The sequence below is a fragment of the Pectinophora gossypiella genome, chromosome Z (genome assembly GCF_024362695.1).
Source record: "Pectinophora gossypiella chromosome Z, ilPecGoss1.1, whole genome shotgun sequence".
Lineage (NCBI taxonomy): Eukaryota > Metazoa > Arthropoda > Insecta > Lepidoptera > Gelechiidae > Pectinophora > Pectinophora gossypiella.
Window position 1 is genome coordinate 13,590,128 of NC_065433.1, and position 61,926 is coordinate 13,652,053.

Sequence of the window (61,926 nt, forward strand, 5' to 3'; positions counted from 1 at the left end):
TCACAAAACTAGTAAGGTTGAAATGGTCCAACGTTTCAAAGATAGTGATTGTGCGATTGCTATCTGGGTCGTGGTTGCGTCGCTCTGTCTGAAGGGTGGAAACTCTTGACTGAAGCAGCAGGTAAAGCTTTCGGATACCCGAAAGCTAAAGCCAGGATTGGTTTGCTATGAACACTGAGCAGTTACGACCTCTGCTTGACTAAAAGCGCTAACAGAGTTGCAAAATGCCATAGCGGCTCTTCAGCACTCCATTCGCTACTTTACTAATGCGTACTGGTCTGAGCTCTGTAACTTTAGCGGTATATATTCAGGCATAAAACAAGCTATCGACCCAGTACCTAAAAAGACAGCTCCTCTCAAGGAAGTGGATGGCACCGTCACAACGGATAGCCGACGCCAACTCGAGGGCAGGGAAGAGCACTACACTAATCTCTATACACATCCAGTGGATATTCAACCAGAAGCTGAGTGATTTATGATAAAAAAGTTTCTGACAGAATTATTTCTAAGTTTCAGAACTTTCAGAATTCCGCTAAATAGGGTCACAAAGATGTTATAGTATAAACATGCGACGTTCCTGGGATGAAGAGCCCTGTCTCACTAGGACATCATGGTTGCGCCTACAGTTGTATACGGGGTACCTCACCTGGGCGCAACCAGGTGAGGTACCTATTTCCACTAAGTACTGTGACGCAAGCATAATGTCCTAGTGAGATAAGGCCCTAAGTATCGGAAGCCACGAACAAAGAAGTAAGTACTTGGTACCGCCTCCCTTACTATTCATGCTTTCAGCTCGCGACACCAAACACTTCAGGACCCCGATACCGACCCCTCCGGCGTGGTGGACGACTTCACTCAATCAGCGCTTATCGCTATCGACCCTCTAGGGTCGATTAATTCTTTCAAATATTTTTCCTCTCAGACGACGCCCTGAACCGAGGTTCGAGCCCAACTGGGCACCCTCAGGCCTGTTGTCTTAAACGTTGTACCGGGTGAGAGCCTTCAGCGTTTCCCATTTGTCCGGCCAAGTAGTTAATGCCATCTGTGGCAAATCTAGAATAAGTCGCTTCAAAAAAAAACTATTCATTCTCTTTGCTTCAACTAATATATCACCACTTGAATAATCTCGAAGACCCTTTAAAGATGTTCGAAGATAATAAAAGAGCATCTATGCCATAATTTGCAATAGCATTCTCTCTTTAAGTTTGTTGCAGGTTTCTGAAGAGTTTTCTTTTGCGCCAGTTTTTAATATTCCTTTGAGAATTTATTTTATAGAATACCTAGCTTGTCCCGTATTTTCTGCTAGCAATACGGGTATGTTACCAGTAAGTAGATACTCGTACTATTTCAAAACAATATTTACTCTCTTGCAAGAATTGGTGCACGTATAGAAAAATATTCCATCCTGATTATTTTTATAACAATACAATATTGTGATGTGGAAATATACCTTCAAATAGCTGAAGATGTTTGGGTAACTTTGAATATTAACTATGTTGGCAAAATATGCATGAGATTCGGCGTATCGGAGTCTAACGTAGATGAATTTCATAAGTACTAGTTGTAGGTGTACTTAGTCGTAGCATGGATCTGACAAATTGCGCGAGATGCGATATTGCCTACGTGATAAATTAGCCAGTGCTATTGGTTCAATTATAGAATTGCACGCAATGTGAGGATGTGTTACAGCTACTGGATTGGAGTCGAATACTACGCCAATAAGTGGACATGCCGCTTCTTCAAACGGCTGCAGCAAATCCAAGTCATAGAAATCAGAAATCAGAATCATTTATTCAACGTAATTATCGTGGATAAACTTGTTGAAGGTCAATATAACATTTTTGAATTTACGTCATTTCGCAAGGTGTTATGGCTGAGGAGAAGAAATGACAAGAAACTGCAACAGCAACACATCTTTTAAAAACCAATGAGGGTATACGTTACAAGTTATTTAATAAGTAGAGGAATACATTCAATACCAGACATTTTTATCATTTAGGTAGTCATTAATCTATAACAATACGGTCCCGCGCAAAATAGTTAAACAACGGTGAATAACATGGAAAATTCTACGATGTTATACCTATTCACGTTACCGAGGACTGAGATGCGCGCTACGGTGAGATCTGAAATTTGCTGTAGTATCATCAACTGTGTCGAAAATTCGAAGCTAAATAACAACAAAAGTTAATTATTTAGCCGGAATCTTCTACAATGTGGCATAGTTGATGATAAATACGTCTGTTGAGGTAGAACTTGCGACGACGACTTCTCTTTATTTATTATAGATACTTGCTATTGTTTTTCACGACAACTCACCGCTGATCATGTTTACTGATTATGAGACAAGCCTGTTGTGAATCTTATAAAACATGTTCACTATAATTAAGCACTCACGTAATTAGAACATTAACTAACCATGACGTCAAAAATGTAATTTCTTCATTTATGCACCTGCTGTTTCTTTTCATGAGGTCGTTTAAAAATATCGACATTACAATAAATGTACTTGAAGTCGCTCATGAAATGTAAATTAATATACTTATTTATGAAATTACTGTTCGCGTGATGTGGTAACAAGTGTGCATAATACTAGATCGCCGATACAATTCTAGGTCACAGTTGCATGTAGGGCTTAATCTGTTTCATTATGGGTGCGACGTTTTTACGCACGCTACATTCACCGGACGCGACCCATTAAGTGTAAAATATAGGGTACAATAATTGATAGCTGTAATAAATAAGACTTACATTTTTTCTTTGGATTTTAGTATTAAAATCCATAACTTTACATTATTTATAAATAGATAAAAGCATACGGAAACTAACAGGTAAAAAAATCTTTGCTTGTGTTAATTTTACTATAAGAAAACCAGACCAGGTCAATCTAAGTAATGTTACCTCACGATTGGACGCTTTTATTTAAGTACCCTTTTCACAATATTGTTTATTATTGCATCTACCTAGAATACGGAAAATGATTAATTTATATATTTTCTTGTTTATAGCTACAGTTATAATTACCAACCTGCGCAGAAAACTCGATAATGTATTTAGTGTACAAGGTTCTACGCTCCACCAGAAATTTACCCAGTTAATCACTATCTTTGTCCCCTGGCGCCATTTTCCAGCAGAATGGCTGGGAACTACTACGGTAGTATTAATATGCAGTTTCGTCTATCCAAAATTCAATCAGGATAAAAACTACCTATATCTCCAATCAGGTGTCGCTGTTGATAGTGTTATATTTATTTCCTAATTATTCGAAAGAAGAAAACTTACAAAAACTTATTTTCAACCAAAACTGGCTGCTTTTCTTTTTCGTAACTCATCCATCAGACGGGATACACTCCACGTTGCTCCACATTTTATAGCAATTTATCATGAATTAACTTATTTTCAACCAAAACTGGCTGCTTTTCTTTTTCGTAACTCATCCATCAGACGGGATACACTCCACGTTGCTCCACATTTTATAGCAATTTATCATGAATTTTAGCTGGTCAGTAAGAAGCGGAACGTCTTTCAGATCAAGACTTTGGGTGAGTTCAACTTCAAGCTTTCAACCGAGATGTTTGCGCGTGCGTATTGGTCAGATTTCGAGCAAGTACTAAGTGCACGCGCGCCCACCCGATAATCGTATCTTGGTGAGCTAGCTGATGTGGAGGAGCTCGGCGAGGATACTTATGTCTAGCACTGTGGACTGACCCTAGCCGCCGGTTCAAGGGCAGGCGTCACTGTTGGCGGTTCCGACCTTGCCGGCGGACCCACTGGTATTATTATCAATAATACAATATTAATATATAAATATATATTATACTAATATTATAGGTATATGAATTTCACGATAAACGTTACCAAACTTGTCATATAAGTTCTGGTAAAATTAACTAAGAGTGGTACAACCTGATTAACTCAACTATTTTTATAATCTATAACGTCAACATTAAGAAGAGTCATTGCAAGCTGTCTTTTACTATTGTATAGGTATGTATGTACATTCAACATATTGCATAGCATTTAATTAAGATAACAATCTATTGTAACACCAAATATAAATAAAAGACAATAGTTGTTCCCGAAATGTAAAAGTCGCAATGCGGTGCACAACGGCCAATTCCGCTCCGTGCCAGAACTCTGGGGGCAGTAAATTTTGCTTCACAAACGTTATGTTGATTCAGATATTCACTAAATCTCTCTAACGGTTTACTTTACCTCATACTGAAAATACATTTTCCTTCATTAAACTGATCAAATAACGAACACGTTGAAATTAATACGAGCTACGGTAAACGTCAGATTCAAGCTACATCACCAAGTCAAACAAGCCTGATATCCTGTTTAAAGCGCATTACAATTGCCAGCTTTCCATCAAAGCGCACCTCCGTGACTGGTTAAATTGTTATAAAATAATCCGCTATTTATTCACAGATCATTACGTGTGCTATAACGTACCAATATAATCAGAATTAGCACTGTTAATCGTTACATCTAAATCTATGCAAATGTCTTATTATATTTATTTTATTACTAGCTTTTGCCCGCGACTTCGTCCGCGTGGCGTGTTATATAAGAGAGAGATCTTTGTGTGTGTGGGAGTGCATACTTATGCAGTTTAGATTTTTTCATAATTTTTTTTTCCCAATAACTCCCATTTTTCAAAATACAGCCAAAAATAAACTTTATATTTACTAAGGTATGCATGCATGCTAGATTGAATCAATTGATTGAATTGATTTTTTTTTTAATTGATTGATCATTGAGTTTTAATTTTAATACACACTTCCTCTCTTCCCTTCAACGTTGCTGTGCCCTACAGGGTCCATGTTTTAGTTCCTATGCCTATGTAACACCCCATTGTACTACATGGAATGCAATAAATAATTTAATTGAATTGAATTGAAAACATCTATCTTACGCGGTTTCGATTTTTTCATACAAATGTTTTTTTCCCGCTTACTCCCGTTTCCGTGGGAATTTTGCAATATCCTGTTGCAACTAAGCTTTAAGTTAACTAAGGTACCTGCATGCCAAATTTCAAGCGTCTAACTTAAGCGGTTTAGATTTTTCATACAAAAGGATTTTCCCGCAAATTTCCGTTCCCGTGGGAATTCCGGGAATTCCTTTCTTAGTGCACCTCTACGGTACCTAAGCTATGTCCCTTCCAAATTTCAAATGCCTACGTTTAGCCGTTCAGGCTATGCGTTGATATGTCAGTCACTGAGTCAGTCAGTTTCTCCTTTTATTTAGATTTGATTTTTTCATACAAATGTTTTTCCCGCTAACTACCGTTCCCGTGGGAATTTTGTAATATCCTGTTGCAACTAAGCTTTAAGTTTACTAAAGTACCTGCATGCCAAATTTCAAACGTCTAACTTGAGTGGTTTAGATTTTTCATACAAAAGGATTTTCCCGCTAATTCCCGTTCCCGTGGGAATTTCGGGAATTCCTTTCTTAGTGCACCTCTACGGTACCTATGGTACCTGCATGCCAAATTTCAAACGTCTAACTTGAGTGGTTTAGATTTTTCATACAAAAGGATTTTCCCGCTAATTCCCGTTTCCGTGGGAATTTCGGGAATTCCTTTCTTAGTACACCTCTACGGCATCTAAGGTACCTGCATGACAAATTTCAAACGTCTAACTTGAGTGGTTTAGATTTTTCATACAAAAGGATTTTCCCGCTAATTCCCGTTCTCGTGGGAATTTCGGGAATTCCTTTCTTAGTGCACCTCTACGGTACCTATGGTACCTGCATGCCAAATTTCAAACGTCTAACTTGAGTGGTTTAGATTTTTCATACAAAAGGATTTTCCCGCTAATTCCCGTTCCCGTGGGAATTTCGGGAATTCCTTTCTTAGTGTACCTCTACGGTATTTAAGGTACCTGCATGACAAATTTCAAACGTCTAACTTGAATGGTTTAGATTTTTCATACAAAAGGATTTTCCCGCTAATTCCCGTTCCCGTGGGAATTTCGGGAATTCCTTTCTTAGTGCACCTCTACGGTATCTAAGGTACCTGCGAGCCAAATTTCAAACTTCTAACTTGAATGGTTTAGATTTTTCATACAAAAGGATTTTCCCGTTAATTCCCGTTCCCGTGAGAATTTTGGGAATTCCTTTCTTAATGCACCTCTACGGTACCTATGGTACCTGCGTGCCAAATTTCAAACGTCTAACTTGAGTGGTTTAGATTTTTCATACAAAAGGATTTTCCCGCTAATTGCCGTTCACGTGGGAATTTCGGGAATTCCTTTCTTAGTACACCTCTACGGTATCTAAGGTACCTGCATGACAAATTTCAAACGTCTAACTTGAGTGGTTTAGATTTTTCATACAAAAGGATTTTCCCGCTAATTCCCGTTCTCGTGGGAATTTCGGGAATTCCTTTCTTAGTGCACCTCTACGGTATCTAAGGTATCTGCATGCCAAATTTCAAACGTCTAACTTGAATGGTTTAGATTTTTCATACAAAAGGATTTTCCCGCTAATTCCCGTTCCCGTGGGAATTTCGGGAATTCCTTTCTTAGTGTACCTCTACGGTATCTAAGGTACCTGCATGCCAAATTTCAAACGTCTAACTTGAGTGGTTTAGATTTTTCATACAAAAGGATTTTCCCGCTAATTCCCGTTCCCGTAGGAATTTCGGGAATTCCTTTCTTAGTGCACCTCTACGGTATCTAAGGTACCTGCATGCCAAATTTCAAACGTCTAACTTGAGCGGTTTAGATTTTTCATACAAAAGGATTTCCCTTCACTACTCTGCTCCTATTGATTGTAGCGTGATGAAAAGTATACTATAACCTGTCCAGGAGTGTGAAGAATAATTGTACCAAGTTTCATTAAAATCCGTCCAGTAGTTTTTGTTTCTATAAGGAACATACAGACAGACAGACAGACAGACAAAAATTTTACTGATTGCATTTTTGGCATCAGTATCGACCACTTATCACCCCCTGATAGTTATTTTGAAAAAATATTTAATGTACAGAATTGACCTCTCTACAGATTTATTATAAGTATAGATAATTTATGCCACCATTGCAGTTTGAAAAGTCGATATTTATTTCTATTCATATACTACATAAAGAAAAGTACCTATGGTAACCATGACCTAGTGACAACGAACGTGGAAAGACGGGTATCACGAACAGCTACCACTGAATAATATAGAAATCTGTAGATCACACCTATGCATGTTTAACGCCTACCTGCGGGCTTTCAGAATAGAAAATCCGAACAACATTCAACGGATGTACGGAAATATAAACTTTCTAACCAACTTTCTACATGTATTGTGAGTATGTCGAATAACTTTATCCGTTTAACTTCGCACATATATTTTTCCTAGATAAATGCATTCTTTTCTAAGCAGATTTAGAATGCTTGATAATGTAAAGCTTATACTTTATAAATGTATAGATCTACTGCATTTCTGAAGAAATTTGATATTTTATTTTATTATAATTCATGGATAGTAGAAATAAGTACGTTGGCGGCTACAAAAAAAAACTTGCAAACTTGTAGACAGTCTGTAGGTACCAAGTCGATGAAGTTATTAAAAATAATGAAATATTAATTTATTATTACCTCACCACCGACTTTCGCAAGTCAAAATTGTCGAGTCATCTTTGTAGAAAACGGTGAGACTCAATTAGTAAATTAAATTTCATATTCCACTAGATTTTCATTAGAGAAATGGCTTTGATACGAATCTCTTACGCTGAGCTAGCATGCATCCATGCATGTAATAAGGCAGAGTACCTACGTGATCGTATACCCGAGCTTCATACGATGATCAATATACATACACAAGTATTAATTACATTCTAATTTTGTTTAAAAAGGTCGTAATTATGTACCCATTTTGTTTATTTTCATGCCTTATTTAGTAAAAAAACTTAACCAAATAAGACATTACGATCAAAACTCCCTAGGTAAGCACACCTATAATTTATGCTTGGAATTATAGGTGTTGAGTTCAAGGTTATGTGATACTCAATACTTAATACAAATTTAATATGGATAGAATATTATAGTATGTATAGATTATGGTCGTGGAGATACAAGGACAAAAACATCAAAGACTTAGCAATATAAAAGAAGAAAAATGAAAAGAAAGCTGCGAACCGCAGTATGAGTACAAGGAAATCCTTTTGTGAACAGTTGGCTATCTAGCTTTTATATTGTGAGCACCTGAATGCGCAGAGTTGGTTTGAAATAGCTCTTAACTTAATATCACAGACTGTTATGCTGTTCACAGACCGTGTTTAGAATTCCAGTTCTGACCTCGCTTCGACATCGATGTACGATTAAATGGGTGGTCTGGATTTCTGATCAAAAATAACGTGCGATTATTTTGACGCTGTCGTTTGTCGCCGATTTGTAGAACTTAAACGATACTATAAAATCATCCATTATCACTGTAGTTGCAACGATAGACAAACAGTTTGATTGATAAAATGCAATACTTAGCATATCTTCTTATCGTGTCGATGGCAAACTAAATAGTATCGGCCCAAAACTTAGCAACAAGTATGGCGCTATCTGCAGCATATCTATATTAGCATATTATATCTACTTATATGCGCAAGGTGTGCATTTCATTCGCAAACACTCATTTTTTACGCAGTTGGGTGTGGCAAATAAAAAGTACAAAATTTTGTAGAATAAAAAAAAATACTTATTGGTAAATCAATATACTTTTAAAATATGCATGTTTAGGTGCCAAATATGATTTATCTGTATTGCAGAGTTTATTTATGTACCTAATCGTATACTTCGTTTCATAATCATTTATAATATTAATAATTAAAAGACCGAAAACACATTACCTAGTTACATGCAAAGCAAATGTACGTTCACAACTTTTGAGAATATTTTTTGCAGCAAAAGAATTATTTTCTCGCAGAGGTCACTATGAGGAAGTAGGCATCTAGACTCGCTACTGCTATTTAAAACAACTTGAAGTTGGGTCATTCAGAAACTTTCAAACGTAATGACTTTTGAATTGTTGCTTTATGAATGAAGTTGCTCCCAGTGGCATTCTCAATTCCAACTTTTTCCTGTCACTTCATTTTCATTTTTTATTCCTCCACTTAAATCTATTTCAACCCATTCCTTTATTGATTCCGGAATAAACAATGCAAGGTTTTGCAGCGTTGGTTTACTGGCACTAGATTTATTACTTGTTGATACAATAGGCAAGCAATATTGTTCTAACGGCTAGAGGGTGGCGATTGTGGGTGGGAGTTTATTTAATCAAATAGGTACACTTTTTTACAAACCGCATAAGAAAATATTCTTTAACTGATTGTATAAATATGATGTAACTCTGATTTCTCATAATGTTGTTATTATAAGTATAGGTACTTACTTATTAATCGTAATTATTTATCTTCTTTCAATAATGGATATAACTATGTAGGTACCTACCTGTTTTTTATCTTAAATTATTATTGCGGTAGATAAATCGTTTGAAATAGTGAACTAGGTAGACATGTGGGCGCCGAAGCAACTTAGTCGGTAGATACGAAGCGCACGCTCGGTGTGACCGGGACCGGCTGAGTGAGGGAGAACAGAGATGAAACTACCGAAAACATACAACGTACTATTTTATTAATATTTTCGATCGAAATGTGAAGGTACCCTATAGGCAAAATACTAATGGTAAGCTGTAAAAAATTGGAAAATATATTGGTATTACCTATATAATACATATTTGGTCAATTTGCGTGTAAAGCGACCAGATATTAAAAGTGTTAGTCAAAAATAAGTATACTTATGTAGACCTTTAATGTCTGGTTGCTTTTGGTCAATTTACGTGCGTAGCAAGTGGCATTTGCGGCGAGACTGTATCCACCTGCAATTGTTGGGTAGTGGGTGGGCTAGTCGGGGAGGCTTTATTGCCTCTCCATATCAGGAAGTGTTGACATCTACACAGCTTGACTGACCTTTCTTACTCAACGGACAATCAAATATACCTTAGTATATCTTCATATAGTTTTTACTAATACCCGAATTCGATTTATAAATCTTTTAAGAAGCTACCTAGTTTCACTTGTATTAGAAAGTACCTGTATACTAATTATAATTTACAACAAATAAAGGTAAGCTAGGTACGTGCAAACTAAAACCCCAAATACGGGTAAGTATACAGATTTATTTCAAAGCAAAGGTTTCAGTAACATCAAAGATAGGACCGGCCTGGGATCGCAAAGTCAATTTTTAATTTATCTGACCTTCGCCTGCAAACGGTCCCCTCTTCTAGAATTTTAGATATTTGTAGGTACCTCCATTGGTTTGTAATTATACCTATCGTACGGCTATATTTTTAGAGTCACCTTCTTTGGCAAGTAAGTAGGTACTTAATTAAGTACACATAAAATGTTCTTGATTACGTATTGCGAGGATAAGGATAAGATGTTTTTAAATATGTACAATAAAGATGAAAATAAAATTATTTTGCTAAAATTATTTTACGATGTTGAAGGTAAAATAGCTTGCGCCATAAAATGACCAGCTAAAGGTAAACACCGCGCCGTGATAAGTGAGAGGGAAAGCAAAAGGAATTTCCATTGAGGCTGCCGAGCTTATAAGTGAACATCGCAGAGAGTTTATTTTAGGAATTACCTTCACTATAAAGTGAACCGACTCTGTTAATCAAGCCATAGATTATTTATGTTGGTAAGTAGGTACCTACTACTAGTTTCTACAAAACAGACAATGCTCGGGCCGTACTATCTAGTAAATCTCATCTATTTTAATCAATTTACAACTTATACTACAGCTACAAGGTATCTAATGTAATGCTATAATTGTTTATTATTTATTTCCAACCAGTTTCATTTAAAAGTAGGTACCCACCTACCTATATAAATGTCTACAACATTTCGATCCCTTTGTACAACACTAAAATATAATTTGGTATTTAATCATTTGTCTTCCAGTGTAACGCGTCAGCCATAAAATCCAAAAAACTGTAGACCGGCAAGTGAGATTTATTTGTCCGCGGAGTCGCGCACACTTTTGAAGTTTTAATGCGAAGGAGTCCGGTAGTGTAGTAATTAGGAGGTGAGTACGCGTCGCATCGGCTGCGGCGGCGCGACGGTCGATAGCTCGAGCGACAGGCGGTGCCGGCCCGGGTCACGCCTGGCGATCGATAGCGGCGCGGCGGCGGCGGAGCAGTAGTCAGCAGTCGCCGAGCGGGCACAAGACGCGTCGCAGGCCAGCAGTCCGCCGCGCGACGTCGGCGGCGAGCGAGCGCGGCATCACGGGACGCGCGCGGCTCCATGCGACCACCGCTCGCGCCATGAGCGGCGCCCGCCCCCGCAGCGCACCGCTGCTGCTGGCGCTCGCGGCCGCGTTCCTCCCGCAAGCTAACCATGTCGCGTGAGTATACACCACCACGCCATCGCCCACACCGACAGCGACCATGCTCACGTAAAACTTTACTACAGTTCCCTCGATAAGCTGTGACGATCGTAAATCTGAGAGTGGCAGTAAAACTGAATGCATTAGATTTACGATGAAGGAGAGCATTAGTTTTCCCTTCCTCGAATATAATAAAATGAGTAGTCATTTAGTTTTAAAGAGTAAATAAGCATGCAATGAAGTTCATCCACTTTACAAAGTTCTGAGATTGTATACCTACAATACAATGCAAATTGGTCCAAATATATTTTACGCAAAATTTCATTATATTTTTACTTTTGTTCACCGTTGTCTCTGTGTACATAGGCAGGTAGTACTGTGTACATAGTATCTTTTGTTTGACAGGACTCTCCGATGTGTAATGTGATATATAATTAAATTAGGCTTTTAATTTGCCAATTATGTATAACTCACTAAACCTCTTTATACATCACACCAAAGTCAAACATACTTAATGTTCCGAGATGGTACGGCGACGTGGCAAATTTATTTGGAAACAGATAAGGCAAGTTTCGGCCGATGTTATCGATTGGCGAAGATGAAATATACATTCGTCTGAAGATGCTTTTATTATATTACAATTGGTAGCATTAACGGTATAGCTTTTTTCAAAAAAATAACCAAGTAGGTAAATAGACATCTGTACTGAGTAGAAGGAACACAAGGCATTCGGGAAAACAGGATGCCTACTTACTGTTTTGTATTTACAAGAAAAAGTTTAATGTGAATTGCGAAATGACCTATCAACAATTTGGATATTTTAAATTCGCTCAACTTGACACCTGATCTAATTGAATATTATTTTCAATATAAATACTCTTTTCAATGTATTTCTATAGTGAGGCAGTCGTCTGATACGAATTGTTTTTCATAAAATACTTATGTACGTACAACTTGGAATAAAGGTTTGAATTTATTAGTCATTTATCGGGATATAATTTTGAGATATAATTATAACAAGTTTTATTAACTTTTTAACACCCCCACCTCCTTCGGTTGATTTAAGGGGAGGCTTGTGCCCAGCAGTGTGACGTGTAAAAGCTTTTTTGTACCTCTATAAGTACTTAGTTTTTTTGGGGGTAGAATTTAGTAAGTATTTCTAATTGTAATGAATTGTATGAAAAGGAACCATTGTTCTGAACCCATATTACTATAAACAGCCTGTAATACGTCAACTGCCCACAGGCCTCCCCTCAATAAACTGTAGGGGATAAAAAGCATACTCCACAACGCTGCTCAATTTGTCTGCTGCGAGTTGGTCGAGGTGTATAGGTTTCCTATCTTAAATTATTATTAAACTGTATTATAACTGTTGCACGACCAACCTCCAAGAAGAATTTTTCTTATAATTGACCATTTGTTATTTATTGTACAAGTAAACAAAGAAAATTTTAGTTATATACGAAAAACATCGTCGAGGACTCCGAATAAATTAAATTAGAAGCATCAAAGCCTACTTAAAACGGAAGATAATTTTAATTAACGCTGTGGATCTACTTTAAAGAAGTTTGAAAACTTTGCTAAACTTTTCTACGAGTAACTTATTTTGCTTGAGGTTTAGTTGTCAACCAACAACTTTTATATCTTCTTTCTGTACTTAAAATGTTTTGCTTATTTTATTAGGTATATTAGATTTGGTATCTTTAACAACCCAAATAATGATAATAGTCTATAGCAGTTTATTAACAGATTAGTTATTACTTCGCCAATGCAAATCTATTTGAATCTTTTAATATAAATAAACGACAGATACTTATTTATTCTTAAAAATATTCCTAATAAAATCATTCGCATCAGGACAAAATATTCGTTATGAGTACGAAGAAGACTCATACATTATAATATCTAATCGTTACATTATTAAAAAAAAACTTAAATAGGTTTAAAAGGGTAGTAAATAGTATAAAAATACTTAGTACCTATTAATTAAAACAACATCGCCGCTCTTGTTTCGTTAGAAAGAACAATTGGCAAAAGTTACGCAAAATTTTCTGACCATCGTTTAAATTATTGGTATTATAGCATTTCGGCTGGCTTTCATTGATTACAATTCAGTTATGACAACAATGACTTCGAATTGCGCAATTAAATGATCGGCACGTGCGAAATGTTCGCTTTTATAAAATTTCATGATCCGAAGTTTGGCAGTTCAGCTTTGAGTACTTACTAAAGCCTATGGCTAAAAGTGCATGGCGCTAATTGTATTAATCTATACTTACTAAATACACAAAACTTGATATAGGTACTTACTTACATTAAAACTATTGTTTGCTTTGTGTAACTTACAGATTTTCTTTGAAGTGGTATAAAACAATTACACGAAAATAAGTACTGCAATTCTTGGCATTAAAGCCTTTGATGACATCGTTCGATCCGTTCTCAGAAATTAGCTATTACGTTTATAGACAACAGTAAAATGACCTACTTACATATGAAATTGATATTGATGTGCTGTGAGGGAAAATCTTGAGACTTTAATACGGGTTCCATCTTTAGCGTTCTACAACAAAATAGACAAGACATTTAAGTGTAAGGAACATTCGAGTGTGAACTGTGAACAGGAGTGAACACTCAGGTGAAAACTCAAGTTCAGGTACAATTAACTTAATTGCACATGAAAACTATAAAAGACAGCTCTTCAACTAAGGTTAATTTTTACAAATAAAAGCTTCAATATTGTTTGATCCAACAACTGACAGCCGAAACTTCCACTCAATACGTTTTTTGCTTTTTTCAACTAAGTCCACCGGCTTCAGTCGTGCAGAAACTTGTATTTGCATACACGTTGTAGGTAACGAAATCACGCGACTGAGCTGAGCTATCACGCAATCTTCTACTTAACTGACAGGCTGCTCTAGCCTTAGGTATTAAACCAATTTTTTGAGTGTAAAGAGTCATGATACGGAATATTAGGGTGAAGCAAATCTTTATCACCTAATGTCGTGCCGTGCTTGAATTTATTTCGACGGCTCCTTTGTCACAACATCCATCTCAAGAGTCAATTTGGAAGGGAGTGTGCATTAGCATTAACTGATTCAAATATTGTAAAATAGGCAATATAAGTAAATGATAAACGGTTTTACACTTAAAAGTTAAGAAAACACTAAACCTATTGTACCGGGTGAGAGCTTTCAGCGCTCCCCATTTTTCCGGCTAAGTAGTTAATGCCACCTACAATAAGTCACTTCAAAAAAAAATCTCAACCTATGATTAAATATGTTAAGAAATTTCACATAGTTTTTTGTTTTTAAATTATTTAATTCTTGATGAATGCAAGTAAACCCCGCATACTTGAAATGCTCAATAAAGCTAAGAAGATAGAGGCCAGGAGATTTACCCTTCTTCATCCCCTTAATCACATTTTTGACTTCTTTAGTTAAGAACCGGATTTGAGGTTTCACATAGTTTTTACTAGTGTTATAATTATTCTCAGCATTATTCATCCCAAGCGACGGTCCAAGGGGGGATTTCACCATAAAGTGCTCCTTGAACATATTAGCTACATCAACAGCCTGGCATCCACTCACACACACACGCAAGCCAGGTCTAGCATTCAATTTGTTAGTGGCTTTCCAGAACTTACTGAATTGATTAGAAGAATGCAAGGAAACTATAATGTCCATACGAATTGTCGTAATAAAAATGTAGTAATACTTCGCAACCTCTTGGAGGAATGTTTGCTCAATGGGTCTCCTCTGTCTCTCAGATGCAGTTATCTTTGGAGACGGCAATCCTTGCAACTTTCCGTATTGGGCTTGTGCCCAGCAGTGGGACGTATGTAGGCTATTAAATTTAAGTTATGTTATGTGTATGTTTATACTAACTATGTCTCAATCGCTTCTTCAATTATGCAAGTATTTTAAAAGATTTTGTTTAGAATGGAAGTTCTCAAGGTTTTTGAAAAAATAATTCTACCAAGAGTCTATTCAGAAAAGTTTATTTAAGTAATGATGATGATCTCTCCGACCGATTTCGGCCATGGCGACCACTTAAGTAGTAAGTATTCGTCATAACTGTTGATATAGGTGCCGATTCCAGTAAACATCATCTAATTTTATTTTAAGTTATATCTGTCATGTTCCTATCCGCCGAAAAGGAAAAGGACGGGTATTCGACAGGCATAAAATTTATGGAACAGAATTTTAAAAAGCCCTCCCAAAATTGTATGTTAGCCAATAACCCGACAGAATTAAGTTGACAGCACACGTGAAACGGTTTGCATATCAGCGAGATGCCTGTTTTATTCGCCCGGGTTATTCATTGATTTACTCCTTCATCTGAAAATTAACTGTTGTCAGTCCTCCGTCTCTTTCCTTTTCGGCGGATAAGAAAATGACGGGTATAACTTAAAATAAAATTAGGAGGTGTCTGCAGGAATCGGGCCCATTATTAATCTTAACTGTAACTGCAGTCTACTTATCAGAATATAGGTACTCCCTCGTACTTTGGCGCAAATAATTAATGACGGCGCAAAATTAAAATTTTACGACGTGTTTCAAAACAAGATGCGTATATTCGTGACATACGTTCATTTAGCTAATTGTGACCGACTAACAAGAATTATTTTTATCGTTTGTGTAGGTCTTGCTATGATAATGATTTAGGCAGGAATAAGAAGAAAAGGATAACAGTACTCAAAGTGTTATTTAACCAATATGGGAAGAAACTTGAAAACTAAATTATACATACATAAATATCCTTCATACGTCCCACTGTTGGGCACAAGCCTGCCCTCAATCAACCAGGAGGGAGCATACTCTACAACGTTGCTGCAGTGCGGGTTATTAGCCCGGGACCAACGGCTTATCGGTTTCTTAAATCATAAGTGAATGAAATTATAATGTTAAGTGAAATTAATAATAATTTAAATCTCAATCCTTCTTCTGAATATATAATCAATAGGTCCTAAAAGTAGCTATACCATATAAAAGAATATTTAATATTTGTGACACATGTCCATAAAATACGGAATACACTGCAGTATATAACGTCATCATCGCAGTAAAGTCAGATATAAGAGTAAATGTATTTAAGTCTAATTTTAAATAAGTAGCGATTGTTTGCAGTTAAAGGTATTCAAACCGAAAATGCCTGTTCGGCACGCGCCCGCCCAGTATTATAATCTCATCGTTACACTAAGTGCGATCAATAAGTAGATGTTACTTACAGTTTTCTTGTATTTTTTGTTCAGAAGTCACGCAACTAGTGTCAACGTTTCTTTATTTGTCGTTCGTGTCACCTTTAAAACCAAACAAATGAATTCGGATCAAAAAATTATACGTGCATCTTCTATCTAACACTACTGGTGTGGTAGGCTGAATGTTAAAAGAGCAAGAGAAATCGTTCAACGAGAGTGTACATAGGAAATAGGACCTAGTTGCCAAAAGCACAAGGCAAAAAATTTAAAGACGGCGCTCTCTCCCGTTGCCCTGCGCGGTGGGTTAGATACGCCCTGACTCCGGGACTGCGTCTATTTTTAGACAGCTGGAAAAGGCGTTAAGCTGCTTAGTATTGAGTGTCCTGCTTTACAAAATGAATCATAAAAAGGAAAATAATTTCTTGACAGAGCTGATTACGTTTCCGATAATACTTTTATAAAAATTATGTTCACACAAAGAATCAAAACTAATTATTCATCATAGACCTACGGTTTTTGATACTATAATAAATTATTGTATATATTTTTAATTAGGTACCTACTAGCTTCATTGTCTGATTACGTTATGTTATTCTCAAGCAGGTAGCTATTTAAATAATAACAGGTGTTACTATTTAATTGGGGTCGATGTAAGTGTAAGTGGTAATTTTCCAGAGCGGGCGCATTTGCATTAACCGAAGGTTAATTAACATTGCAAATTTCGAGTCGGTTTAATAAATAAACAATTTTGCTTTCACGGGTAGTAAATCTTTTCTTTTTTCTTTCTAGACCGTTAACGACGCGTTAAAAAAGTTAATTGAAAAATCGCTAAGCACTCTCGACGCGGAGTGTTTCATCGAAAACAACTGGAGCATCATCATGAACCCCTTATACTCCTCTGTAAAATTATCGCCCTGTTCCGTTTTCGTTTTGATAATTTCTTTTCAATGAACATTTAACATTCAAGTGTGTATTTAAAAATAATGAACAAACATTTTACCGTGTATGTTACTGTATAAACAAAGAAAAATTGCCTACCGTTACGTTTCACTGAATGTGTTTTAGATATTGTCTCGCTATGTTGGACATTACAGTCGAGATTGGATTTCAGTCCGAGCCGGAGGCGAGATTGTAATTGAGCCGAGAGCATAATGAATATTGCTCACGCCTGTTATAAGACATTTTTCAACACATTTGTGACGAAAACGTCAACATATTTTCCAAAACACAACTGTAAATATTTTGACATACTTGTGAAAACAGGCGGAAATGATGCTGGAATTTCTTATTCTATTATCTCGGGTGTGTGCGCATATAGAAAAACAGGCATTCGCGCGATGCGCCAAGCAGCCTAATAATTAAAAATATACGAAACAAAGTTCAATTATTAAATGTTAATTTGTTACCTAAAATTAATAATCAAGAAATGAAATGTACTTATCATATTTTAATCATCGCAGTTTACATATTTGCAGAAATATTTATCATTTTCGTAACTTCATTTCTGGATATAATAACTAATAAAACACTAGCGTAGTTTTCATTACATCATAATAGGATTATTTTTATTTATTAAATAAATAAATAATTTCAAAGCAATTCAATTCAATTTCAATTTTACAAGTGTGTTGAAAAAAATATTAAAGTTACGAAGTTTTTCGTACTATTACACTTAAGTCATGAAAATAATTAAGGTAGGTAATAGTTCTTTCCAAATATTATAATATTAAAGGAAGGATAGAAGATAGTTGTCATTTAGCGTACCTAGAGGTACAGCCTTTAAAAATTGAAACAAAGTCGGTACGGGTCAGGCCAAACTAGAATACTTAATGAGAACCAACTAAGATAATTTTCAATTCTGTATATATCGCTAATAATAATATTATAATAAAACAATGTCAAATTCAAAATCATTTCTTAAGCGTAATTATCATAGATTACATCTGTTGAATGACAATTATATTGTTTTACATCGTTTCGCAATGTTTTGTGGTTGAAGCTCTTCTAGGTCTTCCCCTTCCTCTCTTTCCTTGTCTCACGACGTCGACGACGGTGACGTCGTGTCTTATAAGGAAGTGAAAGAATTGGCCTTTGATAGACAAGAATGGAAAATGCTACACCGACAAGAGCAAGGCACTTAAATTAGTGATGATGGAAAAATATGACAAGAAACTCAACACCAACGCATATTTTAACACACATATAAATGTATACTTAAGATTACATTGCAACAAGCTACTTAAAATAAAATAAAATAGCACTTTCATTAAATTTGCTTTGATCAGCAAACATGAAATAAATTATAAGTAAGTAGGTATATCTGACTTAAATGCAGCATCTTTTTTCAATTTTCATAGAAATACATCCTGCTCTTATTCTTACGAAAGCGGTGCTGCTCAAAATGTCTAGAGCGCATGCGTGTTTGCTGCTTTGGCACCCAATTCTGTCGTCCTGTCGATTATATCTATAATTTTCGAGTACGTAGGTATTTATGTCTAGACAACTGACATTTTAAATAAATATTTAAAGTACGCGATTTGCATGAACTATAAGCTTATATAAAGCAAGTTTAATAAATAAGTTTTTAATAAATAGGTAGACCTATCGTTACTAAATAATTTATTTGTGAATTTTGATTTACACTGACTTGATTTTTGGATTTAGATTATCATTTAATCTAGATTTTGGGTACAAACTTGGGTAAATAATAGTGAGTATCATAACATTGCTGGTACATACCAGCAACATCGCATTTTAAACATCTAAAACGCGAGACACCCGAATAATTTCAAGATGTAGGTACCTACTTACCTACAGGAAAATAGCCGCTTAGCTTTATTTTGCTTACCTAAGTTCACATTTTCCATTTTCGATTTGGTCGGTTAACTCTACATAATAATGTTGTTTTTGCGTATTTTGCCGGATTTATTTATTTATTTGTTTATATTTCTGCAGTTATAATGTGTCTTTAAATAAAATAAGTAGGTACGTGACTATCTTTATCTATCAGGAAGAAAACATGTCAAAATGTGTACTTACGAAGGAAAGGTTATGTTTCGGTTTTACGTTCACATTTTTCGGTTTTGTTTTTCGAATGGTAGTGTGTCGGGTATAAAATGATAGGGCTTAATTTACACAATTCAAATATACGTATACATATTACTAGCTTTTATTTGCGGGCATCCTTGTATTTACTCGATAATTACGTTGAGTTGATATGACTGCAGAAATGTTCCGGATATGGTTTATCTCCAAATTTTTCATAAAATACGTATCGGAAGCGCTTCAAAATAATATAAATAAAAATATAAGTTTAACACTAAAACCCGACTACAGAAAAATTACGCTCTAAAAAGTATGAAAGAAAATTGGTATGTTTTTCAGAAAATTAGAAGACAGCCGTAGGATGACAGTTTGTCCTAAAAGTTTGCTTGAGGAATTATTGACAACGTATATTCCATAGTTTCCATATTTCTCACACTGTGCCCGTGAATTTTCAAGGTACGGTTGTAATTGATTTTTTCTTCACTTGAATTAGTCATCGTATAATCAAGAGAGGTGTCAATTTAAGAAATCGTTTTTTTAAGATAATATTAACTACATTGCCGAACAAATTATGGGGAGCGCTGAGGATTTGACTCCCGATCACCCGGTACAAAATTTAAAACAGCCCTGAGGAAAATCCCTGAGGATGCCAAGTTGGACGTGAACCTGGGATCATGGTGTCTTTTGAGAGGATTGTATTTGAAAGGATTAATCGATCCTAGTGGGCCAGTTAGGAAAATCGTCGACCACGCTAGCGGGGTCGGTATCGGGATCCTGAAGATTTTTTTGAAGCTAACTAGCCGCCTCTATGGCTAGAGTAGTCGAGTCGTTAGGATCGTCTTTCGGGCGCCATCCCTAAGCGTGATCTATTCCGAACTCCGGAAGCTGCATCTACCAGGGGATTTGATTAGTGCGGAGCATAATTGAACAAACCTTTAGAAGCTAATTTGAACCACTGGACAATAGTTGGGAGACCTATGTCAATAATAAATTCTATTGGAGGCAGACAACAATTAAATACTTACGTTTATTTTTTCCATAAAAGTCAGGACTGCCCCAGGCAACTTTTATTGATATAAACAATTTATCGAGCACATTACGTAGTAGGTACGTTTACCTTTGACGTCTACTTATTAATAAAGTTTTCCGAGACTTTATGCGTTAAAGTTTAAAGCATTTTTCTCTCAGCGTTTTATTCATTTTTATAGCTTTTATTGCGTTACCTTCTTTGAGTCTGCAGCAGCGAGCGGTACTCCAGTTATACTTATAGGAAAAATAAGATTATGTTTTTATTGGCTAGATTTTTATTGGACAGTATGTTATTACGACCACAATTTCATTTTAAAAGCTTCATTGCTTCCTTTGTTTCAGTTGTAGCGGGTCTACACACACGTGTATATTTTTTATTTGCGAGAGTGATCGATCGCAGATGTAGATGTATTATTCTAGTTCACGTCAAGTATCCAGGTTTAAATAAAAAGTTTGAATTTTCGACAATGTTAACATTAAATAAAATTGAGCCATATTGAAAATGTTAATCAATAAATTATTGAATGTTTGATGTTTGAAAGTATTCCATGTCGGATTGAATTGTAATTAAAAATTGAGATGTTTAACTTGTAAATAGATTAGATAGTGTGTATGTGCAATTAGAGTAGAGTATAAAAGGTATCTAATTGTCGAAGGTGCCTACTTATTGTAGATTATTTAGTCCATCTTTAATGCTGTTTGAAACTATGTATCCTTACTGATATTATTGTTTTTCAGTAAGCGCATCATAATGTATTCTTTTGAGATATAAAGCATATTAATCCATGAACCTGAAAAAAATCAGAATTTAAAATGATACAAATCTGTACATACTTAAAATAGATAAATTTGACGTAAAACATAGAATAAAAAACTTAAAACCAAAAAATACCCCGTTCGTCTAATGTCGTATCGACTTACTTGGAGCATGATAGTGTAAGAAAAGCGAGAAAGCATAATAAGATTCTAGCAAGGACAGTGCGAAAGATGGAATTCCTACAGACGTATTCTCCGAATCAGTATTGATTTGATTATGCAATATGAGCCACATTATACAGAGATTTGCACAGTCGAATAAAAAGGAATGTGAAGACTGATGTTTGCTTCAAATTACACTAAAAAGATTATCGGTTTTATTGCAGCTCATGGCTTTTTTTTTACAAATATTCACAATAATGTCTAATATTTGGCCACTTTTAACAAATTAATATAATTTACTTCTTAAACCCCTTTTAGGGTAATTATCCGAGACTATGCATTTTATTAGCTTTCATCTTCGGTCTGAGAACTGACTTACTTTATTTTAAAATGGTAAGTTGCTAGTGTGGATCGTTGCAAAAACGCTAGTCTCTGATTTGATATAAAACATATTACATTTAAGTAGTCAACAAGTTTAACAAGTTGTGTAAACATCTACCGCTTTTGACATTTAACAGGTTTTTAGATATTAAGGCCTTTAGAATTCACAGCTGTACCTATATCATTAACTTCACATTTTCATTAACCTGATAACACTAAGATCTTGTGATGTTCTTTACATTTAGTACAAGCTGAATTTCAGCTGTAAACGAATTACGTATGTCATCGTTAGTAGGTAGGTTTATTAACATTATACTTAATTAGGTATGACGGGACTATAAGAATCACAACATGAAAAGCCTTAACAGGATTATAACCAACCCGCTACTAGCCAAAGGCCACCTCATAGTCAACTGAATGCAGTATGGGAGCAGCGCAGAGCGGTTTGGCGGAGACCAACCGTCGCGTAGTTGCGAGTTAGGGAGGCACCTACTTTTTTGGCCATGTAATGAATAAAAAAAGTGACTTATTTATAACGTTGAACGATGCTAGGGAAGAAAGTTCGGGAAGCAGCAAGGGAAGACAATTATGTTGTCAACACCGCACCATCAATATTTGATACCTACCAAATCAGCTGTTCCGGTCAGATATAACTGAATTGCCGGTAGTTCATGGGAAGATAGTAATTGTTTACAATAGAACAGTGACAGCATCACATATTATACGAGTAGAAACGGTTTCATTTGTCAGCGTTTGATTGCAAACATTGCTAAACTAAATTGTAACTTTCATACACAAAATATATGGCAAATAAAATTAAATAATGGTAGGTATTCAAGTTGTGTCTAGATAGCACTAGATATAAAAATATATTTTAGAATGCTTTAATTTTATAAACAAAAGTTTTTAATTGAATATAGGTACCAACGAGTGTTACCACTCTCATTTCCAGTTGACAACTTTCACTTCATTTTTATTACCACAGGGTAAAAAAATACCGATACAGGTAGATCAGGTTCTATGTATTTTCTTTATTTTTAGACCTTTACCGTTTTTTATTAAAAAAAGAAACTCTTATACGAACACCGTGTTGTCCGTCAGTTGGAACGTGTGGAAGTATCAAGTTGAAATTAACACCTAATACTTATGTATGTGGTCCCATGACCTGTAAGAAAATCTAGCCATTCAAAAATACGGCCATTTTTAGCTTTATTTTCATACATTCCATAGGGAAACAAATATTATTAATATTTTCCCATTGACCTGGAATCATGAAATTTTCCTAGAACTTACAAAAAAAACACAACTTCTTGCGATTACAGACCTATTTGCAGTTAGTAAACAAACGCGACCTGTCGATGTATGGATGCAATAGTTCTTCAACCGCAAAATCTAAGCCTCGGAACCTTCGATGCGCGAGTCGTACTCGCATTTGACCTGTTTTTTTTTAGTAAGTTTAGCGATTTCACCGCCAATTGTGGACTGATTTTCAAAATTCACAATACTATATCCCCGAAATACTAATTACTTAAAAAGAAAGAAAATTTAACACTCTGTTATTGTGGCCAAACTTAGTAGAATCACTAAAACAAAAATGATGAAACATACACTCACTGACCGGCACTTGCTATGTTGTTATTTTGTCAGTCGCTTATTCGATTACTCTCATGCCACGCTCGATTTTGTTGAATGACACTTTCATTCTAAGTAAATTTTTCGCGGACTACCATGGGTCGTGTACCATAGATTGGGAACCTCGTCTAGCCAGACCTAATATGACTAGATGAATGTTTAGACTTAAAATTAAATCCAATTACTTACTTATGGATTTTAATATGCAAAGAAATTCGGAATGAGCAACTTAAAATCTACAAAATCATCAATTTGCAAAACTCACGATATTCCATGTAAAACTACCAAATGATCGGATTATAATTCGTAACACATCTTATAGCACATGACACCTGCATCCCGAAGGGGTAATTCGTAATAGTGATGTTTAATGAATTTAGATAAATACTTATTTCATACCTAAATATTTTTGAACTCTTCTTAAGTTAACACTATTATATCTGTTTTCAGCATTATGTTAAATTATCCTTCGTTTTTTTTACAGGGGCGCCGGAGGGGGTGGCATGTTCGGCGACGTCAATATATCCGCCATTTTGGATTCATTTAGTATAAGTTACGATAAAAGAGTAAGGCCAAACTATGGAGGTTAGTATATTTTAAACAAATGTACTTAATAAGTAAGTATATTATATGCATAACAGTTTTTAGGTTAGGTAAAATAACTTGGAGACACTATTTAAGTTCGTAGCAAAAGATCGCAAGCTTATAATCTAACATAAGTAGCTCACGAGTTTATCCCAATTGGGATAATCAGAGGGACATTCTCGCAAGATGAACCAAGTATCCACACCTCACCGAGCTTTCTGTTAGACCAATGTTATAGGTGGCTACAGAAAGCTAAGTTTAAAGCTTAATAATATTTCTAATAGTAAGTACTTAAGATTTTAAACAGTAACTACTGACCTATTGCATTCCTATTTAACAAAATAAGCGGCGTGGTTGCGCAATTTCGCAATTTTTATGTTTTTTGTTTGGCAATAAAGGCATCTAGTGGCAGAGCGGCTCACTGTTATTATAAGGCTACCTTCCTGAACTGAGGACAGTTAAGTGTTTTCACTGGGTTCCGTCTGGTATCAATGGCGATGCATCGTCTTCACATCACCTATTCTCAGAGCCATCTGTGGTAAAAAAGTACAATTAAACACTGAAACACATCACATGTTTAATAACGTGAATATTCCATATAAAACAAATATCAAAATAATAACTTCATATTGCACGATTTTTGGTTTGCTTCCATAACCGCACCGCTTTCTACGTGCTCTATCGTTGAGCAGCCACGGGCTGAACTGCTACAAGGTTGGTGAGCTATCAATTACTTTTGTTGTTATTGTTCAAGGATTACATTACATTGCATACACTACTGATTTCATGCAACTTATAATTGCAGACACGCCGTCGACCGAAATAGTTATCTTCCGCAACATAATTCCTAATTAAGATCTGGCATTACCTATTTATTTACACTTTGGTAAAATTAGACACATTATTATTATTTAAGTAAATTTATTAATACATGTTTTCTTATTATAATAAGAAAATTAAATTATAATTATTATTATTATTTTTAAGTAAATTATATTTCATCACAAACGATTATCATACCAAAATATTCAGTTATATACCTAACGAATATATTTCTTAGCTGTTAATTAAAAAATACAGATTCACAAATAATTATTATAGTTATGTTGACTTGCTATCAAGATTTCCCTCAAAATAAATATTATGCTTTGCTTTGGTGGTTGATTACATTACGGACAAGATTCCCTAAGATCTTTAAAAAAGTGTAATGTGACTTGTATTGATAAACTGGCCAGACCGCGACTCAGTTTGCTTGGACCTCCGTTAAGCTTTCTGATTCTTTTCTATTTTTTGCGCATTTTCTTATTTTACTTTCAGTAAGAATTTAACACGGAAGTGGAGTATTCCTGAGGGCATTCACCTCCTGTTGACAGCTGTCCCTATGCACGTATCTAAGTGTTCCATTTGGTTCGCTTAATTTTCCTATTTTGTTGGTCATTTTTGGTTATGATTCGATGACGATTCCTAGCGATATCAATACTATAGCGTTGAACCAGCGCACAGAGCACGTGGTGCGTTTTCAAGCGAAGTATCAAGTCCTACTGAAAAAGTAGAGTGAAGACAATACACGAGTCACCTACTTTACATTGGTGTCTTGGTGCAATACTTAATCAAATTGTATCCCGGGACCGATAATATGGATAGTTTACTAGTGAATAATGTCGGAAAAAAACGCACCACTAAGAAACTTTATCTGTTACTAATTAAACTTATCTAATGTGTCTTTCTCATGCGTGACTACAAGAATGTACCTAATGTACTTGTTTCTAAAAAAAGAAAATTAATTGTCTTGTCTAACTAACTTATTAGTAATAAACGCTATCTAGTGGGAAAGTGGCTCACAATTTTTATCGGCTGTTTTCGTGACGTCGCTGCATACGTATTGTGTGTTTATCCGGAAGTAACGGGGACGTGAATTGTCGTTTATTCCATAGTAAAATCAACCCGCAGTGGAACAGCGACCTGGTTGTCCATACCCCCTCCAGTTTATTGAGAGGAAACCAGTGTTCATCACTGTGGGACGTCTACAGAGTGTTAGTAACATCGTAACTAAATAACTGTAAAAGCTCATGATTCCGAATTAATATCAAGTGGAATTTTCCGTGGCAAAATTCATGACTATTTTTGAAGTTTTTTAAATTATTTCAATTTCTATACTTTTCTAAGTATACTTTTGAGATGAAAAAATTATCTTGATATCAACTCAGAATCATGGTCTGAATCATCCCCCTCAGTATTTGTTACAGTGTCACTAACACCCAGATGTACTCGTATGGCTACATGTACCTACTAAAGTTTGGATACCCTTGGTATTATATTATAATGTTCTGAGCATATCTGCATACGTATTTATATAAAATAATTAACTACTTTTTTAAAATATTTAAACTCCACGAATTTGGATTGGCTACCATAACTGCATCGCTTTCCAAGTGAGCCACCGCACCGTATTGAACTGTCGCTGGACCCGCCATGGTCTGCTATAAGGTTAGTGAGCCGCATCTACCTATAGGTTGTTATTGGTCGATGATAACATTATTATAAGTTGTGATAATTGCAACCACGCCGTCCAACAATATCTGTGTACTTAAGCCATATTCACCCGCACCTGGCGTCACGAGATTAGTCTCATTAAATTTATATTTTTAGTTCGTCCTATCCATGTGTGATGAGGAATTTAATCCAATTTAATTTCATTAAAATAACAATTGACTGAAATGAAATGAGTGGAGACTGTTTTTTCGTGGAAAAAATATATTCTAAGGACCTTGTTTCAAGAAATATAGTGATAACCTATGGACGCTTAGAAAATAAATGTACCTAGTCTACTCTTAACAAGTACGTTATTATCTGTAAAATAAAAATGTTTCCACTCTATAGCTCTCTAAAATATAAATAGTATACATGATGTTAGTGACATCGTAACGAACACTGATGAGTGATTCTGCCCATTATTCTGAGTGGATATCAAGTGGAATTTTCCGTCGCATAAGTATGGAACTGAAAATAATTAAAACAACACTAAAATTTTCAAAAACATTCCAAGAGGATATTCCACTTGTTATCAACTCAGAATCATGGTCTGAATTATCCCCCTCAGTATTCGTTACGATGTCCATAACCCCCTGTACTTATAATTAACATACACTATTATTTATTATTTGTTTTATTTTATTTCTATTTATTTATTCCGAATATTTTCCGAATAATGTTTCTTTTTTAAAGAATGAAAGTGGGAAATAAAAGTTCTAAAACAGTATTTAGTGAATGAAAAAAGTTATATTTCGAACTTAAATGTCCCAAAATGATTTTAAATCATATTCAATGACTATTGCTCTTTACTTCAGTGATAATTAATAAACTACGTTATTATTTTGACGCGCCCAAATAGCAGTTAAGCAGGTTTTGCTGCCAAATTTGAAGTATGTTAGAGACTGACTAACTGATAAAAATGCATTTTACTATTACTTTGGGCTTAACAGTAGATAGGTTTAATTCATTCTTAAAGCGACAGTGCACGAAAGTGATAGTAAAGATACACAAGCTGCTTGGTCGAAACAAAAAGTGGTAGACGTAACTAAATTTACTTAGAGCTAATAGTGATCTAAAAGGTATTGCGATAACCTCGGTGGATTTGCGGATTCCACTGTATTTGTTATATATAGTGCTATTTGATGCCATTGAATAGCATTATCCATTTTCGAAAAGCCACAGAATTATGCTGTCAATCCTATAGCATAGTATTAAGTAGGCAATGGTGCTGATTCCAGTATACACCATCTAATTTTATTTGAAGTTATATCTGTCATTTTCTTATCTACCGAAATGGAAAGGGACGGGTAATCGACAGTCATAAATTTTAAGAAACACACGTAAATTTTACGCAGAAATTTAAAAAAACGCTCCCAAAATTTTATAATCGCCAATAACACGAATAATCAAATAAAAGAATTAAGTTGACAGCACACGTCAAACAGGTTACATATCAGCGAGATGCCTATTTTATTCGCTCAGGTTATTCATTCATTTTAAAATTAACAATTCTCAATCATCCGTCCCTTTCCTTTTCCGCGAACAAGAAAATGACGGGTATAACTTAAACTAAAATTAGGTGTCTGCAGGAAGCGGGGCCATTGTATCTAAATAATAGATCTTTAAGAGGTATGCATCGGACTTTTTATGAAGTCACGAACTAGCCGTGAGATAACATAACATTAGTAATTTAAAACGCCGAAGTACCTTTTTCTGAATGATTCCTTTTAAATTAGCAATACTATTACAGGTTGTTTAATTTTAATTAAACCATAATTGATTACAACTACACCAGACCCACCGTACTACTAATTCCGCCAGTAAAGGGCTATAAATAATATTAAGCTGAAAGCAGACCGCCGTTCTTCCACATCACTATTACTTAGCGTGCCATGCGTAGGTATACATTTTGATCTGCTTTGAGCACTATGTGCCCTTTTAGTAGTTTATAAAAAGTTATACTTAATAATAGCCCCTTGTAACATTACTCATTAGAGTGTAACTGAGTTAAAATGTCAATGAGTGACTTTCCAGGCTGCGTTCCTGAGTTAATTATAATATATCATCTATATTATCGTGTCAAGATTTAACGTGATATTAATTACTTACCTATTAAATTATTGCATGAGCAATAAGGCCGCCTGTTGTGCATTTCTGTATATGTTGTCCTTATCTCTGTATTTTGTGTCCATTGTGCTCAATAAAGTATTTTATCTATCTATCTATTTTCTCATTACCCGGGTACATAATTATTCAAAAATACAAAACCCATTATGGGTTTGTACCATTTGTATTTTTAATTTTTACATTACAATATAAAAATAATAGTTGCGTGATATTTGGATCACATTATGTATAGAATGTGTTTGTTTTTTTTGCTACCTATACCTATAGTATACCCAAAAAAAAATAATAAGGGTATACCCTCTTTATTCTGATCAGAATAATAATGGGTGAAAGATGTAATTGTACCTGGGTGTAATAAAAAGGGTAATAATTATTAATTTATTATATATTTATTAATTATAATTTTTACCCAAAAACAAAGATACAAGATGCATATGTCTGTTGTCCATGAAATTAGAAGTTTAACGAAGGAAATCTTTATAGCGCCATCTATATTGTTTTTGGGGAACGTAACCTGGAAACGAAGAATCATTAAACATAGAAGTAATAATAGTATCAAATTTTAGGTTAATTTGATTAAAAGGGCCTCTACGTGTTGGCTTTGGCTCCAAAAGTCCGGGACTCCATAGTTCTAAGATATGGAAAAAACATTAGTAATAATAAAACATATCTTTATGTATTTATCTTAACAAATGCTAATTAAACGCCTACTGCAGCGCCGCGCTGCTCTGCGTTACTTGGACAGCTGTATACCAGTTATTTAAAAAGATAATTATAATAAGTATACTGATTTTAAGAGATTTATAATTTATAATAAATCTGGAAATCAATTAAAGGGGACAAAACTTTAAAGACGTAGGTTTTCAAACGACTTGTTTACTCTAATGTATAAAGTCAATCGAATTATTTTATGTTAGCTCCATGGAAGTAGCTTGTACTTGTACTTACTTAACGGATTACTTATTACTTTCATGAATTTCTCAGAATCCCTTTGCTGACTATAATTATTTTGCGTATTAGAATGGTACGTAGAACAGTTGTCAGAATAGTACCTACTTCAATTTTGCCCGATGTCTATTTCGCGCTAGGGTGGGTGTCTCTATCTTAGTACCGCGTTCCATGCTAAAGCGCAAATACTTCAGAATACTTATTATCAAATCAGTATTTTTTGTTATTACGGATATAGTTTACGAATTAAAGCGTTTATTTACTAAGGGTAAATGGGTTAACGTGCTATGTACGAGCATGGAGAGTATATAAATTATTAGGCACTTAAAAGTCAAATGTCCAGTCGTAGAGGAACAAGATATGTAACACTTGTCATTGTGTTGTATGTACCTATGTTATATGTCGTTTTCAGGACCACCCGTGGAAGTGGGGGTTACCATGTACGTGCTCTCCATCAGCTCTCTGTCTGAAGTCAAAATGGTATCTTTTCAAAGCAATGTTAACGACACAGCGCATACATAGCAAGATTTTTGTCCCTTAGTGTATTCACCAGCATTAATACCGATCATCGTAGCACCCGTGTCCACGGTTCGATCGCATCTTAGTGGGTAGGCGTGTAGCGATGCGACATAAATCGCGGCTTGCCGCACACGCTGTCGCATCGCGTGGTAGTCGTGTGGATCGCGCGGATGCCGCTGGGCTGGTGCCGCGCCGCCGGCGAACGGTCTGCGTTACAAGGTCCCGTAGTTTCGCGTCCGGGACTATCCGAACCGCCCGCCATCCGCACGTACCCCGCGCCTCTCGCTTCCCCCGTTCTGTTCGCCCACCGGGGCGATGGGGCACGTCACCGTCCTCTGGTTTGGTTTTCACAGCGCGAGGCGCGCGCGCGACTCACGATTGGGCTTGATTGCAGGTCCGCCAGTGGAGGTGGGCGTCACCATGTATGTGCTCTCTATCAGCTCCGTCTCCGAAGTGCTTATGGTACTCGCCCCTGTCAGATCACGCTTGTCTCGGTCGCTCCGGTCGCGCGCTTTGTCCGCTGCGACCGAGCAGCCCCAGACACGAGGCTGCGAGCATGTTCGCGTTTTGGTGGAGCAAATCGTCCTATGTCCGCCCACTTGCTTTCTTATTATGTGTCCCCTGTCTTTTTATCTAATACTTAAGTTATTGTGTTGTTAATTTTATCTAAAGACATCATAATAAGAAAAGCAATCCGTTATAACCTTGAAAATTTACCCAGTTGTGTGTCTGGCAGTACTCGTAATTCCAAAGTTGCTGCTATATGGAAATCAAGTGATGACATCTGTTTTTTTCGTAGCGATCTTTTTGAGACAACAGAATGTACATTTAATTACTACACAGATAAATAATAACTAATAAGCAGCCACAATAATGTAAAATATTCGTTATCGTTTCGTATGAGCGCCAACACAAATGCGTTACGGTGCCGCAGCCCAAAAGTTACCCCGCATGACCTGTGTCACGGTGATGCGCTACAACAATCATACAAAATATAATTATGTACTTAAATACACTTAATTGTGTATTAAATCGTTAAATAGATTGACACATTTAGTATAACTAGTGGACCTAAGGCGACTTAGTACTTCCAACCTAAGTAAATAATGACGTTTAAAATTGATATTGTAGTTGGCAGCCCTCAGACGCGCGTGTACGATAACTTACAAAGTTTTTTGTATGAAGTGTCCGGGTGTTCAAATTAGCTTTAAAATGCTCGAAAGAATTCTATGTTTATCGCTTAAACTATAGAATTATGACGTAAGGCTTAAACCGACCTTGTCTGATTTGTGTTGGGTCTATACTTCCCTATCGACATTTATCTAAGTTTACTCTTTTTATAGGTTTTTCTATTTATTAATAGAACAATCCACACTGTTTTATAAATAAGTGCATTTTTGAAAGATAGCACATCTTTTTTCTTATGCGATAAAACAAAGCTTATATCAGAGTGATAAAATAATATGGTTTTTTGTTTCAAATTAGCAAATCTCTTTTCGTGTAAACCGATTGCCATAAAACGATTTCACGCTTCAGTGAAGGGTCTACTTGATACATTAGTGAAAACTCCATCAAAATTCGTTCAGTAATAGATTTTATTCCATTGTTGAGAAACAAAAATTAAAAGCTGTATATGCTGCTTATTTGGAGCGTCAAAGGACCCTTTTTAAATATCTTCAACACACGGTAATGACCCATGTAGAGTCTTATAATAGCATAGATAGAGAGATAGGTACCTATATGTCTAACATTTAACAGTAACATTTCAAATCCATTGATTTTTGTAACTTCAACTAATAATCATTTTACGTTTTGAGGCCGCGGAGGTCGGCGTTGCTCTATGGTTCTGAGGTCATGCACGGAATGGAAATTATATTTTTTTATAAAATACTAATGTCACAGTTTTACAAAAACGGTGGTTACCAAACCGGTGATATTACATCACTGCGCCGCCGTAGTTAAGTAGCTGCGCTGCGACACCGCAACACATGGAATGTTCTGGATCTCTATAGTTAATAATAAATAATACTTACAAAGATATTATGTAACCATTCATTTTATTCATAATATAAATAATACACGATCATTGTACCGCGGTATTTTTTACTACATTTCAATTAATTGTTAATAATATCGTATTTCATAAAGTGCACCTAGACACATTACCAGATAATAATGAAAAAGCTTTATACGTTTGTTGTAATGTAATTAAGCTCTGTGGAAAGGGTGTAATTATAATGATGGTGAGATATATACTTCAGTCATTGGATTGAATAACTTTTTTGTACTTATTTGGTATTTCTCAGATGTTTTAAAATAACGGATTACTTTTTTAACTCATTGAGAACTATTGCCCACAGTTATAGAATAAAAGTTATTCGTCGTGACATTAAAAACCTTACTTTTTCGGAATTTTATACCCTTTCCATTGTATACAATATTGAGATGTTTACTAACAGACCATCATCACTTATTTATTCTATGTGTTTAAGTGAATGCTCGAGCTATGGACGTCACATAGCCTAAAACTTGATGTCACAATGTTGTTTAAAGTAATTTATCTTATGCTCTATGGATTTGCGACGACTGTACTATTCTTATCGTGACTCATTTTGTAGTTTGTTGTGTTTGTACGTATATGTGTATCTAATCAAATATTGCCAATAATCGTTAACTTTCTCCGCTCTCCGGTCTCTTGGAACACCGATGACATTGGATTCTTCTTGAGTAATTATTAATTATAATGATTTTGTTGTATGCCCTCTGCTGCTGTCGCATGGCTCGAGTCGAACATCGGTATTCCAACGCGTGATGCTGGGTGAGCTTGCTAGGCGTATGTTTGGGTGAAGGACCCCGAAGTGGAAACCAAATCAAGGTTGGGAAGGTCACAATGAGACGTGACCCATAGCCCAGGGGGCGAAGGTTGTCTAATTTACAAGACGCAAACCCGCGATTCGAGCTCATTAATGAACGTTAATTTGTTCCACAAACATGGTCCTAACTTTATTCGTGGCAACTTGCACACGTGTTAGCTTCAATTAAGAGAGGATTGCCTTTATCGAGCCGTGGGTGCCCACCTGCGCCGCCACCCACTCACCTCGCCCTTTCCTACCACTTAGAGCACCTACCTCCTATCATTCTTAGACCTCACCTGTGTTCTGTAGGCTTCATGTCACCATACACTCTGTGCACATTTGTTTATTTGTTTCAAGCTTACCGCTCAATTTGTCTATTGAATGTAGTACCCTACAGTGTATACGTATCAATCTGAAGTTACAAGAACCAACCTTCGGATTTATTATTGTATTAAAAACTGACGTACTTCTTCGCCTTTTCACAACTGTCGCAATACCTACTGACAATTGTGTAAAATGAATTTGTTTAAAACAAAGCATGCAGATGTTAGATGTTTGTGTTATAGTATCAGTATTTAATCAACTCCATAGTTTTCATAAGTGTTAAATAGGTACATTTTTGCATCAACTTCGAAAAAAAATAAGATGGTTGACACCAGTAAACATATGTCCTGTTTACAAATAATAGTCGTATTTTTTTATTAAGTCGTAACTGATTTATAAACAGCCTCTACATCAGGATCTATGTTTATAGTAGTTTTGATTGTCTGACAAAAAACTAAATGCAAAATGATAGGTTTCATTATTTCACCTTTTCTAATTATTGTAGAGTCACTCTGACTGTCAAAAATTTCAATTGGATTTTTATTTTCTTCAGGACTTCACGTTGGATTTTTACTTCAGACAGTTTTGGACGGATCCTCGGTTAGCGTATAAAAAGAGACCCGGAGTTGAAACCTTATCAGTTGGTTCTGAATTTATAAAGAACATATGGGTGCCTGATACATTCTTTGTAAATGAAAAACAATCGTATTTCCACATAGCAACCACTAGCAACGAATTCATACGTATTCACTATTCAGGCTCAATTACTAGGAGTATCAGGTACAGTGCAAACCTATTTTTATTTATAAATTATTTTATTACTTTCCAGAAGCTATCAAAACGGCCGGTTATTTATATTAATTCATGAACTATGCATGTGACATATTTCAGATTAACAATCACCGCGTCGTGTCCTATGAATCTTCAGTATTTCCCGATGGATCGCCAATTATGTCATATAGAGATAGAGAGTTGTAAGTATCTTGACTGTGACTTTTGTAACACCTTTAATGGAAAAATGGTTTGTGGTGTGATTAAGTACCTAACTGACACTATAATATAAAATATGTATTATGTTCAAAAGCAGTATTTTACCTATGCTATATCAAATATGTGTCGTCTGCAGTATATATTTTGTACAAAGTACTTAACATAGCACGCTTTTTATCGTGCATTGTTTAATAATCGTAAAGCTATATATTATATGGTTTTAGTCAATTAAATATCTTGACAAACATGCGAGGCAAACAAATTGATTCCCTTCCGATGATAGAAAAATAAACCAACTGTTCTGTATTTTGAAACTATTCGTGTGTATCGTCTCACCTAAAGCAATCATTAATTTGATTCTTAACCACAATGCAAATTTATCACTAGGCTTACCGATATTGTGTTGTGACCACTTTCTTGTATCACAGATGCTACTCAGGGATACCCTGTGAGCACAAGCGTACAATTTAATCGTCGACACGTGCTGTGATTTCCCTCGTGTTCTCATAAATTGGAACGTCTCCTTCTCGCATACAGCACCCGCAGAAGGCAGACTCGTATAATAGTAAGCCTTGTCCTCACGAGCATAAAAGCGAACGAAATGATACTGAGACATCGACGCTGCGATAGCTGAGCGGTCCGAAGGAGGCGGGGGACGGTGGCGCCTGACGCCCGGGTCCGCGCGGGGCCTGCACAACCACCAGGAGCCGTGCCGCAGACGGAGCGGCACACACCGCACGCGCTTCCCGGGCATGCCTCCTGCCAGTCCTGTCGCACTTGCATGACACCTCCAGCTTTCTCCAAACCCTTATTATTACCACACTATTTGGAGCTTTTACTTATTTTGGACAAATACCTGTTTTTTGTTCTAGCACATAATTATTTATCATAAATAATTAGTTTTCTTTTTTTCGCCTTTATCACCAGTAGGTAGAATTAGATAATTTATATTTTTCTATCATCCATTTCGAGCTGATCCGAGCTTCTGCGGTCAAATTTCGGCCTACAGCTCGGAGCGGCTCGCTCGTGTCTCGCGTGTCCCATCCTCGCCACGCCGCGCGCCGCGGCCGCGTGCCTGAGGGGTACGCGATGCTTCGCAGCGTAAGTGATAGCGTTTTGTGTGTTTGGCATGTCTCCGGAGTCGGGTACACAATGAGAGACATTCGATACCATTGGAAAGACGGATTATCGAGCGTCGGTATGAGCAACGAGGTGCAACTGCCGCAGTTCCGAGTGCTCGGCCACCGGCAGCGCGCCACTGTTGTAACGCTCACGACAGGTAACGAATCGGAATGCCCGCTGTCCCAGCACTGTCCGCTCATCACTCCGCCACCGACCCCGTCTCCCTCAGCCCGTGTGCAGACGATCGATACCGCGACACTAGCACACACGCTAACACGACACAACAATCGCACGACGAGACGCGCGAAATCGAGCTCGCGCCTCCCCCGCTCTTACCCCGACCGAATGACGACTCGAGTCGCAAAACCCATTGCGATGGGCCTGGGGCAATTTCATTTATGTGTCGCTGCGCACAGTCGGCTACACCATGCGGGACATCCGATACAAGTGGAACGAGGGCCCCAACTCTGTGGGCGTGTCGAGCGAGGTGTCGCTGCCGCAGTTCAAGGTGCTCGGCCATCGCCAGCGAGCCATGGAGATCTCCCTTACCACAGGTACATGGGGTGCGGGGGATGTACCTACAAAAAGAAAAGACACCACTTCGGTAAACACTGGACAGAAACAGCCACGAATCTTATCACGTCCTGCTTTTGTATTATTGCACAAAACACTGAGTGGTGTGATTATAGCAATGTCAATAAATACTTTTGTTTCTTTGTGACGTGGATCATTACGGATAATTTTTGTATAACTAACTGTTATGAGTGTCGTTGACAATTAATACATTAGATATATAAATAGTTTATTTGATAATACAGTATTTTAATTTGTTAGATTCAAATCGTAATGTAAATATAGTGGCGCTTTATTTTCAAAGAGTTATTAATGTATACATGTTTTTTTTTGCAAATACTGCTTACAGGAAACTACTCAAGATTGGCATGTGAGATACAGTTTGTCCGCTCCATGGGATACTATCTCATTCAGATTTACATTCCGTCTGGTTTGATTGTAATCATATCATGGGTATCGTTCTGGTTGAATCGTAACGCTACCCCGGCTCGTGTAGCGCTGGGTGTCACCACTGTGTTGACGATGACTACTCTCATGTCATCTACTAATGCTGCCCTGCCTAAGATCTCCTATGTAAAGTCGATCGACGTCTACTTGGGCACCTGCTTCGTGATGGTTTTCGCCAGCTTATTAGGTAACACCTTTTAATTCATATGTATAGTGTAATGCATAGCGATTTTTTTATTAATTATTTAAGTACGCATCAGCGATTTGTACTAAAACATCATGCGAAGCGAATACGTATATATATTGTAAATAATAGTACGATAATTAATACTAAAAAATATACTATGTGGTAAGTTCACGATCAAATCACAAGGACTTTCGATATGAATCGCATTCTCCTATCTTTTCAGAGTATGCAACAGTGGGATATATGGCTAAGAGGATACAAATGAGGAAACAAAGATTTGTAGCCATTCAAAAAATCGCGTCCGAAAAGAAACTGCCTCCAGTGGATTGCCCGCCAGTCGGAGATCCCCATACGCTTTCCAAGATGGGTACATTGGGTAGATGTCCACCCGGGAGGCCTTCGGTAAGCTGCTCGGTAATATTATTTGCTACTACTTTATTGCATTATTAAATGTTAATCCTTTCTTGGCTGCCGTTGCAAATTTTTCAATGTACATTTCAGGAAGTCCGCTTTAAAGTCCACGACCCTAAAGCACATTCGAAAGGTGGCACGTTAGAGAACACAATAAATGGCGGCAGGAGCGGCACAGAAGAAGAAAATCCTGGCCCTCCCCCGCACATTCTGCACCCTGGAAAGGTAAATACAGCATTTCCATTTTATTTTCTAATTTGGATTAAGTTCTAGATATGCTTTGCGATTTAGAGCCGGTAGCGTTAAGATTACTGCTGTGCGATTAGTTTCTATTTCGAATTAAGATACCTTTATAAAATAACTTGTGTACCCACCTGTTATTTACAAAACACCTATGACACAAAATGATGAAACACCATTTTTTTTACAGCAAATTGAATTGTTATTGCGTATAAAACAGATTACCAAAACTTAAATTTTCGATGTAATACTAAAAGTTATCTGATAATAGGTAGATTACGAATATGAACAATACCGGTATGTGATTTCCGGTAATCAATAAATCCCAATTGCAACGAATTTTACTAAGAATTAAAATAGTAACTTATTGTTTTCAATTTCCAGGATATCAGCAAACTGCTGGGCATGACACCGTCGGATATCGACAAGTACTCGCGCATCGTGTTCCCTGTGTGTTTCGTGTGCTTTAACCTCATGTACTGGATCATTTACCTACACGTGTCCGACGTCGTGGCTGACGATCTGGTTCTTCTGGAAGAGGATAAATAGAGGGCATTGTACACAACCCACTCATTTTCCCACTGGTACCGAAATAATAATTTGAAACGCAATACATGCGAAATCTAGACACTAAAACAAAAACTTTGCCATTAAAAGTAACCGTCAAATAAATTAGCGAATTACTAGCACACGATACATTTTAGATTTTATTAATAGCTGTATAATTTCTGAAATGAATTTGTAGATATAATTAAATTGCCTAGATGTTAACTTATACATGTACCTACTAAACGTAACGTAAAGTAAATGTAAATATATTAACTTGAATGATACGAGTAATTACGGAAGTTTTTATCTAAGATAGTCTCTTTTCTTGGAGTCTGAAGTAGAAACAAAACGACTGAAATTTTTTGACATTTTAGATGTTGGGCGATTGAAAATAATTTTGGTTTACAGATTGTGTATAGATTCGTTTAGTAGCATGATTGATTGAGTTGGTAGATCAGGCTCTATGTAGATCTTGCGGTGTAAATCATTTGGATTGGAATAATTCCGCGAGCACTCAACGAGTTTAAGCAATAATTAGACTACGAGATATGTGTTACAAACTAACGAATATTTCGATATTTATTTACTTACAATAATGGACTTCGAAGCGATTGAAAAAGTTCCTAAATTATTGTTGTGTGGCAAAAGGTATGTTTTTATACGTGACAACAGTTTCAAATTATTATTATTGTGTGGTAAAATGAGTGGTAGAGTAATTATAGTTGTAATATAATCTGATGCTCAACTTTCACTGCTTGATTTATTAATTAGTTTTAGTAGAATTTTGTATTAGTTAAACAGTTAGTGATTTGTTTATTCTTTGCTAATTTTGTATCGTTAGAACATACTAAACAGGTACCTATTTTGTTTTGATTGCGGTTGCAAACCATCTCAATTACCCTGGACGACTTTTATTTAAATATTGTAGCTTTATGTTATTCTAATTTGGAAATGATTCGTGAATGTTAAGAAATTGACTCTGCTTTCCATCTACAAATGCATGCCGAATTTTTGACATTGGATTTCAATTTTAATTATTATGATTATATGATATATATGATTATTATTCTTTATATATGATTTGACTATAATGCATTAATTAGCAATAGAAGCCATGTCAGAAATCACATGCATTTAGTATGCTAGTGATTAGATATTTAGTACCTACCTACCTTATTTACACGAAACGGATTCAGATAAATATTCATCATTCTATACTGTTTTAAATCCTGGTCTTAACCATTACATTTATTAAACACTTTTGAACTGCTCAATCCACTAGTGGCATGCATGCGCGAACTAATTATTTAACAATTCTTAAACCCCGCATGTATGTTTCTATTTTATCTGGTATGATCTCAAAGTTTAATTTTGCAGCAAAATAAACTATAAAAACATTAGGAATGTGACTACGAATACACCGACACTGATAAAATAAATAAAGATAAAACCTTTTAAAATAATATAATAACCTACTTCTGAAGCTACTCGCTTCCAATTATGTCACTTCGAGTTTCTATCAGATTCTTGTTATGATTAGGGAAATTCTGTTCTTATGTGGAAAGTGTTAGATAATTACCGACACAATGATGTTGTTACCTCAATGATAATATTAGTCTACTTAGACCGATACCTACCTCTATTGTCTCGGTGCTTATCCGGTTCAATAAATGGATGTGTATGATAACCAGTAGTCTTACGTCCATACATATCTATTGCACGATACTTTACGGTAAAAAAATGATATTCTTCAAACAAAGTTAATACACTCGGAATCATTACTGAGCGGAATCAACTACTTACATCTTTTAATACAATTATAACTTTGCCTATTGGTTCTGAATGTTATTTTGTAAATAAAGATAAAGAAATGAAATACGTGCGACTAATTTGAATATATCTGATAAACTACAAATTATTACCTAGTCTTGGATTAATCATTCATTTCTTCATCTTTTTCTACTTAAATATTTACTGCACTGCCACCCTTATGCCTTTACGTCAAGTAGTTTAATTCGTTCAGTAAAAGAAGTTGAATCCATTCGCAGGCAAAAAGTGAAATAAAAATAAGATTAGTATAGCAAGTACCGGAAAAACTAATGTCTTTAGTTTATAAATTTTATAATATATCTAATCGTCTCCAAAGTTTAAACAATGAGGGGGATTATTATATTATATGATACTAATGAGGTGATGACGTGTCGTTTTGATACATTAAATAACCAAGAAGTAAATATATTTATTTATATGAATACAAACTCTTGATCCTGTTAAAAAATATGTAATTACCTACTTGGTTGTTAGAAACGCATGCGATTACCTGGTATGGTTCATGTCGTACGATCACCGAATCAGTAAAGCTAGTCATTCATTGCTGCCATGCAAATAACGTAGGTTTAGTACAAATAATAATGCTAGCTCTGTTTGAATACGTTACGATTCTGCCTCTAGGCGCATTGGATTTGCAAAGCTAAAGAATCCTAAATATCAAACTCTGCTTTGACAGTTTAAATAGACAATGTTGAGCTCCAAGGATCCTAGCTTGCTTGTGCTCAATAAATCGTTAATTTATTATGTAGCAATGTATCTGTTTAATATTAAGGTTCCCGTATAATCAATCGATCTGTATAGCGAATATTTGTGTGATACTTAATATTTAATTTATTTACTAACTTTTGGAATAATAAAAGACAATATGATATCTAATTTATATTTTAAAATGTTTTCTATTTCTTTAAATAACTAGACTAGCCGCACAGTAGTCCATGCAATGCTTTCCTCAATTAGTTCAGTTTAGATGAATTAGCTTGTTTTGCTCGCTAGTACTAATAAAAGAAGTTCCAGGGCCCTAAGACAGGTGTCGGTTCGTGCTCGCTTCACATGCTTATTTAAACGATAACGAAACGTGTGGATTACTATTAGTTTAACACATGCAGCCAAAATATTTGGTCAAATTTTCAACCAAATAACCGGTAAAGGCGACCGAGACCTCTCGACCAGGCCTCAGTAGTTTAAAGCCATATTATTGAGCATTGGACTGGCTGTCGGAGTGGGTAGTACAGTTCAAGTTCTTAATATTTTTGATTATATATCAAAAGTACAACACTTTTGAATGTATATCTATCAGAAATATAATGGCGTATGAATGTCCTTCCCATTTCTACAGTCACTAATAAACCCTCAAATATCTGACAAGCAGGGCTCCTGTCATCAGCTACGACACTTTTTAGAAAAGGGTCCCTTGAGGGAAACAATTAGAAAATATAATGCACTGTTGCACACATTTCCAGAAGTTACAAATTAAAATTACGTTATAGTCAATGTAGTCGTACTTATAAGTTGTCATCTCTTCAAACACTGAGTTATGTAAGCATATACATATTTTAAATTACCTATAGCATTGTTAGGAAAATATAAACTTATATATAACTTATAGTAAGTCCAAATGCTAAAATACGTTACCTTTTGGAACCCGCAACTTGTGTTACCCCGCATTGCATTTATTTCTAAGGATCTGAATTTTCTCACATAAAAACTACCAAATTTGTTGCAGAATAAAATAATGTACTTAGCTACCAAACATGTACTAGATGTTTATTGTGGGAAAATCAGATCTGATTTGATGAATGATTTCATTACTTGTTACAATATCGTGCAAACATATTGCTTATGAGTTTTGAATATACTGGCAAAAATATGACTAAAAATAATAAAAATCAGGCAACAATTGACGATGTTACTGTTGCATGAGCCAATTTAGTATACCTACTTAATTAAAAAATTCAACTTTTGTTTCCCAACCCAGCAGCACTACTTATACATATTTCATAATGAAATCAGTTTATGCCACTTTTAGTAAACAACAGTCGCCATGAAATTAATATGGTTTAGAAGATCAAATTGACCTAAAACATTATGAAAATGTAGAATTGTATAAATATTATAAACTGACAAAAATAAAATGTTATTGTGCGCTATAAATACATTTTAGATTGTATTTAAGTACGTACCTTCGATTATATTATATTGCACTCAGATAATAACGGCACTTTATACAATCTGTGTATTCACTTTTTATTTAAATGCAATTTATTATTGTATTCTAAAGATATATTATGGATAAGTAACTGATAGACGTAAGATTTAGGTTTGCTGGTAGAAGTTTAAAAGTAGGTACTATGACGTAGCCTCAGCTTCGTCTTTCCGAAACGAAATTCTAAAATATTTGTCTAGTGATTAGAAACTAAGTACGAGACAAATAGCTCTAATAGGATGTATCTTAGACTTAAAGGCATTAAATGTATGCGCGAGCTGAAACGTCGCGAGTGAGGGTATCGTCTTAAACCAACAGGTAATTATTTAATATGTGTTTATTGATAGGGACATATATCGTAGGAAACGATAAAATAAATTTGATCAGTCCTCAGTTTCTTATCATTTAGGTACCTTTTGTTAGAGATATGTCATGTTCGTAACACATTTTGTAACTGCAAATTAGATTCCCTCAACTATAATAATAATATAAGTAAAGTTCAATATTACTTACCTAGAGACAAGATCAACCTAGATATGTAAATGAATTAGAGCTGTGCTAGATTATGTTAAAAATATTCAATTTTAAGCACTACGCTGCAATGTAAACTTAAAATACTATTCATTAATAATAGTACCTTTATTAATTTATTGAAATAATTAACGTTTATATTATATGCAACATTTTATGCACATTACGGAATATTGAATCGATGCACAAAAGTATAAAGCTACAAGCTGCGCAAAGCGATGTTATCATTTAAAAAATGATTTTATTAACTCATAATTAAATAAAGAAACGCTAGAATCTTCACTATCGTTAATGTTACATAAATAGAAAAATATTTTAAAGAAAGCACTCCTCATAGGTATAATATTTTATAAATACAAGTAAGCAGTAGGCAATTATAAGTGTGTGTAAGTATGATAGTCTATTTCGTTCGAATGTTGGTTGACTTACTTTGTTCTTTTGTGATCCTAAGGTATGTATAATATCATGTTATTATTTCCTTGCTCAATAAAATTAAGAAAACCATAAAATAACGTGCTATTCCTTAATTTAAATATGGAACACCATCGTTTATTACGCTTTTTTTTCAAAATTGTATTTAAAATTTAAATGTTGGTGTCCAATGGAGGCGTAAGAAGGGGTCAATCGTACCGACAATTTAGGTTAGTCACGTCATAACTCCCCACCTAATTAAAGAATTAACTTTCTAACGCCAACGCAACTATGGATAGAGCCGACTGTAGTACAAATCCAGCTTTATAGACCGACAAGGAATTTTGGCGCCTGGCCAAAATCGGAACTAACACCGCATAAATGGAGAATAATTTATAAATATAGTGCATGGTGTCGGTCTTATTTTTGTTTAAGTAATAGACAATTGATAAGCGAAGAGTCAGAGTGACGACTTTTCTATTTGACGTGGCGTTGAAAAGAAACAGGTCACTTTTCATTGTCATTCCCCACAGAGTTCACAGAAATCTCATATTTCTCGTAAATTTTATAGCGCGTAACCAATTTGGGAAGGTATTGAATTTAGGTACTTTCTGAACTTAAGTACAATATTCTATGATAAATTGCAGTGAAATACATAATAATTATAGGTAAAATAGAAAGAAAGTACCTACTCCCATTTCAGACATAAGGAAAGATATTATGTAAAACCACCCTTTTCTTGTACCCAATTTCCAATAATCAACAAACAATATAAAATATTTGAAATAATTACTGAATAGTATAGTAACTACATACAACACATTCATGTATTGAATAAAAAAATAAAATTATAGGTTTAATTTAAGTCCTAGTCATCTTCTCCCATTTATTCTAAAGATAAGCAATATTTGTAAAAAAGTACAATTAATATTGTATGAACTATGAAGTCACCTTGATCTTATAACTTTTACCTCTCGCACATTACTGTCTATAAATTCTGCTACAAATAGCATGTGGTTCGCTATTTTAGGTCAATGTATAAAATTTATTAAGTAAAATTGATTTAAAATTGTATACTTACCGATCTCATTCTGTAAACTAACTAAACCAGCATCATAAATCGTAATCTATGAGATATAAAGAAGTCCTCCTAATTATGTAAACATTTCTTAGCAGAAGACGACGTCGTCGATGTCGATGACGACCACTTCAAATAAACTACAATCTTCATAGATAATATTTCAGTGAATTTACAAGATCATTCGAAGAGGCACCATAAATATACATTTTTACTACGGAGATCAAGCAGTGTGGGCTTAATTATAAGAATCATTAATAAAATGGCTCAATCTTAGATATTATTTAATTTGGACGTTATATATATATTAAATCGGTTAGAAATAGAATTCGTCAAGTGAGTATGCTATACCTACTGAGTGAATGTATCTCGAACTATGCTAGAATTTTTTTAACAGCCCATTATGCATTTGATAGTGGTACATAGAATTTTAGAGGATTTACCTAAATTGAATATGATCAATATGTAATCGTAGTATAAAATAAATCAGATGTAGAATATAAAAATAACAACGATGCTGTGAAAAAAGATAGCTACCAAGTCTATTATAAGGAAACGACATAATAAATTGCGCTGTGCTTTATTATATACTTACCTTTGTTATCGGAATATATACACGCGAATACGCAAGTTTTCATTGAAAAGAGTTCATTGAAAATACAATAGAATTTAACACAAAATGTCGTCATAATTTAAAATAGTGAACGAGTTATACGCTTTACCTAAAGTAGTTAAGTATACTTACCTGTCAGTATAATTTAATCTCCAGTTTTTATCATTGTGTTATCAATTATATTTTTGGAAACAATTAGATTTCTAAAAGGTATTGAAATATAATAGGAATGTACGTAAATTATAATTATATTTCGCAAAATCATTTTTGTAATATCTTATTATGAATTATTGTTAGCTACACTATAGTTATTTGTGTACTTATGAATGATTATTAACATGTAAAAATAATAAATAAAGTAACTCATTTTTCAAGTAACGTATTTTATTTATGATGTCTTGGTAATATACTATACATACATTATACATGGGCACACGATATATGATAACAGATTTGATAAAAGACTGTAAGTACTTACATAATATATCACCTTCAATAACATGCATTATAAAAATAAAATTATCCTTTCTTTGGATTTAGATTTTTTGCTGATACTCTTCTAAATACGTCCGTGATTTTGATAGGTCAATAATGAAATATGTTATATTAGTATGATGATGCATACTAATATAATATGTACATATATGTATATGATAGTACAGTTTTTTTATAAACAGTAAATTAAATTTCTACATAAATCAAATGTTATAATAAATAGTCTGGCACAATCTCAGTGCGGATTCCCAGGGGTTTGTTGTCGTTTGAAGATTCTCAGCCAGCATTTAAACTTATGGATCCCATTTAAAAGTAGACTTGACAAAGGTGGTTGACGTATTTTTTACAGACTTCTAGAAAGAAGGAGGTTCCCAAGTAGCAACCGATTGTCTTAAAAGAGAATTGTAGATATCTTGAAGGCAAGTAGACTAAATCAAACCCTTGTCTTGGATAAGTCTTATATGTCTCCAAGATATCCCTCAAGATATCTTGAAGATACAGTTTAGTAAAAGTGGGCACATACTTTAACTCTTATACAAGACAGACTTAAGACAACGCTAAGTCAGACTTAAACCCTACTTTAGACAATGTTCTTGCATATTCTAAATTTAGAATTCTTGTAGTATCACTTAATACCAAGAATGTATACTTGAAGATATCTACAATACTTAGTTAAGACTATAGGATTGAATTGCACTGAGTCAATTGTAACTTAACGAAGTAAAACTTCAGATCATACTAAAACGATTTTTACTTCACGCGTCTTTATTTTAGAATATAATGGCGAACATTTATATTAACACAAGAAATGAAGACTGTAAGAAAATGGCGTCTAAAATATTTGTTAAGTTGTTTTAACAAAAGGTTATTCTGCCGTTTCACATACAGGAAATTATAAACGCATGATTGTTTCTCGTGTAAAATCGATAGAAAGTGTTAAAAAACAGAAGGGCCTTTAATATATCAGAAAAATAATAATAAAATTTGGATTGATTATTCAGCAAATAAAAAAAATGGTGACATATAGTATAGAGAAATTCATTTTCTATTAATATGTGACAGCTGAACGCAGTAATTGTTACTACAACAGGAATATATATTAATTTACTTCAGTTTTTGACGATAATATTGTCAAAAAAATATTACATGTTTTCTTCCTGTAAATACAAAATGGCGTTAAGTAATATTTTTCTAAATGAAGTAAGACTTTAGAAACAATTGATTTCGTAAGAATCAGTTTAGAAAAGTAAAGTCAAGTTGCACTTCATCAAGTACTAGTTAAGATAAATTTTACTTCAATTGTCTAGGAGTATACCAACTTAAGACAAAAAGTATTTAGTGAATTCCTACTTAAAACTCTTATATCTAAAGTGATCCTCTATTTTGATTTAGTAAAGTAATGTCGTAAAATCATGTTTGTTTATTCTGTGCCAGAATCATCTATGTAACAAGTAACAATTAAAATCGAACAAGCTTAAAACCTATGGAAAGTATGTTTGTTTGAGAGGTAAGTTTTTCGACTCGTGGAAGATAAAAAAATATTGTTATGCTGAGTTCTTACTTGGATAGGAATGTGATTTACTTAATTATTTAATATTTATCACAATTGGAACTAACAAACATAAACTCAATTTGCTAATGAGTCTCCGTGCATACATTCTCATAGGTACCTACATGGTTCGCTGACGCAAAGTAGGTACGATCACCGCGCTTCTAATTGCCAACGGAAACAATGTGATTATTGTAAAAATTAACGAGTATCCGTTGAATATTGTATATACGAAGAACCCTTGCAATTTGATTAACGTCGTGTGTGTGCGCGGTAGTTTCTAATCCCACCTAAAACATTATTGTTAAAAAAGGCGGCCAAATTCCCGATGTCTTTATCAAGCTAAAAAATAAAGGAATCAAATCTAATGCCCACTTTAAATGCATTTAACCATACACAAAACTTAAAATAGATATGTTTTGTTTATGATTGTGAATAAAGCTTAGTTAAAAATAGGTACATTTTTAAAATTATTAAAAGAAAGAATGAAAGAAGAAAGAAAAGTATCTAGACACGCGGTAGCGTGTCAAGCCAAGTTCAAGAAATAGAACTGGCGAGCCGCACCGTGTGTATATTAATTACACGAACCATTTGGAGCCACTTTTGACCCCCTCATAAATCAAAAACTATTTCACATAAACGTATCAAATTTGGCTCATATATTGAGACTTGTGAGATACATATAAGTGTTCTAAATTTCATAAGCTTATCTCAAACGGTTATTTAGATATTAATGTCCAAAATCCTCATTTTTTGACTGACTGACTGACTCATTTTTATCAAAACTCTAATCCAGTTCCAGATGACCTAGAGAGTTAAAATTTGGTATGCTGATAGGTAATTAGATGAATATAAAGGAAAAAATAAAAAAAACTGGCAACTTTTTAATAATTAGATTCTATCATGAACGCTTAACATAAATACCTAATTAGTGCCTGTACCTAACTATAGATGTAAGAATCAGTAAGTAATCAAAACTCATGACAGCCGGTCTTTTTGTGGTAGGTATGTAGATTAACTTAACATAACATACAATCACGCCTATATGCCCTATCGGGGTAGGCAGAGCACTAAGTGATCATAAAACCACTTGATGCCACATTTGACAAGTACTTTAAGGGTAGGTAAGCAAGTTGGAACATGTGTTTAGCAGTGATAGGTTGTCAGCTTTTCGCCCACGATACAACACAACTCTCATCCATTTTACTGGCATATTATTTTACCTATAAAGTCGACTTTTAGTTTTGAATTTGTCTTTTTAAAAGGACCCACGCGTTACGAAGATATTATGTACTTACCTACAATAAGACAGATCTTAGGCTACAATATATTATCTTATGTTATAAGAAGATATGATATGTTATACTGTTACTTATAAATAAATTTCAGGACTGACCATTGAACTTGGCACCCATTTAGATCTCACTTCTTTTGTCGTTGAAGTCAACAACCAAAGCATTGCATAATATTGAACTTGGCTCTCATTTCACGTCTATGTTTTTGATTGGATTTATTTATTATTAGACTAATAGGTACCTAATTTTATATTTGAACTTAGCAGGTTTTAATATAAAACTCGATTTTTCATAGTGTAGTGTTGCCGTGCGCTTAGACTAGGTTAGACTAGCTTAGTCATTTTTGAGAAGATTTGAGTGAGACGTAGGTACCTGGGCCGCCACGCGCTGGATCGGATTTGAAAAACAGGAACTTATGATTTTTTTGCCAAAATTAAATGATTGTGTTATACCAATCGATATAAAAAAAATTATGGCAATGAAGAAGATATCGCATCGCTAACAAAAACAGTGGGATATGCATTATCACAGGTTAATTTTCTGTATTTAATATTCTGCCTTCGAAAACCACCAGATCCTTTTTACCGACTTCAAAAAAGGAGGAGGTTCTCAATTCGACCGTATATTTTTTTTTTTTTTTTTTTTATGTTTGTTCGGGCATATCTTCGTCGTATATGAACCGATTTTGATAATTCTTTTTTTGTTTGAAAGGAGATATACCCAAGGGGGTCCCATGTCAAGGAAGTCAGGATCTGATGATGGAAGACCAGAGAAATCGAGGGGAATTTTCAAAAATCGTAGGAGCGACTAGTGCGTTTGTAAAGTCATATTGATCGGATCGATATTTAGGCTTCGGGAAAACTTCCCGACCTTCGAAAACTGGTCAGCATCAGGGAGATACCCTATGGCCTGGCAAAACTATACAACCTGGAGCAATTTTTCTTTCACGAAACGTATTTAAATCTTGATCAAATTCAATCGCCGGTGCAAAAAAACAAAATGGCGGAAAAAAAAGATGGCCGCCATACAAAATTTTGTCGATTTTGGAAGAAGCCCGTTTGGGTAAAAATAATGTATGGGGCGCTTACTCAAAACGTCATGTAGAGTACGGAAATACTTTCTGGTCACCAAAACCTGCTCCGCATCAGAGAGATACTCTACGGCCTGGCAAAACTATCGCACGTGAACCAATATTTCTTTCAGAGCACTTATTTAAATCTTGGTCAAATTCCATCATCATCATCATCATCAATTTAAGAGCCACGCTCTTGTTGGTGAAGCATTTTCCATTCCAGTCTATCAAAGGCAAATTCCATAGCGCGTAAAAAAAAACAAAATGGCGGAAAAACAAGATGGCCGCCATACACAATTTTGTTTTTTCAGAAAATGACTCGGGATATAAAATATATATCGGGGTTGTGATCGGATCGTCATGTTAAGTATGGAAATACTTCCCGATTTTCGAAAACTGCTCCGCATCAGGGTGACACCCTACGGCCTGGCGAAACTATCACACCTGAACCAATTTTTCTTTCACGAAACCTATTTAAATCTTGGTCGAATTTAATGGCCGGTGAAAAAAATACAAAATGGCGAAAAAACAAGATTGCCGCCATACAAAATTTTGTTTTTCCAGAAAATGTCTTGGGGGTAAAAATGATGTATAGGGGTGTGATCGGAACGTCATCTTTGAAAACTGCTCCCAATCAGGGAGACATCCTACGGTCTGGCAAACCTATTGCACCTGGATTTTGTTTGTTTCCACGACACCCATTTAAATCTTGGTCAAATTCTGTCGCCGGTGAAAAAAAACAAAATGGCGGAAAAACAAGATGGCCGCCATACGAAGAGGGACAGTTTCGAATAAACAGGACACGCGAGCTGCTTTAGCAGCGAGCGAACCACGCGAAATCTACTGTATCTATATGTATGCGTGAGTGTGTATGATAGCAGCTTCCACTGACAACCACATGTGTGTATGTACACATACACATGTGTGTGTGTGTGTGTGTGCGTGTGTGCGCGCGCGCGCGCGCGCGCGTGTGTGTGTGTGTGTGTGTGTGTGTGTGTGTGTGTGTGCGTGTGTCTGTGTGTGTGCGTGTATCTGTGTGTGTGCGTGTGTACGTGCGCGTGTGCTCGTGTGCGTTAGCGCGTGTGTGAGTGTGTGTGTGTAAACATGTTCATCAATAATAATTGTGATCACTACTAATAATATATTATATTATTATATATGAATATAAATCAGAAAATCTGTCTGTCTGCATCCTTGCTCGGTCTAACCATCACTTAAAATCGTAAAATAAAATAAAATTTTTAACAAAAAAAAAAACCGACTTCAAACGCAAAACTAAAAAGCAATAAATAAATTTACTTCGCACAAAGTAATTAGTACGTATTTTCAATTAGTTAATTAATTTATAATTCTGAAGTCGGTGCCAAGTAAATGCTACAACAACCCTACTACAATATCAAATTACTATGTACACACAATATTGTTTAATACCTATATCAAAGCAATTACAAAACAATGTCAAACAAAAAATTACAAAACAATCAGTATTGAAAAATATATGAATCGGTACTTCGTTGTAGCATTTCCTTGGCACCGGCTTCAGAATTATAAAATAATTTTATATTTGAACTTAGCAGGTTTTAATATAAAACTCGATTTTTCATAGTGTAGTGTTGCCGTGCGCTTAGACTAGGTTAGACTAGCTTAGTCATTTTTGAGAAGATTTGAGCGAGACGTAGGTACCTGGGCCGCCACGCGCTGGATCGGATTTGAAAAACAGGAACTTATGATTTTTTTGCCAAAATTAAATGATTGTGTTATACCAATCGATATAAAAAAAATTATGGCAATGAAGAAGATATCGCATCGCTAACAAAAACAGTGGGATGTGCATTATCACAGGTTAATTTTCTGTATTTAATATTCTGCCTTCGAAAACCACCAGATCCTTTTATTATTTGGACTTCATCCATCTTTCTGCTTGCTTCTATTTCGATTTTATCGTCCATTGAATAGACTTTTCTTATGTTTTACTTATTGTAGTCAAAAACGAATAAAACAGTCTTGTATAGGAGCAACAAATAATAAAAATTGCCTTAAGTATATCTATGCAATCAATTTTTACTTTACAAGACTAAACTGATACTTCACTAAATCAATTTAGTGTTAAGTGAGCCTTTAAATAATCTGAGTAAAGTAAAAGAATACTTGTAGACTTAACAGTAGGCTGAGATAAGACTAAATAGTTTTGTGAATACTTAACTTGGTTTTGTGTATTCTAAATTATCTAAAGTAGGATTTTTTGAAAACTATATAGTATTAAAGAAGGAAATGAATTTATGAAGTCCTAATAAGTCCTATTTGATTTGGATAAATCTCACTTTAGCTAAAGTTTAGACATATATGACTTAATCACAATTCTTGATTGCTACTTGGGTTATGGCTATCCATGTGAACTGTGTATACTGGACTCAACTATTCTTTGACAAACCTGACTCATGCTCTGTGCTCGTTACGTTTTAGCCGTATATTGTGGAAATCTTTCGAATCGCACGCGCTGTCAGTATTTCAGTTTTGTATGAAATTTCACAACATAAACGGTCATTTTTGTTTTATTTTGAAAAATTCAACGCGTAATGGGTGACATCTGATATTGTCAATAAAAACAAATTCGTGAGAGAGTGATTTGGAAAAATCTTAATGTGTCAAGCCAGATAGATACCCATATTATTTTTTGCATAAATTGACATTCGTGTAGTCAGTCATTCATTTGTCTTCCTTTATAAGTTCCAATATTCACAAATCTCGAGTAACGATGATGGTCAGTACTTTACTTAGGTAAGTATATCTAATCAGGTCAAACGCAAATAAAACTAAAAGGTAAAACATCAAAAATATATTACGAATATTAATAAAAGTTTACGTACATCCGAGTAATAAATAGCATAATCTTAATTTACTTATTTAAATTTTAAAATGGACAAATTCCTGAAATAATGTTTTATTGATAAAGTCCTGGACGGAAAACTAAGGATAAAAGACGAAATTCGTTGAATAGCGAAGGATCATGTAAAATTATCAGTAGCCCAGAAGACATCTGTAATAAAAAATATTACTGTTAATGACCCATACCGATCTAAAATATTAATAGGTTTGAAAATATCTTACAAATTTTCGCTATAAGTGGTGTCTTTTCACTTCATGAAAACGTTATATTGTTCTAAATTTACTTTGTGTCCCAAGAAGGTAAGGTAAATAAAGAATCTTGATTGTCCGGTGGGTATAGGCTGTGCGACGTCAAGCTAGCTCAAAGTGGCGCCCTCTAGAGGACATAAACTGAAGACGAAAGTTTTTTTTTTCCAATGGTAGTAATATGTTGCAACATATTACTACCATTGGAAAAAAATATCAAATAAAAGGGCTTAATTTGCACATTTCAAATTTGTACATATTACCAGCTTTTAACTAGCCGGTTTTCTTTTATTTACTCTATAATTATGTTGAATTGATAACATGACTGCTCAGACATGTTCCGGATAGGTTTTATTTTAAAATCTTACGTAAAATACGTATCGGAAGCGCGTTATCTTAATAAATAAGACCTCAAAAAAAATATATTACTTAAGTTTAAAAACTAAAACCGACTATTGTAAAAACACGCTCTAAAAAGTATGACACCAGAAAAAAGCTATATTTCTCTGAAATTCTTCCGAATAGTGATGTTTAGAAGATAGCCGTGGTCGTATGTCATACGCATACTCTTAGCACAGATTGTCATATGACCACGGCTATATTATATTTTTAAAGTAATACGTAATTCGATAGCAAAAATAATTCGAAAATAAAAAATATACGTACCTTAAAATGTGGTGTAAAAGTGTATCCTAATAGGCCTTTATGTGGTCTGGTTTTTCTTCACGCTCGTATCTTTCCCACATTTTTGCATACAAATATTCCAGTTTTGATGCATAATGGCTACAGTCAAATAGAGTGCTAACCAAACGAGCTTTCGAAACCTTTGCTCTGATGTATCTGAGACTGCAAGGTAAAAATATATTGATGACTATTTATTCTCTGGTATTCTCACAATTTATGTTTAAGCAGTTCTCAGAAATGAGAATTCTGACTCGTATGAGTTCTATAAAATTCTATTAATTAACGTATTCATTCTTTAAAACCGATCCCAACAACCTTAATTCCCCTGAGCAACCTTAAAAACCCTAGTTTTTGAGTACTATTTTTTTTATTATACCTATTTAAAGATAGAAATTAATTATTTTTACTTACTATTCAGCATTTGTTCCCAATTTTATAGCGATATTTTGATAGTCGTCTCTATTTTTAGCTATAAGTTCTGAACAATTCAGAGTCTTTAATTGTGATGCCGCAACTCTGAAGCAAAAAAAAAAAAACAATTTATATCAATATATTACTTGTGTCCGTGTAAATGGCAGCCGCAAATTGTACGGGTGCTAGAATCCTAAGATATAAATCAAACAGCTTAGATACCAACCGTCACAATTCCACCATAACATTTTTAGGGTTCCGTATCCAAAGGGCAAAAAATAGGGTTCTATTACTAAGACTTCGCTGTCCGTTCATCCCAAGAACCGCGAAAGCTAGATCTTAGTTAAAATTTTCTCAAATTATGTATTTATGTTGTCGTTATAATTACAAATACTAAAACCAAAATAAAATAAATATATAAGGGGCTCCCATACAATAAACGCGCCACTTTGTCCTTTTCTGCTCGATATCAATAATGGCAACAGAGCGCTTGAAATATTGACAAAATACTTAACTGTATTTTCACTATAATAATAAATAATAAAATTATAATAAAATAAATATTTGAGAGGGCTCTCATACAAAAAACGCAATTTTTTGCCTATTTCTGAACGAAACCCTTGGTGCGCGTGTCTGGCTCGCACTTGGTCGGTATTTAATTATTAAGTAATTAACTACATATAAACTACAATCAATGACCTTTATTACAGATTAGTCTATTGTCACAATACAGTTCCAGGCTTCTTGTGAAGCCATGTAATAGCGGGGTCTCTAAAAGCTCGTTGAAGTTGGAAGTAGGTATGTTTTGGATTTTTTATACCTGGATGCAAGGGTCTCTCCCGGTAGAGTGACGACCGGCGTTCCGGTCCAGAGCACGTCCATGGCTGTTGTGTGACCATTACAGAGAGGCGTATCTAGGCATACATCTGCTAACTGTCCTCGCCTTACATGTTCCTCTTTACAAGCTATCTTGGAAAATATAATACGACCTTGCGGTAGCCCTGAAACGCAAACAGAATAATTTACGTCAGTGTTAGTTACGATTGATACTAAGATATCAATTTATTCTACATTCACTCGGAAAGTGCCGTTTTACTGATTTGAAGAGGAAACAGAAAGTACTACTGTCATACAAATAAGCGGGAAGAAAAATGTATGAAAATCCATTTTACTGCCCGCTCAATTCGGGAAGAAAAAAATATGAATAAGTAGTTATTTGTTGTTTAAAGAGCGGGAAAGTTTGTTTTACGCTAGAGCCGAATTTAAATCTAACTTCTGGCGAAGTAAGAATGAATCACGAACGCAACACTAGTAGAAACATAATTTCAAAATACAAAATGCCAGAAAGAAAAATGTTGGCTATATTCCTTGTAGGTGATTATTCAAGATTAGTAATAGGTCGCCTTTGGGGGGCTTTAGAGTCGTTCATAAACGTAGTTGTGTAATATACAATAATAATCTACTTTGATGCATTTGTTGTCAAATCGCCTTCCCTTCCCTTAACATTTAGCGAACCTTCAGCTTAGAATTTAGCTATCCGCCTTCATCAAATTTTTATTAATTATCTTCAAGAACGTGTAGGTATTTAAACACATTTTTACTTTATTATTACGTTTGCAGTGGTCAAGGATTTGAAAATTAATAATATGTTATAGTTGTTATTTAAAATTTTTAGCTTCCTTGAATTATATGACTTACTTACCTAAAGTACGTACGTATTTTTGAATATTTGGTTCCCCAGCAGCCGGGAAATTTAACAGCCAGAGAACACTGTTTGGCACAGCTTTGAGAATGTTTACCCACATTCCCATAATCTTCGGGTCCATTTTATATAACTGATTGAAGTTACAATACACAATTGCGTCATTCGGAAGCCCATACTGTTTCCTCGATGTAAATACAACATTACCGTAAATCTCTTCACCCGATGCCACCTTTTTGTTGGTATAATTTATTGATGTGCCATTATCAATAGCGATCCCATTCACAAGTACCTTGAAAGAAAAATACGTTGATATGATGGTCATCTGTAAACTTTATTCCGTATTTAATTCAAAGAATTGCAATACCTAATAAGACCTACAATGCGTACCTGTACTTGATGAGGATCAATTGTCGATTCAATTAAATAATTAGGAATGTCTATTTCTCTTATAATTATTTCTATCGGTTCTGATCCCTCATATGAAATAATTTCCGTTCTCTCACATACAGAAAATTTTTCTTCAATATTAAAATCTTCGGCGGTATTAATTAAAGCTACATTTTCATTTAATGAGATTTCTTTTACTTTCACTCTATAACGTATCTTTAAATGCGGAAACATTTGACGGTGATCCCCAATAAAATACGTGTGCGGCATAAACGCAAACTTTTCACTAAAATCTGCCTCCGCTGATATGGGTGAAGAATTTTCATCTGTTATGATATAGTCCATATAATCTGCTCCACTCGTACCTGGATAACCAAGCCACATTATTTGGATTGGGGCTGGTTTTAATGCAAATATTTCATTTCGTGCACCCTTTGTGTAGCCATTCATGTTAATTAAAATGTCGATGCCATCTTTATTTATTCTTTTAGCTGCTTCAATATTACAAGTCACAAGAGATAAGTCGATAAAATGTTCAGATTCGGTATGAATTTTATTTCGGAATGTGGTGCCGTCATCTGGATTCAAAGCATAGCAAAATACTTCTATCTTTGACCTATTATGCAGGCCTGGTATAGATTGCATTAAATGGGAAGTGGGATGATTTCCAAAATCACTGCTAACGTACCCAACCCGTAATCTCCCATTCAATGTCTTCAAATATTTAAAATTTATTTTACAGAATAAATTTACTTTTTCGGAATACAAATTAGCGTGGCGAGTAGCTATTTCCTTTCTCGTGGCGTTTGATAGTGGGTATAAAATGGAATGGTGTGGATGTATAGAAGATAGTTTTTCTTTCACTAATTGGTCTTCAACTATTTTAATGATTATATGCATTCTGTCTTCATAATCATCCCAATCACACAAAATTTGTAAACAATGCGTCAAATTACAGTAGGCATCGGGGAAGTCTGGTTTCAATTTAAGTGCCATTTTATAGGATTCTATGGCTTCTGTAATGTCACCCATATCTTTGTGAATGCTCGCTAAATTGCAATGGGCGTCGGCAAAAGACGGATTTATCTCTATTGCTTTTCTGAAACAAACGAGAGCACCGGAAACGTCTTGCAATTCCCTCAAAGTGTTGCCCATATTACTGTACGCATCCGCAAACTTTGGTTGGATATTTATAGCTTGTCTGTAATGCATCAACGCTTCATGGAGTTTTCCTGCAATTAATCATGCTTTGTGCATTCAAATTGGATGTTTTTGGAACTACTTTTGAACAAAATAAGAAATGAAAGTATATATCCAATAAGAACGCAAACAAGACAATATCTCAAAATAGTATTGCAGAATTGCAAGAAGTTTACATAACCATGTCTAATTAACTAGTCAGCATGTGTGCAATATCGTGATGAACACAATTATCTCCGCTAACAATATTTCGCAACATCAGCGCCATGGAATATAACACTGTAATTCGTTTTCAATGAATGTAGTTTATAAACAAAAAATAATTTCGCTTGCCATATTTGGTAACTATTAAAAATAACGAACCTTGCTGCTGTAACAGAGATGCCAAGTTGCTGTGAGTAGCTGCGAAGTTGGGAAATATTTCTAATACTTTCAAATACAATTCAGTGGCCTCTTCAATTTTTCCTTGTTCCCTCTTGACATTACCGAGGTTGTTGAGTGTATCAACATGCACGGGACATAAACGTAAAGCTTTGTTGTAACACTCCTCCGCCTCATAAACAAGACCCTTTTCTTTGAGTGCATTAGCAAGATTACAGTAGGCATCTGGAAAATTAGGCTGAAGTTCTATGGCACGCCTGTATGTTTCTATTGCAAGGTCTATAAAACCCTCTTTATAATACATGCAAGCCAAGTTTCCATGTATAATACCGTTGTTTGGACTGAGCTTCAAAGATTGCAGGTACACTGCTACCGCCCTGCAAAAGAAAAGTTTAAATAAGTATAATTATTTGTGTCCAAACCAATAGGTCCACCAATTTTAATCTTACAAGTTTTAGAAAAGTTAGAGCAGGTGAGTATCTAATACATACACAAACTCACGCCTATTTCCCACGGGGGTAAGCAGAGACTATGGAAATCCATTTGCTTCGATCCTGACACACTAAAAATAAAAATATATCCCTATTTTTTATTTAATATTCTTGATTGCAGTATTTTAAAAATAACATAACACAGAATCACGCCTATATCCAGAGGCAGAGGTATATAGTACACTTACTCCTCGCCAGCTATGTTTAAGTCCCATGTGATAGGGGGCGAGCCCGTATACTAAACATCCTTCATTTAAGAAGTTGATTGTGTCATTTAGTAGAAATATATGAATTCGATTACGTTTTCTGTACCTAAGTATTTTCATAAACCATTGGATTCCACCTTACAAGTTTGAATTCAGATACAGAAAAAATAGTTTTTAATACAAATATTTCTTCTGAATGAAAACAGCAACTAAATAAATGAAGTATGTTTTGTGTAATTACACTAATGAAAACACAAACCTTTTAATTTTATTCTTGAACCAGGTGATGCAGCCGTCGGACCAGCCTGCAGCCTGGGTGGCCAACCGCGGCGGCGCGATGTTGATGACCGTATAGACGACGATACATTGATAATCCATAACACGGACATGTCCTCAGCACGGGCAAGGTTGTACTGACGGGACACTCGCGGGAAACACGGCCGAGTCAGAGCATGACGTGACGCGTCACCACTCGCGCCGCGCCCGCGCACCGTGCCAACTTCCCTGGACTGGCGACGCTGCGTCGACGTAACTCGCGACCTTCGCCCACCAGTGTGTTCATACGATCAAACCACAAGCATATTTCACGCAATCTAATAACGGGAGGCCCATGCGCAGTTAGTCGTTTTCACGTTACGAGTATATTTAGTTACAACATCAAACGTCTCACCATAAAACACGTCAGTCGGTAGTCTGGAAGACTTTGTCGATGATACATCACCGTACTCCTCCTCTCATCGAGTATAACTATTAAAATTGAGCAATCGGTTAACTACTATTCCATGTATACTTTCAACTAATAAAAATACCATGTTCAAAGCTCGTATCCCAATGTTACACGATCAGCTGTTAAAGAAGTCAGCTGTTGCGGCCGCCCGTCTACGTGTCTATTATATTGTTTACTTTGCGGTGCGAATCTGTTCCGATCTGAGGACAAGCGTTCGGAAGCGTCTTGAAGAAATAACAATAGAAGGAATTGAGGAACCGCGCGATAAAATATTTTAAACGGTCATAAAATGTTTACGTGTGGTAATAAATGCGTGCATGTGCGGCACCACGGTTTTATCGATTTGCGTGGGTGCGGGCGGCGGTGTGCGGTGGGTGACGGCAACGTCAGAACGCGGCGGCGCTCAGCGCGACTGTGCCGCCGGGCTTTCCCACGCTGGAGTCTGGGGCTTATTTGCAAACGTTAGATGATTGCAACATTCGAAAGCTTCGCCACACCACCGATTGTCTAGGACGGGTCATACATCGTACAAAATATATTTTAAAACTATAAATAGAGGTACTTAGGTCAATTTTTAACGAATATACGCATAGGTATACTTAATAAGTACATAATTTGTTTATAATAATGTAATGAAGGTACCTTATTTTTATTGGCGTTGTTTGTTAATGTATTTAAACCTTTATGTCAATGTTACTTATTCTTTAAGTAATTATTATTCAAGCATTTTCGACAATTAATGTGACCCGTGTGGTAGGTAACTGATATCATTTTCGAGCGGTATCCACATAATACCACCTCCCACACAGCACTATCAATAAAACCTTTTATGTTCTGTCCACAGAACTTTTACAATTATTTAATGATTTTTCATGTAGTGATTGTAAAAGATGCAAGCGTTTTAATAATGATTATTTATCTCCATTCTAAAATGAGAATGCAAGAGTAGTTCTCCCTTGACACAGCGGTTGTTCTACTGACCTATTTTCCTAAACTCAGCTTATACACAAAGAAAACTGATCGTAATGCGACAGCGATGTTATTCATACGAATTGTTTTCAGCTTGTTATTTTTTACTGAAATTGTATTAGTGTACCTAGGTATTTTTTAAGAACTTCTAGGGCTCTGTGCCGAGCTTTTCTTTGTAGGTACTAACTACTTATCTTCAGCTTTATAGGTTGAGAAGCTGCAGTAATTTTATGCGGATGATACGTTCAACAAAAATATTCTTCCATACTTACTTATAAAAATTTACGATTTCAAGTGTAACTTAGTTACTTACCCACTGAATGAAGATATTTTTCTTTTACTCAACTGAGATCTATTTGTAATAAATTTATATACGTATTGAGCTAGCCTTTCTGTCTTTATTTATGATTTACATTTTGACTTTACTTTTGGTTCTTTCACTTCCATTAACGTTTTACGTATTCAAATAAACAAATAAATTATTATGACGCTATTTCTTAAAATTTTCTTCATACTTATAGGGTACCTACACAATTGCACAGATGCTTACTGTGAACAGGAAGGTTAATATAAAAAGTAATAAACAAGCAATATTGCTTTATAGATGAATTGTTTTAATGTGGCATTTTTAGTTCCCATTATACAACCTTAAGTGTATTGGGACCTTCGCTCAACAGCAAGAGATGGCGTAAGTGTAGCGGCGAAATTATTATTTTTGTCATACATTTCAAACTAAACTAAATGAGCTCTACACCTTTTTGCCACTACTTGGAGGCTCGAGAACTTAAAAATAATAAAAGAATATTATAAATCTTTCCTATTTTCTTCAGGTTTACTCTGGGTCTACGGTTTGTAATAATTATAAAATACTTTATTAATGAAATATAATTATAGGAACACCGTGGTGTTGCACCGGGATATTCTAAATTTCAGTAATATAATGACCAAACTCGCGTGACATCCAAAATTTCAATGTTAAAATCTAATTTTATCGCCCCTCTTAGCTCTGTCGCTCACTTGCCAACTTTTATACGATTTTGACAGATACGCAAGTAGTTATAATTAAATTCAAGAAGCATTGCCAAGGACTCCGGTTTAACATACGTAACGGCGATTCATATTTATCTTCCGTGCTCAGCACGTGCGCGGTGTCGATCAGTAAGCGTAATTTTAACTGAATTCAAACCTCGTTTTTCATTGTCATATCATTTTGTATAAAAAATATGCTTTGATATTTTGGCGACACGCCAAACAATAACCGGTTCTCCAGACGCGCCCTGATGACGCTTGTTCGTCAAATACCAATAGAATTACCGTTTACTTGCATTTAGTAGTAATATACATTTTCCTTAGTTGGAGGCGTTCCAGAAATTGCTCGTGTAATGGGTACGAGTATCATAATAAAGCCAGTACAATACTTTTTAGAAGTAACAAGAGTTACTATTGCGATAACTAGTTATTTAAATCATTTCTATTTTAGATCGGCGATCAGTATGCGTATGTTTATGTTTGGTTTATGTTCGACGGCCCTGCTGAATAATGAATGTAATAGTAGACGTACTGGTGGTTAGGTATATCGTGAGACGACGCTTCTTTAAGGGCCTTTCGTCAGACAGATAGTTGTTCGGCAGCATAATATGATGATCGTGTCGTGACATAAATTTTGACACCTAAAATATATATTTCATAGTAAGATAAAAAGTAGGTACTAACTAAGCTGACCCCAATTTACGATCATTAAATAAAAGTAACCTGTAAGTACATCAAGGAGATGTCATTATATGAAAATTGCTCAAATAACTGACCATGGACTTAAAATTAATTAGTCGCTATCGCTATATCGCCATACGACTTGGGATATACGTAAATGAGAACAATAAAACAATCAAACCATTTCTGCTACTTTGATATATATTTGATACAATAAATTTTCAACAATTCCTAGTTTAATCTGATAAAATCTATATATTAACATAATAAATGTATTTAATTAACATGGAATAATAATTATAGATAAGTTGAAGATAAGTTATAAGGTACTTTATGTAATTTAGAAAGAGTATATTTATTAGGTAGTAAGTAAATATTTATTATACGTATTAACATTATCATTTATGAGTAACCTTGATTACTTTTATTTGGATAAGTCAGATTTTGGTGATGCATCTCGCTCAGAATTTGGTGAACTGCCACCAGAAGTGCTCTGTGGGCTTCTCTCATTCACCTGGAATCAGCACGATAAAATAAAGCAAGTTAAAATGAACTAATCTTACTATAACTTAATGGGGCCTTAAGCGGCCAAATAGTAACCCTGACGCCAGAGTTGATGAAGTTGGTAATCTACCTCACAACCGACACGATACAAGAAGAAGAATGAACTAAATATACAGGGTGTTAGTGGCATCGTAACGAATAGTAGAATTATGATATATGATAAGTGGAATTTTCCGTCGCAAAGTTCATGATTTTTTTTAGTTTTTTAAAATTAATTTCAATTCTATACTTTCCGATGGAAAGTTCTACTTGATATTAGCTCAGAATAATAAGCTGAATCATCCCTCTTAGTACTCGT

At 35.1% G+C, this 61,926-nt stretch overlaps 3 protein-coding genes across 10 annotated transcripts in view; 1 reads left to right on the forward strand and 2 right to left on the reverse strand.

The window, feature by feature from the left end:
* Positions 1 to 11,238: 11,238 nt before the first annotated feature.
* LOC126380696 (gamma-aminobutyric acid receptor subunit beta-like) lies at positions 11,239 to 38,992 on the forward strand. 8 transcript variants are annotated; one of them, XM_050030282.1, is made up of 10 exons: positions 11,239 to 11,391; positions 24,060 to 24,160; positions 30,180 to 30,247; positions 34,019 to 34,245; positions 34,357 to 34,439; positions 35,597 to 35,734; positions 36,500 to 36,784; positions 37,008 to 37,198; positions 37,286 to 37,420; positions 37,820 to 38,992. In XM_050030282.1, the coding sequence occupies exons 1-10, from the start codon at positions 11,312 to 11,314 to the stop codon at positions 37,982 to 37,984; spliced, it is 1,473 nt and encodes a 490-aa protein (XP_049886239.1). In that variant the 5' UTR covers positions 11,239 to 11,311; the 3' UTR covers positions 37,985 to 38,992. The 8 variants fall into 8 exon arrangements, with proteins under 8 accessions (XP_049886239.1, XP_049886243.1, XP_049886236.1 ...); XM_050030286.1 differs by having other exon boundaries at positions 37,008 to 37,186; XM_050030279.1 differs by lacking the exon at positions 35,597 to 35,734 and adding an exon at positions 35,994 to 36,131.
* A 12,890-nt stretch (positions 38,993 to 51,882) lies between these two features.
* On the reverse strand, positions 51,883 to 58,777 carry LOC126380681 (UDP-N-acetylglucosamine--peptide N-acetylglucosaminyltransferase 110 kDa subunit-like). Its single transcript, XM_050030244.1, has 8 exons — positions 57,918 to 58,777; positions 56,944 to 57,338; positions 55,381 to 56,612; positions 54,991 to 55,282; positions 54,109 to 54,289; positions 53,289 to 53,393; positions 52,860 to 53,039; positions 51,883 to 52,098 (listed from the first exon to the last, which is right to left on the reverse strand). Exons 1-7 carry the CDS (start codon positions 58,034 to 58,036, stop codon positions 52,886 to 52,888), a joined length of 2,478 nt encoding a protein of 825 aa, XP_049886201.1. The 5' UTR covers positions 58,037 to 58,777; the 3' UTR covers positions 51,883 to 52,098; positions 52,860 to 52,885.
* A 2,619-nt stretch (positions 58,778 to 61,396) lies between these two features.
* The window catches only part of LOC126380692 (tryptophan 5-hydroxylase 1), a 10,892-nt gene continuing 10,362 nt past the window's right edge, over positions 61,397 to 61,926 (reverse strand). Inside the window, exon 10 of the mRNA XM_050030269.1 lies at positions 61,397 to 61,578. Coding sequence (XP_049886226.1) covers positions 61,489 to 61,578 — 90 coding nt within the window. The 3' untranslated portion in view covers positions 61,397 to 61,488. The remainder of the gene's footprint in view (positions 61,579 to 61,926) is intronic.

Coding starts and splice junctions, on each gene's coding strand:
- LOC126380696 (XM_050030282.1), top strand. CDS start 11,312: ATGAGCGGCGCCCGCCCCCGCAGCGCACCGCTGCTGCTGGCGCTCGCG. Junction 34,246..34,356: donor TCAATTACTAGGAGTATCAG/GTACAGTGCAAA, acceptor GACATATTTCAG/ATTAACAATCACCGCGTCGT. Junction 37,199..37,285: donor GGCCTTCGGTAAGCTGCTCG/GTAATATTATTT, acceptor TGTACATTTCAG/GAAGTCCGCTTTAAAGTCCA.
- LOC126380681 (XM_050030244.1), bottom strand. CDS start 58,036: ATGGATTATCAATGTATCGTCGTCTATACGGTCATCAACATCGCGCCG. Junction 56,613..56,943: donor ATCTCTGTTACAGCAGCAAG/GTTCGTTATTTT, acceptor GATTAATTGCAG/GAAAACTCCATGAAGCGTTG. Junction 53,040..53,288: donor TTGGGAACAAATGCTGAATA/GTAAGTAAAAAT, acceptor TTTACCTTGCAG/TCTCAGATACATCAGAGCAA.